The sequence below is a fragment of the Tachypleus tridentatus genome, chromosome 4, assembly GCF_004210375.1.
Source record: "Tachypleus tridentatus isolate NWPU-2018 chromosome 4, ASM421037v1, whole genome shotgun sequence".
In the NCBI taxonomy this organism is placed as follows: domain Eukaryota; kingdom Metazoa; phylum Arthropoda; class Merostomata; order Xiphosura; family Limulidae; genus Tachypleus; species Tachypleus tridentatus.
In genome coordinates this window covers 87,873,061-87,942,208 of record NC_134828.1, presented here as the reverse complement: position 1 = coordinate 87,942,208, position 69,148 = coordinate 87,873,061, and the positions used below count along the sequence as shown (strand labels likewise).

At 31.7% G+C, this 69,148-nt stretch overlaps 2 protein-coding genes across 7 annotated transcripts in view; one reads left to right on the top strand and one right to left on the bottom strand.

Moving 5' to 3' along the window:
* Window positions 1–11,512: 11,512 nt before the first annotated feature.
* On the bottom strand, window positions 11,513–49,427 carry LOC143249643 (transmembrane and coiled-coil domains protein 2-like). Of its 6 annotated transcripts, XR_013027882.1 has the most exons (13): window positions 48,939–49,043; window positions 46,249–46,531; window positions 45,282–45,510; window positions 43,367–43,595; window positions 41,282–41,347; window positions 39,243–39,325; window positions 36,386–36,449; window positions 34,232–34,448; window positions 30,797–30,897; window positions 25,713–25,778; window positions 24,777–24,932; window positions 24,312–24,496; window positions 11,513–23,664 (listed from the first exon to the last, which is right to left on the bottom strand). XR_013027882.1 is itself a non-coding variant. In XM_076499883.1 (12 exons), exons 2-12 carry the CDS (start codon window positions 46,519–46,521, stop codon window positions 23,562–23,564), a joined length of 1,671 nt encoding a protein of 556 aa, XP_076355998.1. In that variant the 5' UTR covers window positions 46,522–46,531; window positions 49,182–49,427; the 3' UTR covers window positions 11,513–23,561. The 6 variants fall into 6 exon arrangements, 5 of the variants coding, with proteins under 5 accessions (XP_076355998.1, XP_076356000.1, XP_076355996.1 ...); XM_076499883.1 differs by lacking the exons at window positions 30,797–30,897; window positions 48,939–49,043 and adding an exon at window positions 49,182–49,427; XM_076499885.1 differs by lacking the exons at window positions 30,797–30,897; window positions 48,939–49,043 and adding an exon at window positions 49,207–49,427.
* Window positions 49,428–64,184: 14,757 nt separating this feature from the next.
* The window catches only part of LOC143249642 (chromatin accessibility complex protein 1-like), a 5,345-nt gene continuing 381 nt past the window's right edge, over window positions 64,185–69,148 (top strand). Inside the window, exons 1-3 of the mRNA XM_076499880.1 lie at window positions 64,185–64,484; window positions 67,638–67,758; window positions 68,878–69,148. The exon at window positions 68,878–69,148 is cut by the window's right edge and continues 381 nt beyond it. Coding sequence (XP_076355995.1) covers window positions 64,356–64,484; window positions 67,638–67,758; window positions 68,878–68,969 — 342 coding nt within the window. The 5' untranslated portion in view covers window positions 64,185–64,355 and the 3' untranslated portion in view covers window positions 68,970–69,148. The remainder of the gene's footprint in view (window positions 64,485–67,637; window positions 67,759–68,877) is intronic.

Sequence of the window (69,148 nt, the reverse complement as noted above, 5' to 3'; positions counted from 1 at the left end):
TTGGTACCACATCTTCCAAACTGTCCCCATCTGGGACAGGGGTAAGTCTACGGATTTACAACGCTAAAATCAGGGGTTCGATTCCCCTCAGTGGACTCAGCAGGTAGCCTGATGTGGTTTTACTATGAAAAACAACACACACATTTTTTTTTTCTCTGAAGGAACCTTGTCCTTTCCCTATAAGGTTGTAATAGTAATTTAGGATTTCCTCTTTCCGACACTTTGTTTATTCTACATTGATGTAAGTAGTTTCTAATATGTTCTGTCCAATTTATTTAAAATTTGACTGTAGCTATTTTTAAAGCTGAATTTTATTATTAGATGTTAAGGTCACAGGCTGCGAGACCATAAAACATTTAATTGAGAAACTGTACTAATGAAATCAATGAAAAAGAAGGAAGACCAAGTAAGAAGAAACACATGGATAGTTACCTTTTCAAGGGGTGATAGGTTCTTAACAGATTTTTTGGAATACGAAAATAAAGTCTAAAGACCTATAAGTGTGTTTTTATATGTGAGAGTACTCGGAGAAGCGCGGAGTTACCCGAATGAAGATATTTGCATTTTAAATTACGCTAACTAAATATTACAAAGTGACAAAATATTAATTCTAAAATATTTTCAGTCGAAAACAGTTAAAATAGAATTACGTGTACTATTTTACTTGAGTTGTAAATTAATGTAGGAACGTGCGCTCAAAAGCTGAAAAGTGCTCATTGGTTAAACAGTACCCTTTGATTCTCGAGAGGCTGTGCACTTGTTTTTGTATCGCAAAAAACTGAAAAGTTGCTAGTTATCCAGTTGGGTACTTTTAATTCTGTCACCAATATGATGAACATTCATGCCGGAAGCTGAACAGCTAGGCGTTTATTACAACTGTAAAAAAAAAAAAAAATGTTCAAAAAAGAACAGCCTGACATTTGTACGAAAACATAATTCATGTATTAATTTGATGACAAGAGCAGATGAAAACAATGCACTAGACTGTACCCATAGCACATTAAAGAGCGCCAAAGCCTTCTTTTAAATAATCATATGTACAGGACTCTGTTCAGGAGCTCAGCCTGGCTAACATTGAATATTTAGCTTGTAACCATTTGAATAAGATTATCATATCATTCATCAGAATTTGAATAATCATACATCTGGTAATCTGATAAGTTACATTTAAACTAGGCACTCCGCTAATCTTCTGTAGTTCCACTGAAAACCACAGCTAACAATGCTTCAGCAGTTCAACTGTTACTTGATGCTTTGATTGACTTCCATTAAGTCTTTGTAAGTGATTACTAACTTTTGATGTTGTTTGAAATCAAATCATCCTCTGCTCTTGGCTTCTTCTGTTGAACCTTGGTACCCATGAACTAGCCTTACTCAGATTAAATGTCCCTGCGACTGACATGTGGTAGTACGTATATTTGTTTGCCATTCCTCTATGAGTTTGTTGAAGAGAAATTTCCTCACGATCGCCACACGTAAAGTGCTCAGGAATGCTTCCTATCTATATTCTTTTGGTTGTTTGCGTAAGAGTCAAGTTATAATGAAGGCAATGTTTTTAAGCCTTAAAGTAATCCTTATAAATCACATCGTTCATCAGAAGTGTGATGACTGTAGCCAAGTTTTATAGGGTGTCAAGTATTGAAATCATCTAAATTAAGCAAGATAAGTTATATAAGCTGTCCCTAAACTCAACCATTCCACGAGACATCCAGCATGAATTTTTTTAGGAAATGATCGAGGTCTTTTTTACCATTTCTTTAAGTAATGATAAATTAACTTGTTTCAACTCACAGTTACTGTGTTATGATGGTGTACCTACTGTAAGTATCTCTGTTGATATAAATCTGAGTCACTGTAAATGCTACAGAGAGGTCTGCCTCATCTTCCTCAGTCTAGAAACATATGCACCACTATGAATGCTATGTTCTCGGGTGAGATGAGCAGCGTCATTTCCAGACGTTACAATAAAACATTATGTGCCTACTTCAACCATATATTTGTTTTCTACACCATAAATTGCTCACGGTTTCGGGAAATATTTGTTCAAGATTTTGATTCACACATCTAAAGGTGTGTGTGTTATTAAAATAACCTTTACAAAATAAAATAATGATCACAACCATAAAATTCCATTCATTTACGTAGTCTGTGATATTCCAACATACAGTTGGATCCAGTAACTAATTTTCATACTCTACAGAAAACAGCATACTTAAAGAAGTGGAATGCAAAGAATAGAATGAGCATGTGCAGTAGATACAAAGTTTCAAACACTTGAATAAAACATTTTTTATTGAAATACAATTAATTTTCTATGACTTCCATTATGCTGGCCATATTCTCTATCATTATAATCGACTGGAGCAGAAGGAAAAACACTTCTGTATTCGAAGAAGAATGAATCAACTATTTTCTTATGAGATAGGGGAGAGGATGATTGGGTCTATACCATACACTTTAATCTTAAGACAAATCAACGTCTTAGTGTAGTATCCTACAGTTTAACACTGCCTACATTTCTGATCATTCCTATACACACATCCAAAAAGAATTTAACTCCCAGCTCATTCTAGCTTATACAAACCTCTCTACCACCTTTCCCTTGAGTGTAACCCACATTCCAAAGAAACAATGATACAGAAGCATTGTTAAAAATGAATAAGCTCCATTAAAAAGCCACTTTAGAATACAACCCTAGGCTGCGTCAAGAATTAATAAACATTTACATTCTAAAAATCACATCATAAACAGTTAGAAAGTGCAAAACGTTTTAAATACTTTGTTTTGTTTGTTTTGAATTTCGCGCAAAGCTACTCGAGGGCTATCTGCACTAGTCGTCCATAATTTAGCAGTGTAAGACTAGAGAGAAGGCAGCTAGTCATCACCACTCACCGCCAACTCTTGAACTACTCTTTTACCAACGAATAGTGGGATTGATCGTAACGTTATAACGCCCCCACGGCATGTTTGGTGCGATCGGGATTCGAACCCGCAACCCTCGGATTACGAGTCGAACACCTTAACACACTTGGCCATGCCGGGCCATAATTTGTTTTTAAATCATTTACCTAAATATGTCGCAATAATAAGTGTAGAAAGCTGATATCTAACAGTTTACTTGTGCTATATTTCAATATCCAACATTAATATCAGAATGAACACAGTAATCGACTATGTGATAGTAGCAACACCAAATATTAGCTGTTGTGGCCTCTCTTACATTTTCAGAAACATGTGTTATAAACACAAATTGCGATTCCATATGAATGAACGCAAAATATTGCAGTTGTATGTTACACGATTCATTTGGGCCTGGCATGGCCTAGCGCGTTAAGGCGTGCGCTTCGTAATCTGAGGATCGCGGGTTCGCGCCCGAGTCGCGCCAAACATGCTCGCCCTCCCAGCCGTGGGGGCGTTATAATGTGACGGTCAATCCCACTATTCGTTAGTAAAAGATTAGCCCAAGAGTTGGCGGTGGGTGGTGATGACTAGCTGCCTTCCCTCTAGTCTTACACTGCTAAATTAGGGACGGCTAGCACAGATAGCCCTCGAGTAGCTTTGTGCGAAATTCCAAAACAAACAAACAAACAAACACGATTCATTCTGTAGACTCGTACTGATGTCACACTGTGTTCAAACAAGGAGAAGTTATGGAAGGTCATTTTTAATCTCACATTTTGTTGTCATGATAGAATTAAGAAATAAGATTAAGAGATTATTAAACCAGTATTATTAGAATGTTTATATGTAATGCCAGTATTTAAATTTCATAAACTGGAAAATCGTTTGTGAGGAAAAGTATGTTATCTCTTTACTATTTACTAAGCCTGGAAATAAGCAATAATATAATAATAAGCAAATCCCCACAAAACTTCATGTTCGTATGTTTCAAACGTTCGTTTAGCTCTTGTGTAATGCATACAGTCTTTGTTCTCACATTCTGACAAGAGACATGATTAAAGAATCTTTCAGACTTTAACTGTAATGTTCTAAATGAGAATGAATAAAGCGAAAGTTTATGATTATAGATGCTCAAATATGCTTTTCTGTAATTCGCATATATCTTATTAAAGTAGACTGAAGTTTGCTATGTTTTCCTCTTCGCCGGGAAAGGAAAGTTATATAAAACTTAGCAGTTGATCTTGCAAGATGTTACATTATTGACCTCATGGATGTGAGCAAATGGGCTTGTTTCTATGGCTCTGATGACTCTGAAATCCAAGGAATGGAAAAAAGAAATATTAAAAACATTTTATAATTTTCTGTTACTAGAATTCATAACAGCTTCTTCTCGAGACTAGACACGAAGGAAAATGTAAAAAAATGTGCGGTATAATTTTCTCAATCTAACTATATAGTTCTAGGGAGAAGAAAGTAAGCGGAAAATGAAGATTAATGGCAGTACATTTTTGAAATTCGAGTCTCATGTTCCTTAATAGTTTTGAATCACTACGTATGATGATGCCTTTTCACGATCATTCGCAGCGAAAGTAATAACTGAAATCATTATATTCTACATAAATATTTTAAGATCAACATTGATGTCTCTAAATGTAGGCCTAATAAATGTACTTGTGAATGATGACGTGCATTACATTATATATATTCCGATTATTACGTCATTGGTTCTCAAACTTTCTAAATCCTTTGTCCCCCTATTCCCAAAAACTTTTTGTTGTCGAATATGTGAGTGATAACTGCATTGCTTTTAGTATAATCGCATTATACTATGTTTTCGATAACGTTTATCTTCTCACGAATCAACCCTCCCACACCCTGGATACATTTCGTGTCCACAGTTTGAGAATTACTGATGCAGAGCATGAGAAGTTTTCATTAAATTAATTCATCGACAGCTTTGTGTTTGTTGCTCTGATTATATATCTCTACCTTAATCGCAAGTCTCTGCAGAAGAAGTTCAAAAATACGTTTGTATTATTCAAGATAGTCTTAGATTTCATCACGTAATTTTAAGAGATTATTTATTTAAGCCATATCTTAGTTAATAAAATATTTCTATATTTTAATAACAAGATATGAAGTTTTATTACATATCACGTTACAGCCATCAGTATAACAAGGGAAAATAATGATATTTTAGGAAACTGTTGTCAAATATTTCAATTCTTTGTATCAGTTCATATAGAATAGTTTTAATTTAAAAAACGTTACATTATTAAGTTGTATATACTGAGTACAAATTTGTATCTTATATTATTGAAATACTGAGACACAACTGATTAATGTTGACATTTCTATTCAATAAAATAAATGTTCTACTTTTGCCCTTTATTAAAGATCTCAATTAGTGTGAGTACCATTAGAAACCTAAAGTACAAACACTAACTTAAGCTTAAAACGTGATTGTACGTTTTTATGATCAACAAAATGGATATTGTTTGAGAAAAAATATATGTTCGCAAAATAAAAAGTCCAGTAAACTCTATTTGCATGATGAACGATTTATACAAAAAATGAAAGTATGAAATATTCATAACTTTGAAGCGTGTTAATGTTCCATTATTCTGCTTCGTTACATAGTATACCTTCAGCTATTTAATCTTTTTTATCTGGAGGTTACGTTCACTAAATTCTAGTGTTTTCCTTTTAATCCTAAATTACTATGTATTTGAAACTAATGATCATAATCTACAGATATATAAACACGCAAAAAAGGTATTTATGTATCTATGCCTTCAACCTATGAATTCGATACTTATATTAGGTTGAGGAATAATTCGTGAGCATTTTTAAATAATTTCATTCAAGCATTACATGCAAGACTATACAATACTTCAATGCATGAACACATTACACCCAAAACATTTATTATGATACTTTATTTCATGTAATACCTAGGTATATAGTATGCATTGTTTTAAACGAAATTGCAAGAAATTAAATGCGAAAAGCAGATGGTGTCGAAAATGCTCGATTTTGTCCACTTGACATTCCATTTAATGAGCAAAATGAAAATGAAAATGAAAGCAAAAATTAAAGACATATGAAAATCAAACACACCATCTATTAGAGCAAAAAATTATCTACTAAATGACATGAACTATTTTGCGAAAGCGTTTCATTTCTGAATATATTTTTTTAGCTTGAAAAAACGCTCACGAATTATTCCTCAACCCAATACATATGTGTGCAGCAGTGTATACAGAAATCTCGTCTGTTCGTCTGTCTGATCTCACAAGTTATTGTGAGACTCTAGCCAAATCAACTTCGAAAAACATGTCTCTTTTATGTGTAAAATTACACAATCGGCTATGATGTTACGCTCAAGTATCGAACCCCTATTTAAGCACTATACGCCCTCAAAGTTACAGCTAAGCAACCAAAGCACTTGATAGAGAAACTTATGTGGACCCTCGAAATATTGAACTTAATGGATAAGCAACAGAGTTTGATAGCCAATTCAATTGTATTGCTCTATTACAGCGAATGAGAGTTCGTTTTAGTGAGGAGGTAGGTAGGAAAATGCGAAACGGACGTCAAAGAAAAGTGAAGTTTAATGTCGTGTGAGATACCTTTGCATTCCATAAAAAGTTCTTGTGCTAGCCCAGAATAGTACACCTCCATTTATAACATTACATTTTAAACATGGCACAGCAACGGTTACCTTTGACAGTTTTTAATACAAATTCATCTACTCCCATGTAAGTAAGGAAATATTTTTTATGTTGGAATAAATGAATAACTAAAAGAATAATTTTAAATTTCATAAGACTAGTCCTTTCGTCGACAGAAGGTTTAGTAAGAACATGCTAAGTATTATTAGTCCATAAAGTTCCATCTCTCCCAAACACAAATATATCTATAGACATATATATACAGCATAACTTTATGACGCATATACGTATCCAGAGATATTTATTACATTTTCACGGCGTTGTATTATGTGAAATGTGAAACAATACTCATCCCCGTGGTTATAATACAGGAGTACCGCACACCCATCATTATGATGATGTTACAAGTGATTATTCGTCTAAACGCAAGTATACAGAGAAGATCCTGTAAATCCAACACCTTTCAAATATCATTTTCTTATAGCCTTAGCGCCATTTGTACACTAAAGCCTAAAACACACTGTTCTGCCACATTCAATTTATATACATATACACGTATATGTAGCTTTTTCATGCGTATTGACTTGTTTTCGTCTTTTAAATGCAAGGTTCTTGTATTGATTTGAGTCCAAATACAGTTATGATAATTGTTATTCTAGCCTCTCCAGCTAAAAGAAACTGGAACCGAGTTTCAGCTTACCATGTTTTTGAAGGTGAAGTTAAGCAGAAGCGCAAATCTTCGTTTGTCTTCAAATTTTCTTCCTTCTTTAGATATTATCATCATGTTTTTTTTTAAATATTATGTGATGATAAATAAGCATTTAAGGCGCAACGTTCACTAGTTTTTCTTTGGAGATTTCGCAAATTAAACATTAATAAAATGTTAGTAGATCTCAATATATTTCAACGTGCAAAGTAAATGAAATATTTAACACAATAACTTAGGCAACGTTCACAAGTTTTTTTTTACATTTAACAATCTACGCATTATTAAAATATTAGTAGATCTTAATCTATTTCAAAGTGCAAAGTAAACGAAATATTTAATACAATAACTTAGCGTATTCGACTGAAACACGATACTATCAAACTGCCACAGTGAAAGCTCCAACACAGTTCGCCATAGTAATAAATTAAAACATATGTATATATACACATGTTTTAGCTTATTACATATATACATAAAAGATAAATGTACAAATCTGCAAATAGGGATTGTAAAGAAAGTAAGTAAATAAGGCTGGAGATATTATATACATTGTTTACTCACACTAGAGTCCCCCAGTACTAGAATCCGGGTTTCAATACCCGTGGTGAGCAGAGAACAGACAGCCCGTTGTGTACCTTTGTGCTTAATTACAAACAAGCTACAAAATACTATTCTGACTCCATGCTATTACTTAAAATTACATTTGGTGAAATTCAAATAGGGATTTGTAGTTTGAACAAATAATGTTTACAATATCTCCATCTTTGTTTCCTTACTGTTTTCACAGTCTCCATTTTCAGGTTTTTAATTCCCAATTTTTTATTTATCTCCTTTGATGGGTTTTTTATGCTCAGATATGAACAAAGGATAACTTGGTATGATAGCTGACTTTGTACATTGAAACGATAATAAACGTAGTTTGTAGCTAGCTGATATGGTACATGATTATTTATTGTAGCTATTGACTAGTTGATCGCATTAGCTCGAGATGTAAAATGTTGCACTGCAGCTGAAGATTGTCATGGAGATTTGCATGAGAATGTAAAAGGTATTTATCGTTTCTGTGCAACTAAATTCTTTATATAATACATATCAATGGGCACATATATGCATAGGCTGAAACACTACCCCCACTAAGAGTGTACAAAATTCTACCAATATAAAAGGAACAGTTTGAAATAAATCATAAACGACTAAAAACATCGCTTTAAATAAACCTTCATGTCTTTTAAAGTAATTATTCTACGAATGTGAGTAATACAATTCACTCCTTTAATTCATACATAATATAGGGGTTGGCTACCTAAAGACACTAAATGTAAAGTGAACAAAGCATTGAGTATTTACATGTTACAGTCATCTAATGTTATTTTATTATTTGCTGTTTCACCGTGTACTTAAGTTTTTAAAGAAACTCCAGAGATTTATAACAAAGCCAATTTCAAGGAGCAATTATAATATAGTTTATATCAGTAGTCAGCAACCATTTTTCATCTCTTTTCAATTTTTTTTTTTAAATTTAGCATTGTCTTGGGTCAGGGATAGTCATATAAGTCTCAAAATCGGTACATGTATGTAAATGTATTTGTTTATTTACATACAGAAAACAAAATTAATAGTTTGACCAGCTTAATTTTTTTCCATAAATTTGGTCTTAAAATTCTCTGTAGTCGTGACTCTCCCCTTTAATATCTTTGTTCTTCTCATGGTCAAGAATAGTAAACTGAACAATGATTGTGCCCTCACCAGTTGCAATGGTGAAGCCAACTTTTGACGGATCAGCTAAACCATTGCTATGGGTCACCGAGTTGCTAACCACTGGTTTACAGTAAAATTATGATGTGGTTTAGCTTATGTAAAATATGGAAGAAACAAATCATCTTTTAAACACAACAACGATCTTCACATCACCTTACTTGCTGTTTTATAAAAGGTTTAGGTGTAATATACCAAGTCGGTTTTGTTGTAGGCTGGAAATAGAACAATAATGAGGATTTTCTTTTCTTTCTAATCCTAACATGCATGTTTTTGTGCATTTTTATATGTATACAGCTTTGGTAGTCAATAATAGAGTCTTTAACTGTTCTTTGAACTGAGTATTTCCTGTTTAAGATGCTTTTTGCCCAAACGTTCATTTGGTTTTGGGTAATTCCTGGCGACCCCTATTGCGAACCATTGCATTGATTCACGGCATATATTCAATTTTATAAATACCAGAAATATACATTTACATATTAAAATACACAGAGGAAATCTGTAAAAAATATATACATTATATGTTAGGATCTTTCCATGAGCTAACAATTTATAATTTTAATATAATGAACAGAAATTAGAAATTCACCAGCATGTAATCACTGAAAGACGTGTTGGACACACATACAATTCTTATATTAGGAATCACCTACACAAAAGTATACAGTCATTAAACATATTAGGAAAATAATCTGAGGTGAGAAACTAACCCACATAAAGTTATTCCCAGACAAACTTCTACAGTTAGTATATCATGTCTTTATTCAAATTAACCAATCAGAGATTAGAAACTCGTCTACAAACAATTACACAAAAAGAGACACTAAAACACTAAATGTCTTTATACGTGTTTAATCAAGTACCTAAAAAAATAGTATATATACTTTTAATTTGGTATATAAACATAATATTGCATAATCTATCGTTATAACGTATGTTATCTGATGATACCAGATAAACACAGCGCTTGTTAAAATTGTTTAATACATTTTCTTGTTTCTCCGTAAATAATGATATTTATGCAGCCATGAACTGTTAGGAATGTCAATAAAATAGTTAACTTTTTATAACTATGTCATGGCATTAATTCAATATTCAGTGTTGTACTATAAATGTTACCTGCGAAGCGAATATATATACATAATAGACAGATAGACACAAACTATTACATACTACTTTCATGTGTGTAATATATCTACTGTTGTCTTTTAAAAAGATATTTTTCCCACAGCCGAGACTATCTTAAGCAAGATAGTGGTAAAGAAATGGTTATAGATGTGTTTTTTTAGTGCTTACTATTATCAGAAATAATAAGGACAGATTCTTTAAGCTAAATATCTGTAACTTATTGGCGAAAATTTCAACCAATCCTCTTGTTTTAAAATGATATAATACAAATATTCGTTATATTGTTGGTTACTACAGTTGTATTTCTCTATTTCGTCAAAGTTCATACAAAATGGTTCAGTTGCTTTATACCACAATTAACAACACTAACTATTCTTCTATACGGTTATTACAATACAGTATGTGATAATTTCACTTAAACTCGTCATTACACATTCTTTATTGTTAAACTCACTATCATGCAGTCTAGAACCAGTACTCAGTAATGAATATTTGACGCATATATTTATATCCCGGTAAAAGTCTAAAACATTCCACGCAGTATTGGATATTCCTATGAAATAATACCAACGAGAAACTCAGAAACCTCTAGCATCATGGCGCAATAATCTGATTGTGTGCAGTAACTAATTCGTTACAACTGAACTACACAATGTATGATGTTTGTTTGTTTGTTTTTGGAATTTCGCACAAAGCTACTCGAGGGCTATCTGTGCTGTCCCTAATTTAGCAGTGTAAGACTAGAGGGAAGGCAGCTAGTCATCACCGCCCACCGCCAACTCTTGGGCTACTCTTTTACCAACGAATAGTGGGATTGACCGTCACATTATAACGCCCCCACGGCTGGGAGGGCGAGCATGTTTGGCGCGGCTCGGGCGCGAACCCGCGACCCTCAGATTACGAAGTGCACGCCTTAACGCGCTAGGCCATGCCGGGCCCAATGTATAATTTGTAAACAGTTACGTAAACAAACTTACCTTAAAATATCGTGTATAAAAGTAACTAAATATGACACATGCATTAAATAAACTATCTAAATTATAACGCTAGCATTGAACTTAATTTGATACAGTTGAGTACATCTTTTATTTGTAATTAAGCATATAGCTAAAGCATAGGCTATCTGTGCTCTGCCAACCAAATGTATTGAAACCTAGTTCCTAGCGTTGTAAGGCCGCAAACATACAACGCTGTCATTGGGATGTTCGTGCATATCTAACAGATGTATAGGAATAAATAGTTTGAAAAATATTCCGAAAACCTTTCTAGTAGAATGGTCAGTTCCTGAAGGGGACACTCAGTAATATAACTAAAGAATACTAAAATAAATGAACAGAAGCTTCAGATAGTTTTTGTTCTATTTTATTTTTTCAAGTATTTATATCACAAGCAGCATTTTGCGAAAAATAATTGAACTTTAAAATGAATTAATTACGGCAGTGCCTTATTAAAATATAGTCTCAGTGCAAGCACAGAAAAACAAAACACAAACAGATAGCTTTTAGCGAGACAAATATTATCCATGAAATAAAAGAAGATCATATTGTAGTAAAGTTCTTGCAAAAAAATAAGAGAAAGAGAACGGTTTTTGTTTTATATCGAACGATTTAGAATGTCATACGATTACCCAGAAAACACAACACTAATTAGTTGAATGTTTGCTCAGCAATTACATGAACCTCGTAACTGCCAAAAGAGTTTAACAAACGCAAATATAATTTAAAAAACAAATATATATTGATAAGCAATTTTCTTATTTTCAAATAAACAAGTCTTAACGAAAATAAAATAAAAAATTAAAAGATGAGCATAAATTTAAATTAAAAATAACATGTTGAAACACTGTTAAAAACAAATCAAATATGTCGCTCCTTTAGTTTAGTTCACATATGGTTCAGCGATAAGTTTGAAAGCTGAAAACACCAAAATTCGGGTTCGATACCCAGACTATACACATTGTATACCTTTATACTTAACAACAAACAAACAACAAAACCTTTGTCATATTTAAATAGCATAATTCACCTCTATCTATTTGGGTTACATTCATAGTGAAATAAGAAATTCTGGGTAAGGGGATTAAAAACACATATAGTTATACCTGTTAATCTGCGCTAGTAAACTTACTTATATGTGGGAAGTGTGCCCTAACTTCTAGCTACTCAATATTAAGGAACATTCAAACACATTTCTAAATACACACAAGATTATTGATCCAAAGTGAAGTTACATCACTTCAGATGATTAAAAAATAAATCAAATAAAAGGTATAATATATAAAGTATACTTTAGAAGGTGATTTTTACTCGGTGGGTCACGAGACTCGCAGCTGTGCGTCGAGACAATCGCGATGTTTTTAAAACTAATAAATCATTAATTGCATTTCATGCCAGGTAATTTTGTGGGCCTTGAGACGAACAGACTTTCGAAACCCTGCAGTCTGTAAAATTTATCATACTGAAAATAATACACCAAACACATTAAATTTTTTTCTGATCTACGATTTTCACTTATTTGATAACCCTTAAAAGTGTCTGCTTCTTCTAAAGTATGATTAACTTCCTTGAATTGAGACAAGTCGTAAATGTACTCTCATATTAAACATCTACAATACTTACATGATAATCTCCAGAATATTATCTTTACCTATAGCAAATCTGCTTGTTAGTGAATAAAAACAGCAGATATTTCTTAAATAAAAGTATCGTATGTAGTCCGATATGCTTAATCGCTGCTTGTAAAATACTCAGCTTATTTATGTGTCACAATACAGTGAATAAATGGCATTTTTAGACGATTAGAGGCTTTCCTTGATCAGCCGTTAAAAGTTGTCTATCGTCACAATTTCTCCAAAGTGGCAAACGAAAGCATTCTGCCATAAGAATGATCTACGACCGCCAGCTACTAGTGACAAAAGAGGTGAAAAGGTAATTGAATAGGCTTGTAAAATACAAAAGGTATGTGTGTCCCAGTCTTTAACATTTATCAAGACTGGGCTCTTTGAAACTGTCTCATGCGAAAAACTTCACAAAAACGATATGACAACCAAAACCTATTCCTAAAACAACTTTTTATCTCACATAGAAAGAGGAAAACACAATTTCATTGGTAACTAAAACACACAATCATGAGTTGTTAGCAACTGGAAGCATCTTATGTGAAATTAGGAGTGTTGTTTACCTTCTTTGATACTATGAATATAAGTCTGGATAAAAATCATAAGAAGCTCTGTATTATGCTTGTATTATTCGGACAGCACAAATGACTAGAGATGAACTAAAGGTGTGAGAATTTTTTATGCAAAAACTAGGTCCTTATTTATCAGAAAAAATAATTTTAATAATGTGCATTAATGTCGTTGCCACAAATGTATTCTTCACACTGCTTATTTTAAAACTATAGGGGTCCTCAAAGACAATAATGTAGCATTCACTGCTCTTGCATTGCCCATTATCGGTTTCATGATCTCGGCCGCCTTTCTTAGCCAACCACCACTATGTCTCTCGCTAATGAATGTAGAAAATATAGTGGCCGAGATATTATTATACACTCTTTAGAAGTTCTAACTTTAACATTATAATCGAACAAGTCTCTCTGTATCACATGGCGTATATACCATGCTGAGACTGGGCAACTATTGAAACGAAAAATAGTGCAAGCCAATCTTATTTGAATGTTCTTAAAATGTGTCAAGAAAATGCATATCTATTATCTTTACTTAGTTTGTTACAAACTAACAATGAGAAAAATATATTTACAATTATGTACAAAAAATACCTTATTTAATATTCATGAAAAGGCTTAATTAACTTAGGTAATTCAACGGTATTTGAAGAGTTTTAAAATCCATAATTAAATTGTTGTTTGTGGAATGTCGCCCAAATGTACTCGAGGGCTACCGTTCACTGTTTCTCATTTTAAAAAGATTTACTTGAAGGAATGCAGCTAGTCAACACCACTAACCCTTAGGTTACTATAATCAAATAGTGGGATTGACTGGCCGATTATAACACTTCTACGGCTGAAAACATATTCAGCGACGAGATCCAAATCCGCCGATTACAAGTCAAATGTCCTTATCATCAGGCTTTTTCAAATATTTTAATTCAACTTGTGAACATATTTTTAAACATAAAACTACACAATGGACCATCTGTGCTCTGTCCACTACGAATATCGAAATCCAGTTGTTGTTTACAGTTACAAGCCCTCAGATGGGAACATCAAAGCATTAAAGGCTCAACTAAAATCACCACCATTGTAACATGATAAATGTAGAGTTAGAGAAGATGAAGCTGGACAACAGGGAAAGTGGTAAGGGTGGAGATTTGCCTCAATAGTGTGCCTTATCCTCCCCTGCTGTCCGAACGAAAAATGTTTACTTTTCAAGACGGTTCACTTACTAAACACTACAGTATGTGTGTGCATAAAATGTAGAATGTACCCTCTCAATATTATGTCTAGCCCACTCACTGGAAAGAGGCTATCGTTGCTCCTATTAGCCATCTAACTTAGCAGTTTATTTGATTAGACATGATACTTTTCAAAAACGAACACTCCCCCCCAAAAGTATCGAAATAAACTGGTACTTTCACAGTAATAATACGCATACTTGATCATGTTTTTATTCCATAATTTGATCATATTACGCCAAACGTGTTTCTTTATACTTTACTGACGCTGTACATTTCTACTTGTATGGGAGATACATTTTAGGACTACTGTGTTTGTTACGTGAAAGTTTGTGATGTTTTTCGTATGGTACAGTTTTAAAAGAGCTTCCTCTTAACAATCAGGACACAGATATATGTCTGTTGTACTTTACGATCCTATCCAAACTCCTTTTCACTTATCTTGTGAAACATATTACTAGCAAAAATTATTATAATTTGTTTGTTATAAAACAACAACCGAAAGAGAAAAAAATAGAGTAAAAGTGCAACCTGTTAGGTTAATTCATGTTTATTGTCTTCACATCATGTGTGAGCCTAAAGTGCCGCTTTCTCTTATATCTTCCCTCAGATGCGATATTGTAAACTGTCTTCTTGTAACATAAACTGAATAGTATCCAACTCAAGGCTATCTTTCCTTCCACCAATGAAATATACTAATAGCACTTAAGGAAAAGTTAAAAAATACGCATTTCTCGTCAGTGTTAACAGACATACAACTTTATCGAAATAGTGATAAAAGAAAAAAAAGTATTAATAGTGTGGCGCCACCTGCTACACATAGATACCATTTCAGAACTCTCTTCTTTTTAGTCTTTTTGTAACATAAACTGAATAGTATCCAACTCAAGGCTATCTTTCCTTCTACCAATGAAATATACTAATAGCACTTAAGGAAAAGTTAAAAAATACGCATTTCTCGTCAGTGTTAACAGAAATACAACTTTATCGAAATAGTGATAAGAGAAAAAAAAGTATTAATAGTGTAGCGCCATCTGCTACACATAGATACCATTTCAGAACTCTTTTTCTTTTTAACATGAGCTATTGCGAAATGCCAATTTCCTGGCTTTTTAATGAACGTAAGTGCTTTTCAAAGATATTATTTTTAATAACAGAACACCGTCTTATCTCATATTCTGCAGTACTGAAATAGCGCTGCACCCTTTCTTCTTCAAAGTCACCCTTCTTATGTCAACATGAAAGAAAAACCTTTAACAATTGTAACATTTTTAGGCTTAGCGTGAATATATATTTCAGCTCCTAACCTGAAGGATTACAAATCGTTGTCACAAACAATTCTTAAATTATTCAAAGGTAAGACGACGAAAACCACTTTTTTATATTCAGAAAAAATATCCAACAAGAACTGAAAATTGATTATACACCTTTAGTAATTTTAAACAACTAATCTTTACTTATTAAAACTTTGGAATCTCCAGCTAAAAGTCTTCATTGGAATGCATGGGACTTACTAATAACAAACAAACTCAATTTGCGTTAAGAGTACGTTTATTTATAGATAACAATAAAAAGTGATATTTAAAAAAATAAATCATTAAAATTCATTAATGGCTTAAAAAAGAAATCATGTGTAGTCATTGAGTTATGTTTTAATCAAACAAAACCACACGTTTAGCACAAATGTTTTACATATTGTATTAATGAAAGCTCAAAGTTAAAGTACCGTAGAATTACATATAAACCTGGTGAATATCTCACGAACTATAATAAGTTGACATTCTATCGTTCGTACCAAATACCATAGAAACTCAGAGCTGAAAAACAAAGTTAGGACTTTAAATTCCCCTTCCTCTTTTATATATCGAGCAATAAATAATTTTGCTTAATGTTTCCACTAAAACATTACAATCATGTATACTGAAGAAAAATTTTCGTGGGGCACATTGTGCAATAGTTTTGGAAAATTATAACAATTACATTTTATACAATTGCTGTTTGATACGGACGAAATTGCAGAAAAAACAAAAAGACAATTTTTTTTTTGTTAAAAGCTAAACATGTCATCACAGTAACAATTCAATCTCTTTCGAAAGCAAACAATTTGTTTTGCTTACTTTAAAATGAAAGTCTCTGGTTAGAGAACTTGCAACCTTAATGAATGCTCTACCGCGAAAATTCAACAAAATACTCTATTATGTTTGTTTACGTGCGTGTGTTCGTATGTGTAAACATAAATATTTGTACCATAAAACTATCCAATCGTGTGATCCAGTAAATTATTTATTGATTTATTTTTTTTTACTATGACATGAGTACGATAAGTTACAATACAGTCAAGTGAATACAAATTCTTTCAATGAAAACCAATGACTTTGGGTGAAAGTGAACCAAATCCGAATCAAAATTAATTGAACGTAACAACACAAATGCATACAATATAATATTAATTAATAAAAAATAACCAGGCCCACAACAGTTCACTTAAAATGGGTTATTTTAGTAAGTTCCTGCGATTGGTGGAATGACATTAATGAGGAAAAAGTATGTTCTAAAATACCAGATAAAGAACAGTGAAGTGTTATCGAGTTAGAAATGATCCAACTTTAGGTGTTCACTTCAACTTGAAATCATAAATATGTGACTTATGTTAACAACAGATAATAAAATTAAAAACTGCTTTTTAAGTTAGTCCTTCAAGTACTGCTATATTTACAGAAAAGCATATAAGTTATTTATAATACATTTACACATAAACACGCAAATTCAATATTTCTATTTTACACATAAGCAAGAGACTTACTTCTTCAATGTCACTATGATCATAGTTCTCTTTTTAATACTGCTATATTTACAAAATTATGCAAGTTACTTTTTCAATACTAATATATTTACAAAGTTATACGACACAGTTAACTCTACTGTTTTCAATTATTTACACTTTCTGTCATACATAGTTTACTAATTTTATCTCATACTCAAATCAAGTCCTACAACATTTTATAGAGATCTTTTTTAAATTGCAATAATATCCAACTTAAAAGAGAATAATGAAATATTAATATATAAATTGACTTCCACTATATTCTTATAGGGTTTTTCTACCTAAAGTACAAAACAAATGTTACTTTCTAAATCAATCTAAAATAACTATAGTGAAAATGAATATATCAAAATTCAAATGTTTAAATTTTCATATATCATTCAATTGTATATCATGATTATTTTAAAACTACATCAAACTGTCTTAACTTTACTTTTCTTAATTCCAAAACCTAGGTTAAGTCCATTGAAAGAAATTATTTTTTTAAAAATTGGATAATGCTAATATAAAAAAAATGTCACCTTCATAAAAAAAAGAAAGACTTCCACTATCTAACACCAAGATTATTAATATCTAAAAAAACGTTTTCCAGTCATTTGCTTTTATTTCCCAAAACATACATGTGAATTTGATACATGTACTTCAACCTATAACAACATCTTATTCTATGTATCTGTCAATACTGACAAAGGCAGAACTACTGAAACATTTTTCTCCTAAACACTGAACATTTAGTGGACAAGCATGTACATAAAGTTTGTATTTAGTTCTTAGTGTGCTTTCTTGTTTTGCCCTAAAAAAACTGCAAAATGGTTAGAGACACACAAAAATATGAAGTTGTACATGCATCTTTCTTTTAGGAAAAAATGTCACATAAAAAGTTTGGAAGATCAGTTACTTTACAAACAATACATCTGTTTGTTTGTAATATGTCTTTCTAGTAACACTAAATTTAACTTAAATATCATTATATACATCCAGTTAATAAAATAACAATATAAAAATCTATGGTCCTAAAAGAATAAAAAAGTAAAATAACTAATTGAAGGAAACAAACAGCTGTTTCTACTAATCTCATCCAAAATTTAAAGCAATACATAATGCTATAACTTACATACAGCATTTACCTGTGTAAGAAACTATATTTCAACATTTCCTAGCCAAGTATCTTAAACATAAATGTGAATAAAACACTATCAGAATTTGTTTCATTGATGCACAATTACTATAAAAATCACACAATCAGTGACACATTCTTTCATTAATAACAAAATGTTTCAATCACAATGTTGTTAATTATTAGAAATAATGTAATAGTCCTAAGATACACTGTGTATTCAGTTAATATTAAAATAACTGGGTTTCACAAATCATTCCAGATAAAATTAATACTTTAGTAATTCTTTCCATACGTAAAAGAAATAATGATTTTCATTTAGAGAACAGGCAAAAATTAAGTTACATGTACCACACTAGCACTGTAACCATGTACTACCAAGCAAATGTATTTATCATACAAATAATAACAAAAAATATTACATAACAATAAAGTTAAATAATACTGAAAGGCTAGGATTTTTATGGTTTTTCCATCACCACAAACAATACTGTAGATAAAACAGATGCTAATTAATAAAACAAAAAAAGATTAATCATTAACCACATAGGCTGGTAAACAGTATTCACTCACTAAAACAGTGTTCTTAGATTTTGAATGTTTTAAAATGTTAAAATAAACAAATATTCATTTGTTAGAAAATAACAGAGCTAATCAATTTTTTTTTATTTTCTGTGCTTTTCATTACTGTAAGTAATGGTTGATTCGTTGTGTAAACATCATACACTGTCAAATGCAAGTTAGAAAGCCTATTTACATAAATGACATTTGTTGCTTGTTACAAAATATTTTTCAAAATTCCAATTTAAAAGAACATTCTAAAAACAATGAGTGTTATGTGCTTTTAATAGCTGCCCACTGTTAACATATACATTTGACATTAAATAAACAGGACTGTTTAGAAAGCTGAAACTGTGTGTATTAAGAATCTAACCATACTGAGAATCGTGAAATTCAGCATAACATCTAATATACTTAAACAACTGCAGAAGTCTTTATGCATTAAAAAAAGAATTAATACTTCTTAAACAACTGAAATACCTTTAATCAATTACTTGAATTAGATGGGCTTAAAATAAGAAAGTAAAGTTCAGGATTCCCAAAACTAATTTCATAAACAAAATCCATTTCTACATTAAACAGAAATAGTTGTCCAACTTGAAGAGTTGTCAATAATAAAAATTCAAACAACGTTTCACAAGAATAAAGTGAAGTTACTCAGCTTGGTAAGTTAAAACATGGTAAGTTTCTATGGCAAAAACTTAAAACATTAAGTATGCCACATTTCAATTAAAAAAAGCTAGGACCCTCATACAATGAATTTTGCTAGCAATAAATTTTTGTTAAATATCTTCTCTTTCAGTTAAGGACATAACAAATAGTACTTTATACACCCTTAGCAAAATACGTATTCTCCCTTCAACTCATAAAATAATTATGTGCTTCTTATGACTAAGGTATATGTTAAATATCAATTCTTTCATTTACATGAAGTAGTTTCCTGTAAAATACCACAAGATTTATGTTTATTTATTATCAATCTATATAGAAAGTTAAGATTCTTAGTGATCAATTGCCAAAACAGAGTATCCTACTTACATAAAAGTAAGTGTAAAAAGACAAGGTATGTCCATTACGATGTAATGGGTATGTAAGTTTATCTAAAAATGAAAAAAACATAGTATTCTGATACAACCTTAAGTGAGCAAAATCATCATTTGAAAGCAATTACTAAACTATTTCATTAAACTCAAATCCTTTACCAAAAATTGCTAACAAGATAAAATATTACAAGTTTACAATGATAATTAAATCACAGACAACTAAAAAAAAAGTTTATCTTCTATTTACTACCATCATATACATAAACACATGTTTATACTTAACATTGTAATATCACAGACATCACATACAACTTTGGTACTCATCTAAATTGGAACATTATGTAAGATTAAAACAACTCGTGTATTATTTTTTTTATTTGTGTACCTTTTTGTTACTGTTAAACTCTCAAACCTTCTTGCTAAAATTAAAACACAGATGTTAAATTTCTCAAAATCATAGTTTATCTTCTCATTATTTGTTTAAGATATAGTTTTGAGTCTCTTTTGGTAACCATGTAATGAAAACAGTTATCAAATATTCATCTCTCAGCTTTTCCATTACTGAATTACTTGAATTTCTAGTAGCAGTTAACTTAAATGATAATAATATGTAGCTTAGATAAAAACCACTGAAATGTCAGTTATATTCTTGCCAAAAAATTATTAGCTTTCAAAAAAACAATGTTCTAATGAAATATCTGTGTTCATTAGTTATAAAATTTCTTTCTAACAATGTCTTCTAGATAAACTGTATTAACAGAAAGAACTCTGGAAGCCGCCTTAACAATAAGTTGACAATTTAATCTTTTTTTTTTTTCCAATAACCTCATTCATTCCTTGACAATCACAGCAACAAATGCATTATCCAACCATACTCTTTATAAAATGCTACACTCAACTTTGAATTCTGAAGTCTATAACAAAACTCTATAAACATCAATATGTTCTATTCTATAGCAACGTACCCAAGTTACACAGGCTCAAATAAACCTGCAGATTGAAAGGTCAAACACCCTAACCATCAAAACATGCCAGGCCAAAGAATTAGAACAAGCTAAAAAACTTCAAAAATGCTTTTTATATAATTTCCAAAAATTCCCACTTAGTTTACTTAATCCTATAATTAGGTTGCTTTTAAAATATTCCATAAAATTAAATAGAAAACTATCAAATCTCAAAATACAAAAACTATTGGTTTTAGTTCTGCAGTACATAATATAGTAATAATAGGCATTGATTCTAGAAATAAACAACTTTACAGCAGTAAATTTAGTTGTTTTTTATGTAACTGAACACTCAGTATTACTTTACAAGTTCTTAAATTAAAATACAAACTGTAACTTGTTTATGTAAAACAAAATCTAAATAATACTATAGTATGTACTTCTATAATATGCACTTGATATTATATGTGGATGATGAACGTATACCGATGAACATTTAAATTCTTCAATTTAGTCATCAAAGTTTTCTAATGAAAATAAAAAGTCCCCTTTATGTGAATAATTTTTTGAGTGATACAATCTTCTTTAACACTAAAAAAACAGGTGAGTATGAAACTGTGCCTACCACAAGTACAGAGATCTAATGAAAATGGTATAATTAATTTGATGTCAGTGTTTTTAAGTGTTTGTTAGAGGAAATATCAGATACAATACACAAGTATACAGAAAGAACCTTCAAACATCTACTTCAGAGGTTCTAAAGGTTATGTAAATATAATATAATGAAGAGTATTTTTATTGTTCACATAAACACTGTTTTGTGATCTAACTTCTCACAGTCCAGTCTGAATCAACTGACCTTGTCAATTCAGACTTATCTCTAGTTCAAACCCTTTACTGAACAACTGAAGTTCTGTCATAAAACAATCAGTTTTCTACCAGTATTAATTGTTAAGAATAAGATTCACTACATATAATACCAAATGCACATTGTAGAAATGCATAATATAGAACACATTAGCATTTCTTATATAAATCAACTGAAACTATATACTGTTAGTTGCAGTTTGCATTTCAGTGGAATGCTCCTGTAGAAGCTGTATAGCAAAATGTTTGGTATCCAGTCATAAAAAATAACAAGAACTAAATCTAGCATTAGAGTTGTTTACTTCTAGAAGAACTATCTGCTGCCAAGCTAGAAAACTATCCAATCTTTATCACTTTATTTTTCATAATCCAAATTACACAATGACTTTAAAAATTCTCAGTTTTTCATCTTTTTATTTTTGAAGAGATCCAAGAAAACATTAGTAACAAAAACCTTTTTTTAATCTTTTTTTACATGTTCCCCTTGGATTATATCACCAATTAACAGTATGTTCTCCATAAGCATATTAATATATGTAAAATGGTTATTCACAGAAGACATAAAAAAAAAGCATTACTGGAAACTGCACTTAGGGCATACACTAAAAAAAAATACACTTGTGAATAAACCTTGTAGTAATTTTTAAATCATTTGGTTTCAGATTTTGATCAATTTATTTTACTCAATACAAGTACATATCTTAATATCTATTAACTAAACAAGAGTAAAGAGAAATTTTAATGGTTCTTAAGTAACAATGTGTATTAACATAAGACTAAAATATCTAGGCACATAAATCATGTAATTATAAATTACCAAAACCTTACACATACATACACTTAACTTTTGATAAAACAAATAAACATTATCCTAAATAAGTCACCTTCAGTGTATTAATAATTTTCTAAAGTCTGCAAAGAATCCCATCTCAATTAGATGTGAAGGATTAGTTGTTTTTTTTAAAGTTTGCAAAAAAGGTAACAAGAAACAAACACCAGTGAAGAGATTTATACAGCATATCTGCATCATTTTACCACATTTTACCTCAGAAAGGAGCAAGTAAAACATTGTTATTTATTCCTCTTCCTCATATTACATCAACCAGTAATTTTAATTAAAGAAATATTAACACAATTCAAGTAAATTTGTTTCTGCATCAGTTATATCATAATAGTACTGTGCAGAAAGATTATAATGTGTACGAGGCAAAAAAAGAAGCCATCACCTAATCAAACATAAAAATAGGTTAACTAATGATATATGGACTCAAATTTTCTAATGTAGTGTTCTGCTTTCACAGCTTATCCACTGAAGTCATTCTTGCTGTATTTTCAAACAAACAGCAATAGTGAAGTTCTTACACTCCTCATCAATTTAACTTAAATAAATAAAAGTTTTGAAAGGCTTCAGTTGTGATGATCACAAAGTTCCAGTGAGATAGCATGATGTACTCCCTCACAAACAAACTTATTTCCACATTGGCTTCTCCTGATTTTAATCATAGCAATGGAAGCAACTGGAAGGTTTTGGACAGATCTTTTCCAAAGCTATTACTACAAATGATAGAACTTTTTTCTATTGTTAAGGAAACTGCATCACACTTCACTAATTTAAAACATTGGTGGCTAGGTTACTAAACGTTGTTGTACCCAGTTTATTATATCTTTCCATCCTCTTACAATCATAGCAGCCACAAAAATAAGAAGGATAGTTGTGAGTATACGAAATCTGAAAATAAAATTGTTTATTTCAAAGCTGTTAGTTTTGAAAGCTCTTTTATGACATTAATAATATGACAAATACTGTAAGAATGTTCATCAAGAATAGATCAAGATAGAATTATCATAAAAAGTACTGAATTTGAGGCAAAAATGCCTTTCAAATAAAAGTACAGTTTCCATATTGAAAACAAAATTCGAAGTTGCATTAGTATTGTAACAGTAAATTAAATTATTGAATACAGAATCTGTCTTTGAAAATATAATAAACAATACCATTATTTCAACACTCCAAGTAGGTTTTTAAAAAGTATTACTTAATTGATAAAAACTACTGAACTACTTGTTACTACTGTATGAGACAGTGAGCCTAACTAAATATTGGAAAATTAACGAGGACAGAGTAGTTTTCTTTTTCTTCATTATCACAGACAAAAATTTTGCAGTTTTATGAAATTTTGATAAGATGTTCTGTTTTCTTAAATAATATCCTTAAAGCTATTTAACATTACTTTATAGTACAAAATTTATAATTTATTTCACTACAAAACTATAGTTTTCAGTCTTAATGATGCATTTATCAATTTTCTCTATTATTCATGCAAAATAATTTAAGACATTATGCAGTACAAACAAAGCTTATAATAAAGAGCTCACCTGGTTTTAAGAAAAGGCATAAGGATGTTGCCCAATGTTGCCACAAGCAGCAGCACAACTTGAAGCACAGTTAAAAGAACATTGATCAGCTTTAGCACCATGGCTCGAGCATTGGAATTATCCAGTGAATCAAGATTTACCAGCTGTTGAAAATGTTGGTGTTGTTGGTGCTCCATTCTAGAAATCTAAAACAAAAAAAATTAATTTTATACAATTGTTACTGTCTTCAGATGGTTAGCTTTATTTCTCCCTCTCAAGTTAAACAATACAATGCATGTTAACAGAAAAATGTCTTCTGCAATGGTAATATAAATTTGGTAAAGTACTGTAATTACTTTAAAGATACCGTATGAAAGCGAGGTTATACAATCATGAAATTCATACCAATTCAAAATAACACAAGTTTGTCTTTCTAATTTCAGGTGACATCTTTCTGATATAAAAAGAATACAAATGAAAACTCACTCTTGTTTGACAGCTTTCCAGTACTTCATGGACATCACGTAATCGTTCCTCACTCTGGTACTGAACTTTTTCTTCCATGTCACTGATACCCTGTTTTAAGTTCTCAATCTCATTCTGATGGAGTTCAATGAGATCATTCATTTGTTCTTCCAGGCGCTATAGAAACAAACAGTTTATTTAAGCACATTAAAAAATAAAATACTAATTTTGACAATTTCTAGCTACACTATTTAATACCTACTTCAAAAAGGTAGAAAAAATTAAAATCCAAAACTGTTACCTCTGTCTTTCTTTTTAATTTGCTACCTATGTAAGTTTCCTTTGTTTTTAATAAGTCAATTTTTCTGAGTAATAATAATTTTGTCGCAGGTTTCATTTGTAACAAAGTTTTTCTTGAAAAGAATGATTCATGGAAGGACACTGGTAACTTTTCCTGTGAACTACCAAAAGGTTGGCTATATATACAGCGCAATTTCAAAATGCTCCAAGAAAGAAAGAAATGAATTACTGCTTAACTTCTTGAGTATTAACATTATGTGCCCATACTCAATGACATAAGTTTAAAATTATTGAAACGTTTCTCAATTTCTTAAAATATCCATAAATTATTTACCCTTTGTAAAACTTCACTAAAAATTAAAAATTAAATTTTGGTGAGAAATGTATCCATGTTAATATCTTGGAGAAATTATAGCTCAATATATTTAAGCATAATTGAATTTCTAAACAGCTATGGTGGTGAAAAAAGTTATAATGGAACAAACATGTCAAAATTACATGTCCAACCATGCATACAACCAAGAAATTTGAGGACCAGCAATATGTACTGCATAGTCTCCGATTAAAGTCAATCATAACAATCCATTTTCTGTAATAAGTCAACAACTCTTTCTTCTACACTGTTAAGGAACAAGAAAACACACAAAGAATACACACCTCATAACGATAACGTTCCTCCAACAGAGCTTGAGTAAAGAAGGAACACTCTTGTTGAAGTTGAACCTAATGGAATAGAACTGATTAATTCATAACAAGGAATTTACATGCAAGTAATTGCATTGCAGTTACATCCCTACATGCACAAAGGGGTAGTGTGCGGAGAAAGATCTGATGAACATAATTTTAAAATATCTTTCTCTGTAATCACAAATGTAATAATAGCATTTATTTACATGTTCATATAAAAGTATTTCGATCTAAATTTCCTATGAATACAAAACACATTTAACCCTTTCACAATGAGCTCATGTATCACACACAACCTCATAACCAATGTGTAATCATGACGGTATAAATACAATAACTCTTAAAGAATTTAATGTCTCTTCACAAAGTTTGGCAAGTTTTCAGTAAACATTACAAGAATTTTATATACAAAAAGAGTTTAATTACTTTTACTAAATATTTGTCCAAAAATATATATGATATCAAATGTTCACTTCTCTGGTGCAAAGTAATTTTCATACTTTCTTTGAAATTTTTCATTTGCACAATCTTTAAAAACTTTCTAAATAAATATTAAATGTTTTCCTTCTTAACACTTTATATTTCATAAATTATTTTCTACACTGCAACTCTAAAAAAGAAGTTAACCAAATTGACTGACCTTGTAACCATGATAACAAAAATACAAAATAAATTTAAATTGCCCTTTTCTCTTTTTAGAATGACCTCAAAATGTCACGGAAACCACAACAGTTTATTCTAAGTAGCTTAAAGCTCATAATAGTACACATCTATTTATGCTTAATTTTACTGTTTTATTAACTTTGTATCATACACAATTAATAATCCCACCATAAAAGCTGTAAGTCACTCAGTAAACATGCAGCTCAAGATGTCACATTGAATGAATAACATACGAGCTGCTCACAAATATACCTTGAAGAATTTTAATTAATCTAGCCTAACAAGTTTTTATTTTTACATTTTCATCGCTTTTTAATAACAGATAATGAAAACACAAGTAAAAGAAAAAAAATGTATAGTACTAACCAGGGTCTTTTTCCTTTACTGTTCATGAAACTTATGCCGACCCTCCCCCTTTTTTTGCACTAATGGTAATATTGCACTAAACAATTTATTCTATCAAACAATACATCTAAGAACACAGAAAAATAATGTGTAAAGAGTAAACAATGTCCTATAGCTATCTTTTTTTTTTCTTTCTTCTTTCTAACTATGTAATAAAAGCCTTTAAAAATTAAGCTAAACACGTCACTGAGATTCTCCTGAAAAACAATTTCAAACTGAAGGACAGAAAACAATCTAATATTATAAATCTTTTGGTCAGATATAAAATACAAAATGTTATGGAAAGAGAATATGACCAATGGATGTAGCAAGTGGGTCTGATCTTGTTTATAGCTCTATTAACAAATAAAATTGAAGGCTATCAAAATTACACTTTTTTGAGTAATATCTACATTAAAATAAGTAATATACACTAAATTCAGAACTCTTTTGGAGAGTTATCAATTAAATTAGAGAAAAGGGAATACCTAAAAACCAAATGTCATAATTTTCATTTGAAGGGAGATAAAAAATGTTTTTAAAATTATTTCTTTATAAAATGTGAAACTAAAAATTTATATAACAATAAAACTTGATTTAATAACTATGTTTTGATGTCAGCTTTATTCATACATATTGATAATAAAGCTGTTTAATTAAATTTTGAAGGTAGCTATGTAAAATGTTATAATGTGTGCACTTTTTAATCTTTTTACAAGTATGTTAAAGGGTGAAAAGTAAAGAAATTTAAGCACAAGTCATGTCATGATGTTTCAAATAATTTAGCAAAACATACTGGGAATTTTTTTTTATACTATCAGATTCATCCTCTCAATACAGATAGGCCAACGTGCATGTCATGATCTTCTACAGAGTTACATTCAAAATGTAATTAAACCACTTAATTATTAATGCATGTGAAAACACTTGGTGTCACAACACAGTAAATAAATTAACTTTCAATACAAGTTTTAATTTCTTAATTTTAAAAGAAAATACTTAAATAAATCCTCAATCTTTCCTAATATGGGAATTATTAAATTTGATTGCATTGTACTGCTCATCCTCTATCTATTTCATCACCCCTCCCCAATGTTCTTAATTTAACAGAAATTACTCATTATAAATTGGGTTTTCAATCTAGGGTCCCAGACTGAACTTTTTTTTGAAAGAAGACTAGTGAGATTTTCAAGGGCTCCATAGGAAGAATTTAATAAACTAAAAAAAAACAAAAAAACAAGCACTTCAAGTAAAAATTATTTACAATTTATTCTACATGTTGTTTCCTTTTATGAGTGCAAAGTAATTTTCATCATTAAGTCTAATAATACTTTTCTTCCGCTGAAAATTTTCAAATAAATAAATGCTTTTTTTAGAAAAAACTTCATATTTCATGTCTTATTTTCTTTACCCTAATTCTATATGAAGTCAGTTGATTTCATCAACATCTTAACTGCACCTGTAAGCTAGTTGTATTCTAAATTATGAGAAACTTAACTGAAATTGTCCTCCTAACTTTACAACTTAAATTTTGACTTTAATAAAACTGTGGCTGCTTGCATAACTTTCCTCATGATACTTATTAAATCACCCAACAAAAGACAGAAAAAAGTTGATATTATTAATTCACAAACACATATAACATAAAATATGCATGGTTAGCAAACCTACTTACAGTATTGTACTTTAATTGAAACTGCTCACATTGCTTAGTTATGTATGCAAACATTACTTATACTATACTCCAAAACTCCAGTAATTATATCAACCTCACAAAATCCCCTCCTGTGTCTGAAGACTCTGCAATGATGTTAGCTTCACAGCCTGCACTACTAGTGCTACTGGAGTTTCCAGTTTCATTTTCAGACTCAAACTGGTTTATTTTTTCAAAAGAGGATTGCCCTCACATATAACATCTTGATTTTGGGTTTATCTGTTAGGCCTATGTCCTCAACTTCCACTGGAGGATCAAGTAAAGCTGTGACCCATACTGCTTTTGTAATAGGAATTATTTTGCCCAATTCTTTAAAATATTTATTGTTCACTTTCATGATGGCTGAATGGTCATTTTTGTTTTCACTTGTTTCTAAATTCTGAATTTCTTTTTTTCTTACAATAGTGATAACCACTGATAAAATTCAGTAAACTTGAAGGGTTTAAAGTTGTTGTACAAGTCTTTAAAGAAATCTTTGTCAGTTCCTGTCACAACAAGTTCTCTGTGGCCACTGCATTTCAAAGCTTCATTTACTTCTGTGAAGAGATCAAATATGATGCAAATCCTGGTAAAACAGCTGTTCAAGCATGTTACATCTGGGTTTCTCAAAGATTTATGAGCTGAAGCTCTCTCCATTTCCTGTGTGTCACTTTCCCCAGTACTAGTGTTATCATCTGAATTTCCATCTAGTGTTAGATAGTGTCACCCTCTTCTGAATGTGTGAAATCTGTTAAATTAACTTATCTATAGTTTCTCTGTCCTTGGTAATTTCTGTTTCCTCCTGGATTATGTGTCCTTTAAAGTGCAAATTGTTAAACATTTTCTTGCAGTGAATGTCTGATTTCCTGAATTACTTCTATTTAATTCAGTGAATCTACCATCAATAACAAATGCAAAGCATGTGCCACACAGTGATGAATTGTTAATATCTTAAGAAAGTACTTGCTTTCTATACATTATAAGTACCATCATGTGTTGAAAACAATTCAACATTGCAGCAAAGAAAGAGACTGTTGAGTTAATAAGTAATATGGTCTGCAATACCTTGACTTGCGTGTTGACACAACACCTTACAAGACATTATAGCTGTTCAGCTAACCCAGTCCTTGGTTATATATGACATTCTTGATCCAATGTATGAATTTATTTTATAGCAATCTGTCTGACCATCAAATATAACACAGATATGTTTTATTGTTTCCAAATCAGTAACAAGTTTTCATTTCACAGCTTCATAAATGCCCATCAGTGCTGTTGTTTTCAATGTGACAGAGATTTGCACTTTCATATTTGGCATGTTCTTATCAAAGAAATATCTCAAACAATCATACTCCACAAAACTAAAAGGCAACAGATCCAGTACTATCCGGATAATATAGTCTCTGTTGATTTCACATTCAGAGTTGGCAGGATTCATAGTGTCAAATGCAAGCCTGAAGTGAACTCCTGAAAACAAGGATCATGAACATTAACAAGCCCTTGAGGCACCTTCCAAAAAAAAAGAAGCAAAGTTTAGATAACAAAATGTAGGCCAACTGATATTTAATTTTCAAAACTCTAATTAAAAACAAGTATCACATGTTGCATAAATTAAAAGTAAGCATGCTACTGAGACAAGATATACCCTTTCAACCTTGCAAAATAGCTCAAGTTCAACAACAGCTCATGTCCAAAATATCTAATAACAGCTTAAACCCTACATATTAATACAGTGTAAAAATTACTGCAGCTGAAATATATTTTTTATTCTTTATGGTTTGTGCTGTTTAAAAAATAAATCTTACCCTATATATTATTATTTATTTTACTATATGCAAGAAGCTCATATTGCTCTAAGAAAATTAATTTTGATGATATAAGGATTTGATTACAACTATAAAGAGCTTTCATGAGATATGCAATACAATTTAAATCTTTAGGCCTATAGTCCCCATTAACATATAAGCCTATATTTAAGTATACATTCATAGTAAATTACTATTACACAGGACTGCACACCTGCAGTAGTAGCATGTTGCAGCTGAAGGTGTTGTTCTAAGTTAGAACTCTGGGCTCTAGATGTAGTGGTGCACTTAGTAATTTTTTACTTGGTAACTACAGCTATTTTGAGAACTCCACTTAAGCCAATAAGGGCTATTACAAATTTACAATCCAACATCTGGCCATAAATTAGGTCGCAGGTTAAATTCACCAAATTAAAACTGATCTAAATATATACAGTTTAACATACTAGCCTAATATATATTGTATGGTCTAATTTATTATTATTATCATTATTATAAGACAGACTTACCTGAAACACAACTTTTCATCATTGATAAGAATGGGGTGTTTCAGACCCACTACATTTGCTGAACCACCACATAAGCTCCCAGATATCTTGTTAGTCTTTGCCTTCACATACAAATATCCAAAATAACAATTTTTGATTTGAACCTTCAAAGCAATTTTCCTTGAAGTTGCTTCAAAATAAAGAGGTTCTGTATTTCATATATTTCCTCTTGTGAAAGATGATTTTTACTGATGTACCTCTTACAATTTCTACTGGCAATACCCACTGCTAGCCTACTGAATAATATTGACAGCAGTCTCCAAGTAAAAAATAAGCCCATAACGTCAACAGATTTAACAGTCATCCAGCATGCATGCATTATATTGCATTGATTCATATTGCAGAAAACGTTCACGTCACTTTGTAAACATATGGAAGTATCTGTTTTGTGATGACATGAGCTAGGTGACCTAACCTACAATAATGGTGATGGTCCAGAGAAGCAGTTTCAGTGCTGTGTTAAGAATATTTCATTCAGTATGGCAAAGATTGCTGTGCTATAATGATGCTATTCTTTTTAATGTTTTACATAGGCCTAAGCTTCAACAAAAATACAGATTACACACACCTTTATACTATACAGCCGTAATTAATTCCTGGTAGAAAATATAGGTTAGTAAGTTTTAAAAAATGCAATTAAATTGGTGGCAAGAAAAAAAAATTTATGGCTTGACTTTGCATAATATGGCTAACTGCAGAAGCTTATAGATCTACTTGTAACTGACATAAAAAATTTAAAAAATCAGGAAAATAATTATAATCTTCCCTACTTTCTGAAATGACCACAAATTGTAACAGAAAACCAAAATTGTTCATCCTCAGTAGCTTAAAACTTGTAACAGTATACATTTATTTGTACTAAACAGTTTATTGTACTTTGAACTGTGTATCTACTATTCACACCATATAAATTGAAAATCTCATGGTTAACATGCTGTTTACGTTACATAATGCACAGACAACATGCGAGTGTAACTCATTATTATTTTATCTAACCAGAAGTATTTTCAGTGTTTACATTTTAGTTACTTTCCTAATAAAAAATAAAGTAAAACAAGAAATAAGAAACTTGCCCTTTTTTTTCTGCTCATGACTGTAGATGAAACTTAACCCCACCTTCCATACTAATTGTGATACTGCATTAAATAATTTCTATTTAATAATGCACTAAAGAACATAGAATAACATGCAAAAAGGAAATAATGTCCCACAACTATAACAATTTTTCTGGTTTTCTAACTGCGTGATAAACGGTGTTGAAAATTCAGCTAATCTCACTAATACACTTCCAGTGGAAATAAAAGTTTGAATCTCATGTGTGTTGACAAATTATTGTATGTATACAGTATATAGATATTACTAAGGCAGAGCCTAATTTGAACTTTTATAGCATTCAATCATCCTTGTTTGTGAAGACAAATTAGACTGTCAAATATATTTACCACACATGCACCTGTCACATCAAGTATTTCATAAACCACCAATAATTCTCTTTAACATCTTCCATTCCTTCACTTATAACCAATAGAAAGACATTCAATTTACAGAATAATGTATAATGCTACAGCATTCTCAGAACAGAGTTTCAGTTATTTCATTTACAGACTAAAAGTTGTTCCTGCCAAGTTCAGTTAGAACAGCTAATGAAATTACTTTATGGCACTTAGGCTTCTGTCAGAAAGTCACACGAATTATAATAGTTATAGGACATTGCTTGCTTTGTACATATTATTTTGTGTTCTTAAGTGAATTACTTCAATAAATAAAAAATATTTAATGTATTAGTACCATCACTACTAAAAAGTAGGTTTAAATTTCTTCAATGGGCCTACAGCAAAGAATCAAGAGACCACATGTAAGTACTAAATTTGTTTTTTTCTTATATATACAATTAATTTATTGTTATAACTAAAAGGTTAAAATTGGAAAATAATTAGGTCATATTAGATAGCATAATGAAAAACAACAATAAAATATTTCTTTACAATGTATGCCCAGAAGTTGGTTGTGCATTACAACATTCAACAGGGTAGCTCGTGTTGCATGTGTCAAGTGATTTACAGCTTGTATTGTGAGATTACATAGGTCCACGATGGTTTTATTGTCTTGAAATGTTTACATATTCTGTATTATTTCCTGTACACGAAATCCAAAAATGATATTCATTTCATTTCATCATGTACAAATCTTTGACAAAACATTATATGTAATTTTACATAAAGGAATCATTTTAAGTGAAATCTGGTTAGATTTTTTGTGTACAATGTTATCAACCACCAGTTCTAGGGTTCTATAGAAAAATTTCAGCATGAATCTTATAAATTGTTCTAGAACCTAAATATAACAAACACTGTAGTAAATGAAATAATTATAATTTGATCTAAGTAAATTTTTTATTACAGATTTGTATAAAGTCCTTGAGCGATAGAAAAAAATAAATATTACTTCAAAATCTGCATATCTAAATTATAGAAAATCCATTATTAAAATCAAAACAACTTTTATGAAGGATAAATTTGAGACCTGTGTTATTAGATGGATACAGTTCAAAGAATGACAAAACAGTAACATTAAGCAAAAAGAAATGTAAAATTAAGGTATTTAATATAAACATTTTAATTTTATGTTATAATCTGCAGTCATTCTAAAAAGGAAAAACATAATCTAACTTGTTTAGTATTTTTTCTTTTGTGATGGTTACAAGGTAAGCGTGCATAAGGTAAAAGTAAAGAAAATAACAAAACAAAATATAGAACTTTATTGAAAAAATACAAGATATTTGTTTAGAATATCTTAAGGGTTATGCAAATGAAATATGAAAATTGAAAGACTAAAAAAATACCTTTAATCTTAATATGAAAATCAACTTGCACTCAGGCTTGTCAAAACTCTAACCCCATTTACTCATGAGCAAATCTTTAGTTAATACACTCAATCAAAAAATCTGAATTTATGTGTATATAAAAAAACTTGTAATGTTTACCTAAATGTTTGCCAAATTTCATGATGATAAATATACTTCATTAGAAGTTATAGTATGGATATTTTCATGGTTAGCTAATGGTTAAAAGATGGATCAAAATGAATGAACCTGTTTAGAAAGATTTAACTGCATTAATTACTCTGAGAAACCATGAAAAAAGTAACAATCAATTGGACTTAAATAATTATTGTTGTTAGTAACTACATAAATATTTTCAAGATTGAAAGTTTGGTATTTAATTGCTTTCAAAAGGTACTTACATATGGTTCATAACAGTTGTTTGTTCTTTCATCCCCCTCTAAACCACTTGTGAAAAAAAATTAGGATTATACAACCTATAAAAAAAAGTACAAAATGTTCTCAAATATTACTAATAATATTTCAAATCAAATGTATACATATCAACAAAATACCTTTAAAGATTCAATTTCATCTGAAAGATGCTGGCATTCTTCACGTCGTGCTTGCAGTTCCTGAAGCATGGGTTCCACATCAAAAATATTAGGAGGAGAAACTGGGACCTCACTGCTGTGTAGATGTTGAGGAGTGGTACCAAACCCACTACTTAAAAGCTGTCCTGCCGATCCAGATGTAATACTAGAACTTTCATCTTCTGATGCATACTTTGTGCTACATTATACACATTTTTAATATATTAATACATTTAACAAAAATAATCTTGTCAAAAAAAACCCTGCAGATAAAATATGCTATTATAGAGCTAACACTGAGAAAATAAAATTCCTTTTCTTGCTTCTTTGCACACTTTAGGTGTATATATAACACCTACACAACTTCAGTCAAAAGACAAAGAAAACTGATACAAAAATTCAAGCACTAACTTTTAATGTTGATTATAGAACTGGATTTTATACACTAATATAAAAAGTGCATTCATAACTAATACATCCAGTGCCTTGCAGAAGTAATCATCCCCTACTAATAATGTCACATTTTGATGAAATACAAATAATACATACAATTTTTTAATGAACTTATTTTTATTAAAAACTTTAATGACCAAACTTAACACTTTTATCTGTGAAGGAAGCAGAATGTCAGCAAGACCTGCAAAGAAAATGTATGCACTGAAAGTTGTTAATTCCTTGAGTATTCAAGCCCCCCAAGTCAGTACTTTGTGGAAACACTTTTGGCAGCAATTACTGCTGCAAGCCTTTTTGGACAAGTCTCTACCAGCTTTGCACAATGGGATGGTGTAATGTTTGCTCAAAAAATTGTCCCAATTCTAACAAGTTTGTTGGGGTTCATTGATGTACTGCAATCTTTAAGTCTCAATGTAAATTTTCTGCTTCAATTCATTTGCTTCCTTTTCAAACCACTTCAGTGTGGCCTTGTGCTTCCAGTCACTGTCCTGCTGAAATGAGAGTTTTTGACTCGATTTTAGATTCTTGGCTGGCTCAAACAGATTTTCCCTGTACTTTGTACTATCCCTCAATCTTGACAAGCTTCCCAGTTCCTGCTGATGAGTATCATCCACACAGCATGATTCTGCCATCACCGTGCTAAACAATGTGGATGGTGTTGACTGGATGATGTGCTGTTTAGGGCTCCCACCAGATGTAATGCTTTTAATTTAAACCAAAGAGTTCTAATTTTGTCTCTTCAGACCATAAAACCCTCTGCCACATGTCTTCAGTATCATTTATATGTTTTGTCACAAACTCCATAAGAGATTTAAGATAGCTGTTTTTCAGTAATGACTGCTTTTTTCCCAACTCACCCAAACAGGTCAGCTTTGTGTTAGGACCAGGATATTGTCAATGTATGAACACTGACTCTTAATTTAAACAAAGATGTTTGCAAATCTTTCAAAGTCACTGTTGGCTTCATGGTAACATCCCTAACCAGATTCCTGCTTGCCTGGCTGTTTATTTTGGAAGGGTGGCCTAATCTGAATAGTGCCTGGATGGTATGAAACAAATTCCACTTGATGATAGACTTCACCCTACTCAAAGGGACAATAAGCAATCTGAAATAGTCTTGTAGCCTTCTCCAGATCTGTGCTTATCTATCACTTTATTCCCAACTTGTTTGGAAGCACTTGGTCTTCATGGTTGGTTTGTCATGTCACTATGCAAGTTGTGGCTATGACAAAAGAATTTACTATGATACAAAATTAAACCAGTCTGATTACACACAAGGGCCATTACACTAATTTTATGACTTTTCCAACTAATCTTTTGCACCTGAACTGAGTTTCACCACAGCAAAGGGGTTGAATACTGATGCAGTTGAGAAGATTTTAATTTTCTTTGAAAATCTAACTTGTACAACATCAGCATCATTTTTTAGCTTTCTCAATTTGGAGTAGACTGTCCCATTGTATAAAGTCCCATTTGAAAGGTTCATGATTGTGAGATAAGATGGCAACAAAATGTGGAAACTTTACAAAGGGTAAATATTTTTGCAAGTCACTACACCTATATTTACTGAAAATCAACAACAGTTAAAGAAAGAAAACATTATATATATACATACAGTTTATCTATTATTCTGATTACTTATCCAGATATGCCCCAGTCCAGCCAAGGTTTATTAAAACTCACCTAGGGGTAAATGTTTCACTTCCATGAAGATGTTTCTCTCCTTCTACTCTTTCATCAGATATCTCTGTAGAAGGATGCAGCAAATGTTTTCAGTGGGAACATCTAAAAAATTTATTCTTAAACTTCACACAACACTTCAGTATAATATTTTAAATGACTGGCTTTACAGGTAAAATTCACTTTTTGTGTTGTTTTTGTATACTTTACAACAGTTTCATTTAATGTAAGCTCTATCTATAAATACAAGTTGTCTGTTTTCCTAGTGACACAAACTGTTATGAAGAAATGATTAAATATACTTTGATGAAATTTGGTAGAGGAATTCAGGGGAATCATCCAAACGATACTTTTCAAACCAATAAATAACTGGACAAATACTTCAAGCTGGCAAAGATTTCAATATTACAGTGTCAGTGTTGCCACAAGGATTTAACTGAGTTGCAAGTCGATAACAAAATATGTAAACCAAATAATAAAAGTGATATTTTAATGCCAAAAATAGCATGGATAACTTTGCAATGGACAAATGATATAAACTGGTGGATGAGAATGGTCCATACCCTATTTGTAGCAATACTTTTTAAGTCTACCATTGTCAGGTACTTTTATTAGTATGTTATATAATGTTAATCTACATTTTTGAAAGTGTTAACCTATGATTTAAGTTATATTCTACCAAACACCGTTGTTGTTTTTGATTCTTTAATACTTCCAGTCTTTTGTTTCATTTACTAACTTCAAGTAAACTGATAGCATATTAAAATTTAGAAGTTCTGTCTGGATAACACTATATGACAATCTGACTATACTTCACTTATACTAAATAGTATATACAAACACTGACTAACAATACACGAAGTATCAACTCCTTCCTATAAGTTCTGATTTTTATCTTTTAACATTACTATACAGTTCCAAATAATAGTACAGGGTAGAAAATGAAGGGTTTTTTTCTCCATATTTCATTTGCATTATTGTTATGTTCTCCTACTTACAATAATGGCAGTAGCAGTATTGATACTACCACATTTAATTGCAAAAAGTAGAAAAGGAAATGGAAGTGACACTTGCCTTTAAACAAGTTCATTTAGAGAATTTTTGACTAAAATTTAATCTTCACTAATAATAAAATAAACATTTTGTAATGTTAATATTATCAACCATTTAAGTACACTGGCTGGTTATGAACTGGTAACCTGCCAATTTTTCCTTACATTCACTGGAAATACTTCTACTTTAAGTTTCAATTAGGTCAAAGCCTATATGCTTTTTTATGACAGGTCACAGAGTGCTATAATTAGATGGCCTAGCATGCACTTGCTTGACTCGCAATGACTAACATGGACAATACTCGCAAATTTGCCAAGTAAAAATGTTGGTTAAGATTGTAGGCCAAATTTTGATAATTGTACGGTCCCAAATATGTATCATACAGGGTGGAAAAGCACCTGATAATAATTACACATGTACGATTATTTGGAACTATGCAGTATATATATATTTAAGTACAAAAATAATATCTTTTTTAATTCATTAACTCTATTACTATGGGCTCAGTTACTCTGGCTGAGTTCCAATCTCATCACCTAAACTGATCATTAAAATTTTTATACTGTAACATATACTATGTTTTGTATACCTTCATTATCAATCTTTTGTACACACAGTCAGAATTATAAATGATACTATTGATACTACTGATTGAATATCATCTTACTCAATAAAATAAAGTACTTAAGAGCATGTAAAAAGCAAAAGGTATCCAATAACTACCATAATATTTCTGGATTTCTAACCCTTAAATAACAGCCTCTAATAATTCAAGTAAATCAGTTGACTTGATGAGTGTGAGAACAAATTTAAAACTGAACCAGGAAAAAGACAATTTTCTGTTCAGCAAACAACATAATATGCACATTTGAAAACCAAATACAGAAGCAGATTAAATCCTAAACCAAACCTGAGACTTTTTTTTAGTGGTTCCAGACTTCAAAGAACTATGCAAATTAAAACAAGTGCATCCATCACACTAAGTATATTACAACTTCAAGACTCCTCATAATAATAGGAAAGATGATGAGGGGTATATTTTTGTTGTTTTTAAAATAAAGATAAAAAACAAGTTTAGATTTAATCGAAGTAGCAGAAGTTAGAAAAGTGGAATTTTGGAAGTGTTGTTATTTTTCACAATGTAATAAAATTAGTAACATAATAATAAATAATATGTAATAAAAAGTCATAAGAAAAACAAAATTTACACTCAGGTAATGGAGAAAATCTCTGGGTAACAGATATTTTTAGGACAGGGTTTGTGACATTTAGAATCTTCACAAAAGGGGGATCATCAGACGTTAGAATCTGGGAACCATTGCTCTAGAACACATTTCTTTGTGTCAGTTACTAATTTTACTGAATATATTTTTGGAACAAGCTTTAGCAATTATATACAGAATAAAAGATACATTTCTTATCTTTATTTGCAACTAAAATACAACTTGAAAATTTAAATACAAAAAAGACCATATTAAAAATAGCCTAATGTATTCAAGTAGTTATTATTTCTATTAAGAACACCTGTTTCATTAAAACATCAAATGACAGTTTCATATAATGTAATAATAGATATTTATTACTTGATATTCTACCTTGTACCCATCAGTGTCACACTACAGAGGTCGATGGTAAAATTGCTGTACTTAATTTGGTTATACAAGTTCAATAATGCCCAATTACACCATTTGTTTAATTAGTTTTTCAAAATATATAGAATTAACCTCATCTTTTTATCTGGTTATTTTTCTTTAGTGATACACAAATGAATTAACTACTAAAAAATCAAGAAATTCTATCAACTTACTTCCTAAAGTGTTGATGTTATCTGCACTACCAAAACGATTTTTTATCAGGTGAGCAAATTCACGAGGTTTTGACATCACAGTTCTTAAAGAAAAAATTAAAATTATGATAAATGAAGCAACAGAAACAAAGGATGTCTCAATAATTACATTCAAGCAATTTTGTTTTAATAATGGTGATTTTCTAGGATTACAAATCTTTGGAAGTTATGTTTCAGTTGGATTTATGGATTTAAACACATCATGATGCCTAGAAAGTGACAAAAGATTTAATCACAATTAAAGCTATGTAATTACAACACACATAAATGCTTAAAGGATAAAAAGATAATTGAATTTTTTCTTAAAACCACAATTTTTACTTGCATAATTCAAAAATCAAAGTAATAACATGGTATCACATTCACTGTATTCTTATGGCAAAAATATTAATAAAATTTAAAATATAACAAAAGCTTTTCATTAAATGTATTGTTATAGACATAGCTATGTTTATTTTTATTTCAAAAACTCTGACATACATAAAAAAAATGTGAAACATCAATGTACCATGATTTTCCAAATTTAGTATTCACTCTAAACTTCACAAACAAAGTTAAATAACATAAACCTAGATTTTTACAATGCCATGGTCAAAGTAACTCTTTGATAACAGAAACGTTAGTATCCGTATAATCTCTAATAGCTTGATGGTGTTTGCTATCTTTGCAATTACAGCCAGCAAATTAACATTGTCAGATTGTTAGTGTATTTGTAAACATTGCTTAAAGTGATTTCACCATAGTACTTGTTATACTTGCAACAGCAGCTGATAAATAAATGTTCTTAAAAAAACATTTACAGCCAGCATTCTACAATCACGGTCCACTACAACAGATCTGTTACAATGGGGTACATATAGTTTGATATCTCCTTCAATCAAGATATGGCTATCAATCACTTTAATATCAACTGGCAACATGTAGAATTGGTACATCATGCTCAGGCATACAGGAATAGGAAAAAGATGCCACCATATATTATATTCAAAACAAAGAATTCTTCCAAACAATGTCATATGGCCAAAAGGTGTGATCTTCTGTACATATAACAAAAAGCTGGATGGATGATGGTTTGACCAAAGACTAATGATGTAGCATGTATATAGTCCCCTTAAGGGAATATCAGATGATGGTCCTTGATGTTTCCAGAAGTCACAGAATGATATGCATCAAGGATACCCTAGATAAGAACTACACTGACTTTGTCATCATTCCCAGAAAAGGCTAGTTGCAAGTTATAGCATCAGTTGATGAAACAATGAAACTCCAAATGTACCAAAAGAGGAACAAGTGACTAAGAGTTTATGCATTTACAATTTCAAAGAAACCACTGCTTTATAGATAAAAGAAGTCTGGGGTACCACTGATTTAGCCCTGACTCAGTGTAGTTTTAATACATCTTGTCTCATAAGTATCATGGATAGTTCGAAAGATGACATACTTGAGAATGATGGTGCCGCAGTAGATAATAAAGATGATGCTGGTGGTGATGACATTTAAAGTGACAACAAGACAGTAGAGAAACTGAACCAGCAGTTCAAGGACAGTGATTCTGATTCAGAATTTAAAAGTTTTTATCAAAAACAATTTCTAATTTTGAATCATAAATTTAATGGAGCAATAACTTGTGTTTTTCATTTCCAAATATTTCATACGTATGCATGCAAATAAATTCAAAAATCAAAAGACTTAGCTTCATGATCATTTTCTTTCAAAAATCATATGTAAAAATACTGACAATGAAAGATAACAGGAGGTAATTTCCAATTATATCTTAGCAACAGAAATAATTGTTAAGACATACCATTAAAACACCATTAATAAGTATGCATTATCACTTACAATGCGAGTAATATAAGGTGATCTTTGGTTAAAAAATGTGTATTATATTTGGAAAATTACAGAATGTTAGATGGTGTAGTTCCATTACAATTATCTGCTTTCTTTGGAATAAGTCTTACCAGTGTGTTGTGTGTCGTACTATAAAAATAAAGACTTACTCTGCAGCAGTGTGGGTCACTGCTGAAAGCCCTGATAGTCCTCCTTTAATATTTCCAACAACGCCGCTAGAAAATTTAAAGTAGTAAAAAATCTTTATTACACACATCCAACCATAATGTCTAATGATGAAAGCATGCTAAAATCTAAATTTGTAATAATAATGACCCTTGTTGTTAAACTTTATATATATATATATATATATTTTACTTTTAGGAAAATAAACAATATAAAACATAATAAACAAATATATCTGAAAAAGAAATTCATAATTTAACATACAGTTGTATCATAAGACCTTATATCACACTCCATTTTACTCTGAAGTCTCAAACATCCTAAATCAGTGAATTTTTTTTTAAAAAACATGTATCTTAAAAAACAGAATTCAAAAATCAAAGTAATAACATATCACATTCCATAAATTCTTATCACAAAACTATTATGATTTATACCATAACAACAATTGGAGAAACTGGATCTATCACTTTAAATACCAGGAGTGTAAAGAGTTTCTCAATTTCAAAGAATGAATTTACATCTTTGAAACATAATTTCACACCCAACTCTAAGCATGTTTTAATATTGTTAGAAAATGACATACAAGTGCTACATGTCTGTTGAAATTCTATGTTGGAGCAAGCTTTGTGCAACAAAGGTACGATACATTATACAAGTTTTATAACAAGTTCTTAAGGAAAATTAGGGACTTTATTATAAAAACATTTTTTTAAAAGGTGTGGTCTTTATTATATTTAATAAAGTTATCAGCATGTCTTTATAAAATTACATAATCTGATCTGTACGAGAGTTTCGGTGATTAGAAATAAATTTCACCTCAGCCAGTTCTTTGTGTTTATCTTCCAATTCATGTTTCAAGAGTTGCTATTTACCACAACAGTGAAGTTGATCATTTGGCAATGGCTAAAACCAACATAAAAGTTGATGACCATTATTGTATAGAAAGATTAACCACTGGTAGTGGAATCAAGTTTTTCCATGTAATATTTTAAGTTGTCTACATTACCAGAAAAATGCAGAAAATGTTAGAGACCATCTCAAGCACTATTGCCATAGGTAAATAAATTACCCAAGTAATTAAACAACAAGTGCATTTATGTTATATTAATATAAAATTGATAACATCTGTAAAATCTATTAGGCTCTAGCTGTTTCAGGACGTGACTAACTAAGAGATGTGCACTCTCATATCCATGAAAATCCAAGTGCAAATAAAGTTTAACTAAAGCAGTAAGCACAACAATAAACATAAAAAGATGTGCACTCTCTCATACATGAAAATCAAAGTGCAAATAAAGTTTAAGTAAAGCAGTAACCGCAACAATAAGTGAAATTTAACCAAAGTTGGTGCACGTACATTAACTTCAAAACTCAAAGTGTACTGAACTGCAGAAGTATTAAAAAATTCCTACATTATTCTTCATGAATGAAAGTTATGTTCACTCTAAAGTCACAAGAAAAAGCAGAACTGAACAAGAATAGCTATTGATGTAAGAAGAGGTAATGTACTATATCAGAAAACATAGTGATGATTAAAATGCTATTTATATTATCAACTGCCTAAGCAATAACTGTTATGGTGTGAACGATATTATGTTTGCAATTATTATCAATTCTTATTTAAGTTTTTTACATACTCAAATCCAGATAAATTATAACACATTATTATTTATTATATATTAGCATCCATTCTTATGACTCACTTTTGAAAAACAAATGAATATGAATGTATAATTTACAGAGCAAGCGACATTTACATAAAGGCGGTTGAACATATATGCAAATAAGAAAATCATAACATTTACCATAATGCTAAAAAAACTAAAAAAAATTCCAAGCTTCCGTTAAAAAAATATAAAAAATATAATACTGAGAGAAAGATATACCCACACCTCTATAATGTCACTCAAAGAGCTAATCATTAGAAAAACTTCTACACAAAGGATAAATGATAATGCTAATAAAAACAAATGTTTAGTTGACCAGAATTGAAGCATATTTTACATTTTTTTCATGAAGTTGTTATTCTAACTCAGTCATACAAAATTTTGTTTTTAATACCAAACCTTAACCCTTGTCCCATATCACGTAGCATTCCTTTTGCCTGCCAGTGACTAGCAGGTAGACCATGGGTTTCTAGATCTCTGCCTCTCTTGACATAGTTTTCCAGTTTTTTTTGTAGGTGAGCTACTGTCTGTGCAGATTTCTGGTTCTTTTTTTCAAAAACACTTTTTATCCGTTGAAGTTGTTGTTTATCAGCACTAGCAGCAAGTTTCAGATATTCATTTACATTTTCTGCAATAAAATTATATCACAAAACTCTAGTCAAGGAACAATATGTGAAACCATATGAAGAAATATAAAACTTTATTCTTTTATACCACAAGAATAATGGAATTTTTTAAAAATTATATAAAGACAAGTAGGGATCAATGTGTTATAACCTAGCTTGCTATAGTAATATAGAAAGTTTTAGTGCTACAAAAATTATTGAAACAAGGAAGTTAAAAGTACAAAACTCAGGTTGCTTAAAATTTTAAAAATTAATCCCTTTTTAGGCTTAGATTAGCAACTACAGTAACTTTTCAAAGTATGGGTGAAACTTTTTAAATATCAAGTAACCCAGTTTTCATAGATTTGACTTCATTGTTTCAATTCTTTTTGTAGCATTAAAACTTTCTATATTACCACAGCTAGCTAGGTTATGCTTGTGTGTATATATAAAGCAAGAAAATTTGTCTGAAAATGTCACTTACTTGGATGAAAATTTGTTGAAAAAAATGCTTTTACACTGTTTGAATATTGATTTTCACAGCTGCATTTTGTTTCATGATAATCCATACTATTTACTACTCTACTTAATAATTCCATCAACAATAACTAAAATGCTACATTATTAAAACTAAGTACTAGATAGGAGTCTAGGATACATTACTACAAAATCACAAATTGTCAGATAATATCCACATAAACAATTTATCTTTGACATTTAGTCTTACTTTAGATAAAACATTTGTAACTCACAAACTTCAATTTCTTAACAGTAAACTTATTTATTACAATTATGTTGCATATCTTTATTTGTTGTGTTGACTGGCATTAATATCTAAAAGTAGGCATATAACAAAACAAATGTGTATGAAATGGTATGTGTTTCAGAAATTAAAAACAAAACTATAATAAGAAAACCTACAACCAAAAAACTATTGTTTCTAATCACTTGTATACTAAATATGAATTTATATTGTTTATTTCAAAGTCTGTAAATTTCTTTATAATTTGCTCTGTACATTTATGTTGGCCAGATGAGTGACAAACATGTTTTAATGTTCCAAGCTAACGTTACTTTCTATCCATGAACATAATGCTTAATAAGTTCACATTCCATAAAGTGTGCTTGTTTAAATATGCAGCCATAGTTTAAATAGACTTTTCCTATATTCTATTTCTACTCTTAAATTTAATAATTTCCCAATATTAAAAGTATTTCTTCCTAGTTTTCAAAGAAATAAAACTAAATTAACCTCCAAGTTCAGACTTGGTTGTTTTGTGAAATGACATGTACTTATAAATTATTAAAAGAGGAAATCAAATATATTTTCTACAGAAATACAACTTTCTGGATTATGTCTATGACTTTGAACTTGGATTCTGCCCATGCTCCAGTTTTAATATGCACCTGTGCCCCTTCTAATAAAATTTCTTGTGATTAATGCTAACTTCTTAATTTTCCATTATAACTTGCTTGCTTAAATACATTAAAGCTATCTTCAAATTCTGATTCAACTGAACCCCCACAATATTTATTGATTTCCAAATAATAAATGTTTAATACAAAACACAATTCTTTATAACTTTATTTCTTAATTGTTCATATCAAAAATCCAATAAACTACTGTTCTCATAAAGATTTATGTGTAATTGTGAATAAAATTTTAATCAATAACATTTAATGACATAAAATTCATGAAAGTCACTAACCATCTCGAGCAGTTTGCTCTAGCTTTATTAACTCTTTTGTTCGAACAACCTTTTTATGAAGGTTCTCGATTGCTTGCTTTGTACGGAGAGCATCAAGAGGATTATTAGAAGAGTTTCCATCTGGTTCATCAGCACTTCCAGTGCTACCTCCTTGAACAGTAGCTTGAGTATCCATGCTACCATTTGGAACTGGTGGTCCATAGGTGACATTAACTGTATTTGCTAAATCCTGTGCACATGTATTTATACACATTAAAAGATATGTTTATAACGTATAAAAAGTGAACTTTCTTTTTTATTAATTAAATTTATTAAAAATAATTGTAACCAATCTCATGATATGTGTTTCACTTTTCAGGTATATATACAAATGTTGATAACTGCAGTTGTTACCCTTATTCATATGCATGTGGAAACTATTTACATCATTTAGTGAAACTGGTTGGAATGACTTTTAAAAATTGATAGATTCAGTTTATATACTTTCTATAAATAATAGTTACCTATAGTAAAGGTTCAAGTCATAGAGATGTCAAAAATCATAACACTAAATTTAAATAAACAGCCCATTATCTGGTGGTAAAAGACTATCTTAAAAGTGGTGAAATTAATTAAAAATAATAATGAGAAATCATAATAGCAACATTTTGATCAATTGAATATTTGATATTTAATTATATAATTAAATACCTATAAATTTAGAACAAATGTTTGTTGTTTTTTTATTAATAATTCCAATTATTAAAAAATGATGACAACTTAAACACCTCTAAGTTAGCATTTTTAGCCTGAAATATAACAGTTTTCTAAGTGACATCACATATTTTTATGTTTTTATCCATTAGTAATTTCATGAATAAACAAGCTTACACCTATTTTGTGAAAAGTTTGATCTCAGCATTCTCACTCTAAGACATTTATTACAACACAAAATTTATTTAGGCAAACACACACACACACAGCTCACCTGGATATCAGATACATCGTCAGTAACTATACTGTCATCCCCTAAACTAGTATAAAACTGAGAGTTTCCCCGTAAACTTCCTGCCACGGAACTTGTGTGAGATAAGAGTGTGCTTGTTGTGGTTACACTACTAGGTGTAAGATACTGTTGTGAAGCCCCTGAGACAAGAGATGATGTGGACGTTGGAGGAGTGGACTGCTTTGGTGTACCACTGCTGTCACTAGACGAGCCACCCTTACGAAGGAGAAGGGGGCTTTTCTTCCGTTTCATCATAGCATCAGGACTAAAGGGTAAATTTTTCTCTAGCATCAGATGCTAATTTCTAATTTTATATTAATTTTTTCATTATATTAACACTATATATTCAACACTTTTACTATGGTAAAATAATACAAATTTTATCACATCATAACTTAGGAAAGTAAGTATTTCTACTAGTCATGATATCAATTTCTGGAAATCACAGTCTTTAAATTATATGCCAAATACCAAAAACATTCTCTAGTAATTCCATAAGATTTTGTACACCTGTTAAATTTATATTGCAACAGAAGGAGATATCTGTTGTTTTTCATGGGCCAAAGGCTGCTTACACTATATTAAACAACTAATTTTGATATTTGTGATATACATTATTTCAGTGACAATTACCTAACTACAAAAATACCGAAATGTTTCTCACAAACAAATATTAATTAAAATGTTACTAAGAAATACAGTCTACATTTCAACTTCTAATAAGGTTATTACATTGAGCTTGTACATTATTCAAACTGTAGTATACTTAGGATTTTGTGTTTGTGTTAAAAAACAGACTAAAATGCTTAATGTGTCAAAATTTTCATAGTGCACAACAATTTTTTTATATAGTAGTGAGAAGAGCCTGTCTGGCAATATAAAAAGCTTATACATTAAGAGCATTTTGCATTCAGCATACTGGGAAGGTGCCACATAACTGGAAGTTAGCTAAAGCTGCTCCTTTCTAAAGGAGGTAGTAAACATCTTACCAGTAATTATAGGTATTTCAGTCTTATATCATTAGTGGGAAAAGTTTTTGAAAGTCTGATGAAACGTCCCTTGCAAGGTCTTTTAACAAAGTTTAAAATTTTGTTGGATAGATAGAATGGTTTCACTAACAAAAAAAAATCTTGCCTTATGACTCTTTTTAACAGTTGTTGAAAAGGTTGCTACTTATACAGATGACAGTATGGATGTAAATTTGGTGCACCTAAGTTTGATGAGATATCACATAAAAAAGGCTTGTTAAAACTATTTTCTTTGTAGGCATTGGGAATAGGTTGGCTCACTGGGTAGAAAACTAGCTAGATGGAAGAAAACAGTTTTTATAGAGTTCAATCAAACTGGATTAATGTCACAAGTGAGGTACATCTGGCCTCACTCTTAGAACCTTTGCTCTTTTTTAACATACAAAAATAACAAATAAATGAATGGTGAATATGTTATTTAAATTTGGTGATATTAAGATTTTGAGTGCTGCTGACTATGAGAACAACATTTATTTTGTTTTTTTGACAAGATTTTGGTTATTAGGCAAGTTGGGCAAATAAATGGCAGATGACATTTAGCTATAAATTAGGAACAGTAGTTTGGCGCTGGAACAGGTTATCTTCACGTGGTGGATGCAGTTAAATTAAGGTGTTTAAGTGAAAGCTTCATAAATATTTGAATGACAAGCGCTGGTTTTGAGAGTTTTATTTGCTTCTTAAACTGTATTTTAATGAATGGGATAGCCTAGATGAACCAATAACCCTTGTCCATATATTACATGTTACTATTATATAATAAATATTTATATAGCTTATATATAATTACGAGGAAACGTATTTAGTTATTTTTATTCTATTCTTTCATATACATTACATACCCGGAGAAAAAAAGGTCCTCCTAAAAAACCAAAAATTGTCAAACTAGATCCCAAATGTTGACGGTTTCATTATTCGTTAGGCCTAAGCTTACCAATGTCTGCAGACAAGACGTTCGAAGTTGACTATCAGCTTTCGGGGTCGTTACTTTGTCCGTAATGTTAAAAATTTTGCAAAGTTATTAAAAACCAACTTATTGACGTAGAATCGACCATATTGTTTATTCTTCTATCAATTCATAATAATAGGAAATTATCATATAGAAGAAAAAAACATAATTTTAATTATCTTCCATCCCCAGAGTAAGCCTAACCTTAAATGTAACACTTCCTCTGTGTCGTGTATTGATAACGCTTCGCTAACGTTGATAACAACAGTCTAAACACAAATAATGCATCTTTCTCAACGGAATTACATAATATTATGAACTCAATTACGTTAACACCAAAGTTAGAACAACAATAAAACCAATAAACCTACTAATCAATTATAAGTTTCATAAATATATTTTATCATATTACTTTTAACTGATACATTACACTAATTCACAGATTTCACACTTCCAATTTGAAATCCTTAAAAGTTAGAATACATCACTATGAAATAGTAATGAGTTAAAAGTAATCTTCAATTTAGCTTCATTTTTCTCTCTCAGATATTCTAATTAAGTTTAATGCACCTGAACTTATCGCCCATTAGCCACTAAATTAGTGAATGTATACAGGGTGGCACGTAAGTCCCTACCCATCCATATGTTGTGTGTAAACAACCTTATAATACTAATTATGAGTTGAAAGCAGCTGTTACCGCGGCATTTGGAACAATTACACCTGCTATGTTATGGAAAATGTCTCACAGAACATGGCGTCGCATGATATTATGCAGCGAGAATGAGGGATAGCACACAGATACACTGGATACATAAGGTATATGGATGGGTAAGGACTTACGGGCCACCCTGTAGGATGCAAAATTATTTACCATAGTTAAGTTTAAAATATGATGCAAAAAATAAAATTATAAATTGTATATAACAAATTTAAGCGTTACCTGCAGAACAGAAATAAAATTTTACCGATTTATTCTCCATGAAATGCTTTCCGTAAAACATATACGTAAGTTACTATCTACAAAACATCGAAAAAATATAATGTTGATGCTACTTTCTCTTTTAAATACGTTGTAACGTTAGTGGAGATTATTCAACGTCGTAAAAAATATAACGGCCTCCAGAGGGCGCTTGCTATATTTAGATATGTGCACCAACAGAGAACCCTGGTATATCATTAGCCTATGAAACATTTAGATAAGACATTTCAAACTGGAGAGGGAATATCTTTGGTTGCGTTCCATCGAGTACAGCTGCATAGCGTTGGTTAGTTGCTACGTTACTTCGTAGCCGCTCTAGTGGTGGTTTTAAACAGTGGAGTTAACTAGTCATTATCAATAACTTTTATTCAGATGGATCAGAGCTAAAAAAATGCTCTAGCAAAGAATTCAGTTAATTTCATATACCGTTCCAACTAGTATTATACAGTAACAAAAATTAAAAATTGATTATGATTCTAAGACATGTTTTTATCGTACGAGCATCCTCAGTGCTAGCAATACTGTCGGCACTGCTGACTTAAGAATTTATGGACCTATACTTATGTAAACTGAAGTCAACGTTGACCAGGCGGAATAACATTTTTTTAAAATAAATAATTTATATGATAAAGAAAAATTCATTCATTAAACAAAGACAGTCATGACAATAAGAATATAGCTGCTATCATAGAGCACAAGAAAAGTGGATCACTCAGGATTCAAAATTACGTATAGGCTGGATTAGGTGGTTAAGGCAATCGATTCGTAATCAGAGGATCGCGGGTTCGAATACTCATCATGCCAAAGATGTTCACCTCTTTAGCCGTGGAGGCGTTATAATTTTACGGTCAGTCCCACTATTCGTTGTTAAAAAGAGTAGCCCAAGAGTTGACGGTGGGTGGTGATGACAAGTTACCTTTCCTCTAGTCTTACCCTACTAAATTAGGAATGGCTAGCGCAGATAGCCCTCCTGTACGTTCGCACGAAATTCAACTCAAACTTATAAAGTACAGAGAGTCTCTGTTTTTAGACGCGTCCCTTGGTAATTTCGCCCTCCGCTAGTACAGTGGTAAGTTTATGGATTTACAACGCTAAAATCAGGGGTTCGATTCCCCTCGGTGAGCTCAGCAGATGGCCCGATGTGACTTTGCTATAAGAAAACACACACACCCTTGGTAGTTTTTCTGTTGCAGAATATGTTCACAGAAAATATAATTTATTTTAAACGTGAATTTTTTAAATATATTGATAAGTTTTGTTTGAATGTTACGCAAAGTTACACGAGGGCTATCTGCACCAGCCGTTCTTAATTTAGCAAGACTAGAAGGAAGACAGCTAGTCATCACTCCCCACCGTCGTAGGATTGACCGTAACATTTTAACGTCCCCACGGCTAAAAGGGCGAACATGTTTAGTGCAACAACAATTCGAACCCACGACTCTCGAATTACGAGCCGAGTGCCTTAACCACCTGGCCATGTCAGGTAATATTAGTAAGTAAAAGTGCACTTGTATTAATGAACATTTATTTTTTGGCTTTTCTGTTTTGGGCCTGGCATGGCCAAGCGCGTTGAGGCGTGCGTGCGACTCGTAATCTGAGGGTCGCGGGTTCGCATCCGCGTCGCGCCAAACATGCTCGCCCTTCCAGCCGTGGGCGCGTTATAATGTGACAGTCAATCCCACTATTCTTTGGTAAAAGAGTAGCCCAAGAATTGGCGGTTGGTGGTGATGACTAGTTGCCTTCCCTTTAGTCTTACACTGCTAAATTAGGGACGGCTAGCACAGATAGCCCTCGAGTAGCTTTGTGCGAAATTCCAAAACAAACTTTTCTGTTTTAATTACATGTTATTGTATTATGATTTATACTATTTGTTTATATTATAGGGATGAAGGATATTTTAATTTTAGGGTTATAGATTGGAAAATGCTGGAGCCAAACTGTGAGAGGACAAAGATATTTGAAAACTGTTCAAGATAGCTTTCTTCGTCAATTTTTCAAGTAACCAACTAGAAGTAATGGTACTTTATTCCTCTATGTTACATATAGAAATAACGAATAATAATATTTTGGTTACAAATCTCAAAAAACAAATTTTAAAGGGATGGAACAAGAATTATCTGTTGTGAATTAGGCAGCTGAATTATTTGGAGATAGTAATCAGATGTAGAAAATGTTTAACGATACATTTTTCAATAGTGTAACGACTTTACTGTTATACATTTATTTTAATATCTATGTTTGTTTTACATTTATATATAGATATGTATAATTTGTAAAATGTGTATATTTCGCAAGTCCCACCTGTTCTGAAAATTCGTAGAAGATTCTCAAGAATAAAACTCAGCAATATATGTTCTATGTAAGCACTGGCGTATCTTCGAATGTTGTTGTCAACCGAACTTTCGAGAACCTCACCCTAAAAATATATAAATCAACGCGCCAAGAGACAATTCAATGTTGTTGGATCGCTACACGCAGCATACTTTAACCCTCGGAAGCGAAAATTGTAGTAAAATATTATTAATCGGAAAACTACACATAGTTGACCAGGAACGTTTATATATTTCGAACATTACAAACTTCAGCGAATTAACTACGGACGTTAGTATTTTTACGAGGACATTAAATATTTTCGTCGGTAATAAGTCAGCATGTAAGCGACGTGAGGCCAACCAAGAATACACAGCTAACTAGTATGAGCGAAATGTAACAATATCAATTCACAATTAATTCGCTTATCGTGGACCTGGACCATCGATAAAATATTGAGTTTCAGATCAGACTGAATATTGTTTGTGAGTTTGTAATTTTTTTACACATAAATCATTATTTGTAATAACCTTTATTGTAATTTATATTGTTCTTTATATATTAAAATATATTAGTGTTAAAAAAGAAAATTGTGTGTATCCATCTTGTTCGAAAATATCATAAATTTGATGCACATTGACATTCAATTAAGTTGTAACTTAAAATTTAAATTACCGACTATATGAAACAATACGTTAACATATTGGCCCGGCATGGCCAAGCGTGTTAAGGCGTGCGACTAGTAATTCAAAGGTCGCGGGTTCGCATTCCTGTCGTGCCAAACATGCTTGCCCTTTCAGCCGTGAGGGCGTTATAATGTTACGGTCAATCCCACTATTCGTTGGTAAAAGAGTAGCCCAAGAGTTGACGGTGATGACTAGCTACCTTCCCTCTAGTTTTACACTGCTAAATTAGGGACGGCTAGCAAAGATAGCCCTCGAGTAGCTTTGTGCGAAATTCAAAGACAAAACAAACAAACGTTAACATACGTAACATAATAAATTGGAGACTCGTCAAAGATAAGTTATAATACGTAACTAACCATAATGAACGTATTTCGTATAGAAAGAAAAGAGTGGCAGCAAATACCAAACCAGATCGCTCATCATACTCTAAAATTTCAGTATTCTAGCTGTTCAAATGTTGTTATTTATTCTAATGCCAAATATATAATCTATATTTGAGAAAGTTCCCTGTGTATACTTAATAAAATCACAACAACACATATGCATTTTTCAAAGAGTAATTTTGACAATATAAGAAATAAAAAAAATATTTATTATTATTTTTTAGAAGTTTATAATAATAAATTTTTGGAAGGCGAAATTTTCCGAAGTGGAACATTAATGCGCATGTGTTCAACGTCTTGCTAATTTTTGTTTTCACAATATGTATTAGAATATAAAGAAAAAATCGTTTATTCAATCCAGCTCAAAAATGCTATGACAAATTTTTTCATACGGTTCTCGTTCATCAGATACTTCAGTTAATAGTTTCTACCACCTTTCCAAGTAAAGTATGTAATATTAATTCTTGTTTTGTTGTTGATAGTACTAAACGGATTTAAAGTCCGACTATATAAATTGTACAGCCTTTTCTTGTTACTTCTTGTAATCGTGTACACTAAGTGTTAAGTATTATAATTTATCTCGGACAATTCTCCGATTTATTTTGTTACGTACGTTACGTATTACGATTTCAAGTAGCCGGAAAATTAATTTAGAAGTTAATTTAAATGTTAATATGTATTAAATTTATGATATTTGCCTACAAAATTGATACAATATTTTCTTTTGTAGCACAAGTGTATTTTGTGTGTTTGTTTTTGAATTTCGCGCAAAGCAACACGAGGGCTATCTGAGCTAGCCATCTCTAATTTAGCAGTGTAAGACTAGAGGAAAAGCAAATAGTCATCACCACCCACTGCCAACTCTTTAGATACTCTTTTACCAACAAATAGTGGGACTGACCGTCACATTATAACGCCCCCACAGCTGAAAGAGCGAGTATGTTTAGTACGATCGAGATTCGAGCCCGCGACCCTCGGATTACCAGTCGAACGCCTTAACCCACCTGGCCATGCCGAGCCGAAAAAATGTATTTTAATATACAAACAACAATACAATTTATAATAACGGCTATCACCATTAGTTATTACAAATAATGGTTTATATGCAAAAGTTTTACAAACTTACAAACAATACTCAATCTTCTAACTGATCTGTAACTGAACATTTTATCGACGGTTCAGGTCCACGACTAGCAAATTAATCTTCTGTTGATGCACAGATAGACTTCACTTGACGAGAAGACTAGACAGCTTTGTTCTTCACACAAGAGTTTTGTCCGATGTCGGTATCGAACGTCCTCATAGAAATATTAACGTCCGAAGTTAATTCACTGAAGTTTGTATGTTCAAAATCCATAAACGTTCCTGTTTAAATATCTGTAGTTTCCAATTAACAAGCGTTTGTCACAACTATAGCTTCCGAGTTTTATAGTATACTGACTATAGCAGACCAACAGTATTCTGTATTGTCTCTGCGTATTCCGATAACTAGCTTCTATACTCATTTGGCGAGGTTCTCGAAAATTCAGATGGTCCAACAATACTCTAGTCAGCAAGGGTGGCTAAACTTGCTCAAGGTAAGAGCTGCATACAATAAACTTCAGATGTTTGAGACCCGCAAGACATGAACAAATATTACACACATGTTTTTATTGTTACATGCACATTGTGTTGCATAAATTTTATATAAATATTAAGAAATACATGTACTTATATAAATAATAATATTTATTCATGTACGCAGTTTTTAAACTGTTAATTTGTATTTGTTTCAATAATCACAAAGTACACACACGTGTATATATATATACCAAATGTTTTCAAAATCATGGCTGATTATTGTTTTAACTATATTGAGCGTATTTAATACTGTAATGAACTACGGAAACATCTAAGAAAAATAAGCAAATTTGCATTTCACTAACACTAAATGAGACTGCCAAAAATATAAATAACAGGGGTAAAAACAAATATTTTTATTGATATTTACTTTTCATAGTAAATATGTGGTCAAAACATGGAGAAAATATGTAAAAGAATAAAATTAGAGATATTTTAATCAGATACCACCTTATAAAATTTTAGTCTAATCATAATATTTTGACACAAACAGACATTGATACAATTATCAGGCTATTTACTGTTAGTAGAGGTCTTGTGAGTTTCCATCTTGGTTGTTAAATAAATTCCGGCTGATATGTTGTCAAGGCTGTGCGAATTAGTTCCGTCAGATGTTGATTTGTAAGGATTGTGTGATGCTTCGACTTCACAAACTTCATTACAGAGTACAGTGATTTACAGCAGTACGTTGTGCTGAAAATAGAGATGAGTCGCACACTGGTTTTCTTCAGTTCATAATATTTTATTTCTGAAACTTGCTTCCAGAACTGAATTGTAGAATGAGATTTATGGATCACCTTTAGACTAAGGTCCTCCTGTAGTTCTATTAATTCCATTTCCACAGCAAATGAGTTTGTAACCAGAGGTTCGAGAATTGGGCAACCATCATTGATCACGTCAACCATGAATGGATTAACAAGAAGGCGAAGCAGGGCTTCAGCTTCTGCAAGTCCTCACACCTGTCTAGGAAATTATCAAGTAGTCTTTGTAATGTATCTTTATATTCTTTCGGTTTGTGGTCTTTTATTTCAATACCAGAGAATGTAATTACTCTCCTTTTCAGATTGGGAAAGTAACTGAAGTTTCTTGACAATATGTCTCTTTTAAAAAGTCTTATTTTATTCTGAAAGCTAAAAATTGTCTGAGTAAGATCGGAAACAATCTTATCTTTCCCCTGGAGTGCCAAGTTGAGAGTCTATAGATGATTCATTATATCCATTCATCATTTCCCAGTTGAGGACAGAATCTTTTCTTTTCTTCAAGAGAAGTAATAATAGTCTCCAACAGATCCACAAACCTATTTAAGATATTGGTGATTGACAGCCACCTCACAATGTAGCAGAAAGAAACATCACTGGGTTTATCTTCAAGCTCCAGTTCTTCAATAATATTTTTGAACAATCGGTGGGTCTTCCCATTTACTCGTATGAGATTGACAATTTTAAGAATAAATTTCATAACATCTTCATACTTGAAGTATCTGGCTGCCAGGTGCTCACGATGAATAATGCAATGAACAGGAAGAAACTCTGGAAAACTGGGATCACTTTTCATAACTGCAATTGATTCTGCATTTTCCCCTACCATTGCAGGTACCCCATTTGTTGCAACACTGACGAGTTCATCCAGTGGAATATCAGAATTTGTTAAGCCTCTTTCAAGCGCATTTTTAATGTCAACACCACAAGTTGTTTCTTTTAGTGCCACAAAGTCCAACATCTCTTCTCTCACAGTTATATCAGAGGAAACATAAAGAACAAATACCGCCAGTTGTTGATTGTCTTGTATGTCTGTAGATTCATCAAGGGCTAAGTTGAATGTAAGGGAATTCTTTAAATCATTTTGTATTTTGCCTGCAACATCAGCACTGTTCTGGTAGATACGTCTCTCTGTTGTGTGGTGTGAAGCTGGTATTTGTGCTATTAGTCGCTAAAGTTTTATGTTATTTGGATCTAACACTGCAACAACTTCAGCTATATTCTTCTTGGGAGGATTGTTTGTTTGTTTAGGAATTTCGCGCAAAGCTACACGAGGGCTATCTGCGCTAGCCAACCCTAATTTTGTAGTGTAAGACTAGCGGAAAGGCAACTAGTCATTATCACCCACCGCCAACTCTTGGGCTACTCTTTTACCAACGAATAGTGGGATTGACTGTAACATTATAACGCCCTCACGGCTGAAAAGACGAGCACATTTGGTGCGATGGGGATTCGAACCCGCGACTCTCAGATTACGAGTCGAACGACTTAATCCACCTGACCATGCCGGACCAGCTTGGGAGGAATGTTGGAACAAATGTCCTTGTCATTATCACTGGCAGTTCTTCTAGACGAGAAAAAAGGGAATTAATCAACTCAAATTTGACATTCGTCCATTTTACATAAAGCCTTAGCATGAGAGTAACACGATCTCAAATCTTCTTCCTTTCAAAGGTCTTTTGAGTTTGGAGAGCAAGAAAAAATCGCAAGGAGCAAGGTCAGGTGAGTAGGGGGTGGGGAAGAACAATGATCGAGTGTTTGGCCAAAAACTCACGAGTTCTGAGGGCTGAATTTCGCAGCAACACGGTGCATCTTCAATTTTTCGGTCAAAATCTCGTAACAAGATCCAACTGATATCCCACACTCTTCAGCAAGCTCCCTGACAGTCAGACGTCAACAGGGTGTTGATTTTGTCGACGTGTGGGTCGTCAGTTGACGTGGAAGGACGTCCAGGACGCTCATCATCTTCAATGGACTGTCGACCATTCTTAAAACGTTCATGCCACTTGAAACATGCCGTACGCTTCATAGCAACATCACCGTAAGCCGTGTTAAGCATAGCAAAAGTTTCAGTCGCAGATTTTCCAAGTTTAACATAAAATTTCACAGCAAGTCGTTGCTCCTTCAGGTCATTCATTCTGAAATCCGCCAAACGAAGAAATCGCACTTCACTTAAAACCGCGTAGCTAATACACAAATAAAGATATCTGCAATCGGGAAATGGCGTCGTAATCAGCTGATCTGTGCGAACCTAGCGACACCAAGCGATTCCCCTGGAACCAACTGGAGCCGCGCAATTCAAACAGTCCGCGTATTTTTTGAACAGCCCTCGTATGCCATGTTCTAAAATTAGTTTTAGATGTAGGATTCTCAAGTTATTATATTAGTCAAGTGTCATTTCTACAGACTTCTGATGTAAATATGCCTCTGTCACTTGTAGAAAATGTACTCCTAACAATTGTGAATTTATCAGCTCCACTCGGCCTCCTCTTCACTAATATCTACAACCTTCCCGTCCTCTTACAATAGCTAACACAAATTACCTTCCAACGTAGTTGCATTCCTTCCACTGCGATCAATCTGGTTGTTACATGAACATAGCCTAGGCTCAAAAGAAAAGACTGCAGTTATCCGGCTGCAACACATATTAACTGACTTAAGCTATCTACTATACATGTTCCATCCTTAACTTGCGATCATTAGAATTCATAAAGAGTTAAATTGTATCTCCCACAGTATTAGCCAGCTGTGACTTACAAAGCAGAACTGTACAGATATTACATTCCATCACTTGGCACTAAACTTAGAGCTTGTTTTTTATGTTTTAATTACACCATGTAGTAAACAGACGTAAAGAAAAATTCAGAAGGCATGTACTTATAAAATATGGTAACTTGAATAACTGAACATATTCCATTATAACCAAATAAAACATAGTTACACAAAGTTAACATCTGATGTTATATCTCAGCTGTTCTGCAAATTTCATCTGTCGCTAATTTCACCCACTCGTAAACATTACAGTTCAATCCAGTTGAAACATCTTGAACTATTCTTAGAAACAAAAAACACTGGGTAAAAGGATGTTTCTCCTCATATGTGTGGCTGGAGTGTCCAAGGTTATGATCAGATACTGGACTTTCTACTATGAAAACTAGCTATTTCAAGCAGTTACCTGAATAAAGCATTTTGAGAAATTGTCTAGAGCTTCTTTTGCGACAATTTTGAATGTCAAGAGCAAACACTATTTTGCTTCACTAATAAAGACTGGTAATTGTGACCAAGCGTTTTCTTCGTAGTTTATCATATAAAATATAATTGAGATAGCATTGATGTCATTTAATACAGAGTAGTAGACATACTTAGAGGCTCTAACTCCTGAATGAGTAATTAGGCCACTCGCTAGGATACGAAGCGATGCATTGCTTCTGGGAACATACTCATTGGCTATGTGACCTCAGGTTCCTCCATGATCCATGGTCGCCCTTCTAGGTTATCTTCTAGCTTGGAGAAGCTTGAGAGTTGGGACTTCCCCGTTATTAACAGTTGATGTGTTCTATCTCATCTGCTAGGAAACAGCTCAGACTGATAAAATTAATTTGTCAATGGTGCTTCCAGTTTTTATTAAGTGATATTTGACAATCTTAAGAAGAGCTGATATTGGATAAACTGGTTCACAATGGCATGGGAGTTCTAAACAGAAAACTGCATATGGTCTCGGACTCACCAAATACCATTTCATGTTTTTCTTGCACTGAGATCAATTTTTAAGGTGATACTTAACTTGTTCTCAATATCTTCCTGATTCTGCGGCTGCAAATAGATTTTAAACTGGATAACACAAACTTTTAAGTTTAAAGATATACATATGCTAAGAGAAAACAGGAAATTCCCCAATAATACAGGTTCGATTCCTGGCTATAGCCCTATATTGTTCCTTCGTTCGTACTTTGTGATATTTTCAGGTGAATAAGATATGTTCACTATATAATGCGACAGTTGACCAAAAATATATCACAAGGTTTTTTTTTTACATTTACTACTTTTGAAAAAATACCTGAAAACCACGTAAATACATGGTGAAAACAGTCTTTATTTAGAACTAAAAATACAACGAAAATTAAACAAGTTCTCATAGGAAAGAAAGAAAACATTTTCAGTAGATAGTTAACCTTTTAAACTTTCCTAAGAAAATGTTTCTCAACTATTTTACTTTTAATAATTAACCCTTAAAAGAGTACATTAGTATTCAAGTAAAAATCTTAAACTTGACTTCCAAACTGAAGGCTTAAGTTTGTGAGGGAGAGAAAGCTAATTGAGAGAACATAGCGTTATATATAAAATTCTATAATGCTAATAAATATTCTGAACCATTTATGTCATGGTTAGAATAAACGAACGTTTTGAAATATTTTACATAAATAAATATAATAACAACATAATGTACTACGGGGATATAGTTTCAATATCACCACGTAGAGGTGTGTAGCAATGGCACAAATGAGAGGCAAACCTACAGTGTGCAATCTAGATTATTGCAATTAAACAAACTATGTATTACTTTTGTCCTTGCATCTGCCGTTCTTCAAAATTTATACAGTGTGATGTTATAATTTCTAGAAATTGATTAAAATTCTTTTTTTTTTTTTGGTTTTTATTCCAATAATGTATACTTTTGTTTCATTCAGTAGTAGTATCTGGGCTATACGGAAGTCTTTTTCAATATCCCTCTCAGACCTTTTTCTGGTAGTGAATGGGAGTGTCAAGTCAAAAGTGTAAGAATGTTAGGATGAGTCAATAATAACTGTTTAACAATGGCTCAGATTGATTTATTTTATATTGTAGTGGACTATCGTTTGACGGAATTGGAAAATAGACTTGGGTTGCTCCATGATTACACGTCCATTTCTGGATTCATTTGTGATGTGGAGAGTCTGATGGACTTTATTTCCAGCCGTTGGTTGGGATATTGTTTATCATCTATTTGAGCAAAGTTTCGATGAGAGAAAGTGGTGCTCAGTTGTTTCTTACAACAATTTGGTGAGAGTAATACAATTATAATCAACAGAAGCCAACATCTTGCTGTCATTCTTAGTCACCTTTAAACTTAAGTTCAAGTAGCCGTACAAACTGGCTATATTTGACAGCGCTCCGAATCCTCACTTGGTGTTTTTAAAAAATCAGAATAGAAAAACTACAATCAATGTCATACTGAAACGCCATAAATTCCTGCGCCTATGGGTCGGAGCAAAAAATATTTTAAGCAGCTAGCGACGTCTGTGGCTTATGTTGTCTTATATCGAAGTTATAATCAAGAAAGATTAAAGAAATACAATTTAGTTGTAGAGTATGTTTAAACCTCGTTGTGTTTTATATGTGGCTATGTATGCTACATACTGTTTGATCTGTGAGATGTTCATTTCATTGAAGGATTTTTATATTGTTTTATTGTAAGTGCCTGCATAGTGTTTTAGAATATCCTTTTCTCCTGAGAAAAAGGGAAATGATCAATGTTAAAGAGATTATTTAAATGTAATATCTTTATCCAAAAGTCTTCTTTTGGTGCATGTATATTTGCATCTGTGTTAAAGAGTCAAACTTTGTTAATTAAATGGTTTATTGCTGTACTGCGTTACATTATTTCAAATATGTTTTAAATATCAATCTTTAAAAGTGTTTTCATATTTCATTGTTTAAATATACTTTTGTATTATTGTAATTCATTATTTAATAAATATGAAACACTTAAGATGTGTAAGTGGTCGAAGAGTTGTTGGGTTATTGCAAATATTGACAAACTTAAATTTAATTATTGGGTAGATCTGGCATGGCACAGTAGATAGGGCACTCGACTCGCAATCTACGATTGGCGAGTTCAAATCCTGTAACCAAACATGCTAACTGCTTTCTACAGTGGGGGGCGATGTAATGTAATGGTCACTTTCATAATTCTTTGTTAAGAAAACCCCACGAGCCAAAGATGAATGATATTGACAATAATTGGTCATCTAGATGCAGATAGCCCTCGAGTAGCTCTGCGCCAAACTCAAAATAAAACAAAAAGCTTGAGGTAAGAAAGACAGGAAATATAATAAAGGTTTCGTCTTTTTGTATTTGATGTGAATCTATTCTCTTTCTTGTTAACCTGAAGATGACGTTAGTTATCACCATTAGATTCCATCTAGGAACATAGGGCCGCAATCGCTTGCAGATTCTTCAACAGGTATTTAAGTGAGTAGCCCACTGCACCGAGTCGTCCCTAATTTAGTGGTGTAAGACTAGAGGGAAGGCAGCTAGTCATCACCACCCACCGCCAACTCTTGGGCTACTTTTGTACCAACGAATAGTGGGATTGACCGTCACATTATAAAGCCCCCACGGCCCTCCCAGGCCATTGAAGATGACGTAAGAAAGTCGAAATGTTGTTCTCTTCTTTATTTTAATAAAAGTTTTAATATCCATGCCAGCCATCTTAAGATACATTTTTTACTTCAAGTGGGTTTCTCGTCATCACGAATCTATTATCTGTTTGAAATATATGCAGGTTTTTACATTAAACATGATTAAGAAAACAATTAAGTTGATCTTATTTCAAATTACTTATGTCATTTTGACATTTTTAAAATAGGTGATACGTGTTAACACCTGTAGAAAGCAATGGGAATTATTTTTGAAATTTGAGGCCGATATGCTTTATTAGTTGTACTGGTAATATCAAGGCCAATCTTGGTGGGAGTTTTCTAATATGGTGTCCTGTTTCCCGATCTTCCGACGTACCACCAGGATCTCCCGATATCAACCTTTTTAATTCAACAAAAATAATACAGTCGCTTAATTTAATTTCATAGAGTACAAACCAGGATAAAGTAAATATTTGCTCATTTTGTGTGGCATAGTTAAACTTTGTTGTGTTATACTGTTTGGTTGTTGCACCACATTCCAATGTATCGCGGGAAGGGCATTTCAATGGTTAGAAGGATTACAATAAAGAACAGGACCAATTTAGAGCATAACACAGTATGTGCCCTTTTAAACTACAAGTTTAATTCAGATTTCTCAGCCAGTAAATATAAGACCAACAACCAGGTATTGAAAGATGCCAAATGTGAAAATTACGAATATAACAAAGAACTCCAATCAAGATGTGTTTTTTTTATTTTTCAATTTTTACAATAGTGTGTACAATAATATTTGAAGATGACTGTGATTTTCTTAGTATATACACCAATTTTAAACGAAAAAGAAAACATCATTTCAGTCTTACAGATATAAATAAGTGTCGGAGTTCCCCAGAATGCATAAAACTGCACATTTTTTCCTACATTTTTGGCGGAACTCTACTCGCTGTTGCAGTGCTTTCATAAAAAAAATCTCCCGATTTGGCACCTTTAAGTGTCGGTAGGTGAAGTAATATCTAATGACCACTGTCACACCAATGTAGGAAAAGACTGATAAATAGCGTATCATAGAAATTGCATCAGGTAAATTCGAGGCTTTCTTTTAAACAAAAACATTTCATTTAATTAGTCTAGTCTAAGTATCAACTGAATCTCATCCTTGTTTTTGACTTGGTAGAGAGCAAGCTTTTAAAATTAAGGTTTGGTTTCTTTTGAATTTCGCGCAAAGCTACAAGAAGGCTATCTGTCCTTAATTTTGCAGTGTAAGACTAGAGGGGAGGCAGCTAGTCATCATCACCGACCGCCAACTCTTGGGCCACTCTTTTACCAACGAATACCAATGCCCCCACGGCTGAAAGGGTATGTGTTTTCTTATGGCAAAGCCACATCGGGCTATCTGCTGAGTCAACCGAGGGGAATCAAACCTTTTATTTTAGCGTTGTAAATCCGTTGACATACCGCAGTACTAGAGGGGAGCACGGCTGAAAGGACGATCATGTTTGGTGTGACGGGGATTCGAATCCGCGACCCTCGGATTACGAGTCGTATACCTTAACCACCTGGACATGCTGGGCCATGGTTTGAATTTTGCGCAAAGCTAAACGAGGGCTATCTGCACCAGCCGTCCTTAATTTAGCAGTATAAGACTAGAGGCTACTCTTTTACCAACGAATAGTAGGAGTAACTGTTACATTGTAACGCTTATACGGCTGAAAGGGCGAGCATGTTTGGTGCGAGGCGGATTACGAGCCGAGTGTCTTAACCACCTGGCCATGCCGGGCTATTTAAAATTAAGGAAATACACGCGCTAATTTTTATTTTATATGTAAAAAAGATTGTTTTTCACTGTTTCAGTATTTTGTGTTCAGTTCGTTTACTCTAGCTATATATATTTCAGCCAATGTAACTTCAGCTCTCTTTATTAATTCTATATGCTGATCAAGTATCCATTTGAGGATAAAGAGGACTTAATTAAGACGACTTAAAAACTATTTCTAGTTCATCTAAAAAAAACCGCTGTACGTTTTTTGTATCATTGTAAGTATCTGACAAAGCTTGGATAATGAATCTTTAAAGCCCGAAAAACCGTTTTCTTTCCAATAACAGACCTGGTATGGGCTTGTGGTTAAAGTATTCGACTCGCGATCTGCGGGTCAGGGGTATAAATTCTCGTCGTGTAAGCGTTATAGTGGATGACGAATTCCACTAAGCCCTCGTAAAAGAGTTGAAAGTTGGTGCTCTTGACTAGCTGCTTTCTTTCTTGTCTATCACTGCTAAATTGGAGACGGCTAACGCAGATAACATTCGACTAGCTTTGCGAGACGTAAAAAATAAATAAAAACAAATAAACTTTCATACTAAATGAGTAAGAAGTTCTTAACAATGAAGATTATTATACACAATTTATTTATGATTGTGTTTTGCCTAAATAGATTCTGTTTTCATATAACATAGGCCCGGCAAAGCCTAGTGGTTAAGGCACTCGACTCTTAATCCGAGGGTCGCGGGTTTGAATTCCTGTTACACCAAACATGATTGCCCTTTCAATGGGAGCGTTATAATGTAACAGTCAATCCCACTATTCATTGGTAAAATAGTAGTCCAAGAGTTGGCGGAAGGTGGTGATGACTAGCTGGCTTCCCTCTAGTCTTACACTGCTAAATTAGGGAGGAGTAGCGCAGATAACCTTCCTAAAACTTTGCGCGAAATTCAAAATAAATTCAAATTCATGTAACACTATTTTTTTTAAGTAGTACGGTAAAAATTGGAGTATAAAATCGATAGATGGCTTTAAAGTTATTTTACTTTTTGTAAAAGCTAGGCGCATGGGAATTCCACAACAGATAATCAGATATTTTTAGTGCTTAAAATTCGTGGATATTTCTTTCTCATCACATACATAAGTAACATAAGTCTTAATCTTTTCCTAAAATTAAACGTTTAAATGACATCGTGTGTTACCAGAGGACGGTAGAAAAAAATGGAGAAAGTGAGCAAACGTTCAAAGCATGTTTCATTTCCTCTTACAAGGATTAAGATGATTATGAGAAGTTCACCGGATGTATTAAACATTAGCCCTGATTCAGTGACTCTTATTTCGAAAGCTTCTGTGAGTAGAAATTATCAGTTTCCTTTGGGCTTTGTTTTGATGATGTGTTGAGATTAAATCCCGAAGTTGTCAATGAAAATTTTTGAAATCGGTAACACATTGTTAAAGTAAAAGGAGCACCCAACCCCATATTTGTGTTAACTAAAACTTCATTTACTAAGTAGTACATAGATTGCGAGGCTGTGATTTAGGTGAATTGTAATTTATTATTATATAAAATTGGTGTAGATTAAGTGTAGTCTACTGTAGTGACAAGTACTTACTGGTAGTAGCTGCAGTTAATAATACTTATAGAAGTACACACAAAATGTAAGTAATCAAGTGCTTCCTCCATATGTTTATACTTTGCAATTATAAGTTTTTATACAGTGTAAACCTAAATAAATTTAAAATTGTAAGAGGCATTCTTGTTTCACACCTAACGAATTTTCTTTAACAGATTTAACATAAATACTATGATAATAAAAGAAAGCTAGGTTAAAAGATTCAAAGTTTGAACATAATTTATAGGTTGACTGATCCACTTTTTATAGGCATGAATGTTACATCACAATAATTTATTGATTTTTGAGTTTAAATCTGGAAAATGTTCATATTAATTGAACATTTTGTACTGTTAATAAGATGTGTGTATGTGTCCTAGGGAATTTTAGTTAACATTTCAGTGTAATTTCATACTACTATTACAATGTACACAGATAGTAACATGTAGATTTACAGAGCTGTTGTTTATCTTTACATGGATGCTTAAATTATTGAAAAAGTAGGATGTTTTGAAAAAAATATATATTTTCAGTTAGCATAAGCTCCAAGACAATGTGATAGAAGTTCATCTAGCCTATTGAGTTTAATCTTCATCCATAAAAAAACTGTTCCTTTTATTTTTGTACAATAGACATATGTAATACCTTGTATTTGAGATGTATAATTTACTACATTTGTTTGTCTACAATACAAATTACAAATAATCACCTTAGTGATATCTAATGGCTTGACAGAAAATTAATATATAAACACCCAAGGTCACTGTTGCACTTTCTGAACAATCATAAAATCACCAATGCAAGTTAAACGTAATCTTTTTAAAAATTGATCTGATAGATATTTTATTAATTAAAATTGATCATCAGGCAGTCCATTCAATAAGTTGATAATTATAACAAAAGTACTTTTGTATAAGAATAACATTATGTATATTATTTAATGTTCTTAAAATATAATTTTTGAAATCCTACTAATGTTTTCATTCAACTTCTGTAATATAATCTTATATGCAATTTGGCTAACTTTTTGAGTGTTACAACATTGTATAAAGTTTTAGTTTTTTTACTTGAAAAGTAAAAAGTAAAAAAAAATTCAAAGAAACACAATTAAATCTTTTGATACTTATATACATATATATAATCTTAAACTTATAAACTGGATATCATTTAATATCTCTCTTCATACCCTTTCATGCAAGCCAATAATGGTTCTGTGGTAAACAGACCAAAAGTGACCACAGTATTCTTTATTTTATTATAATTCTATAGAATAATCTTTACTCATTATATTAGTTTATAGTTTTGACAAAGCTGTTAGGTTTTTCACATTTAATAAACATTTCAATTAAAAAATCAAGTTGTTATAACTAATCAAAACAAATGCTTGTTATGCAAGATAAGTCTAGATATTTATGAATTAAATAAGCATTTGGAGTAGCATCATTACCAACCTTAATTAGTGTATTAGTATCATTAGTAAGCTCAAATAACTTTCTAGCAAAGTAGAATCAAAACTCTTGACATAAATAATGAATGAAAGGACTCAAAATAGATTGTTGAAAAACTAAGTTGTTCGTAACAGATACCTAATTAACACCACCATCTGTTTCATAAATACAAGTCTTGTTTTCTGTAGTTTTTACAAATACATGTATCACAAGATTACAGTCTTTGTGCAGGAGCTTGTACAATATTGATAGAGTGCTTTCATGTTAAAAAAACAAAGGCAATAGACTTTAGTGTCTTGCTTGCAATAACTCAAATTATATATTTAATAGACTTGTAATTTTCTTGCTGCTGCTGTAATCGTTTCTTTTTAATAACAGGAATCGTATAACAATTGTTATAAATTTTCTATTTAGGCTGGTATTATTCTGCCAAGAGCTTGAAATCTTGCAGCTTCAACTGATAGAACAATAGTGGAGTGTCAGAAGTGCTTGAGTCACAGGAAGAGTACATTTAATGAGTTTCAGATATTACAGTTCATGACCTTGAATTGTGAACTACATATAGTTGTTCTGTAATTAAAATGTGTTTGTGATGTGGAAAATTCATACTAATAAAGCAATTACCTAGTTCTTTAGCTGAATTTGATTCAAAGTTAAGGAGGTAGGAGAAGCCAATATACCTGTGATTACCTGGTGGTGAATCAAGCAACTCTATTACATCAAAACACGTGCTAGTTATTAGGATGGTTGTGCATCATGATAGTAGTGTGAGGGTGGAGAGGAGGGATTTATAATGATCAGTAGGGATAGTTATTCGAGGTTAAGTTTGGATGGTAAAGTATTTCACAACACAAGTGTGTGAGCTAGGGATCTTGGATTAAATTCCTAATTGAGACAGGTTATCTTTATCTTTTCTGAATTATTACACTTTGTCCAGTGGATCTGCAAGATTTGTTAAAGCTCTGTTGCTACTGGCATAAATTTTTAAAACATTTTAGGATAAATATAATTTAGCCTATGATTTTTACTGTTTATTAAACATTCTAAAATTTTCAAAATAACTTGTTTCTTTAAGGAACACAAATTCTTGTTCCTAGTTGTGACCAAATTAAAAATGTTTGAAATTTTATCATTTGTTTTCAGGTTAAACACACCAGTAATTAAACTCGTTTTCTGTTGCTGTATGCTAATAGTCCTATTATAAGTCATAATGGTTCAGTGTTACTCATAATATTCCACATATGATGACTTAAAAGAATATTATGTCATAAATAATAGTTGTATATGCTGAATATAAGAAACTTAACCTTGGTTATTTTTCTTCATGGTGTGTAGAAAGTTTATTTGTATTAGTTACTCTAACTTTTGTATCTGAAGTAAAATATCATAGAGCAAAATTACTAAACCTTTGTATGATTTCTTTTATGTTAAAATCTTGACAGGAACTTCTTGTAGAACATATAGCCAAATTAGCCCATCATCAGAGCAAAGATAAAACAAAGGTGGACTATGAAGATGTAGCTGAAGTGGTTGCTTCTCAAGAGTCACTAGATTTCTTACAAGGTAGTGATACTTAGAAGTTAAATTTTATTAATTGTTATTAAAAGGATGAAACTTGTTTGTTTTGAAGTGGACAAACTGAAATGTATACAATGGTTATAGAACTTCTTAATGCATTCTGTGAATAAAAACTTGAATGCTTGGTACAGATATTTACTTGAGTGGTAGATGGAACTATACATTAGTTACTGGAGAATTATCAATGTTTCAATTCTTCTGTTGTCCACCAGCAAATACAGATCAAGGTTTAGGCAAAAAAGAAAGTTTTCTGTGACTAAAAATTCATGAAATGTAATAAATGTAGAATATAGAAAGTTATAAAATTCAAGTGATAATTAACATTTGGCCTGTGATTTTCAGAGGTTTTTAAACATTTTAAAATTTTCAAAGTAACTTGTTATTGATTATTTTAATCAAACTTTGGTACAGAACGTTTGTTTTTTACAACTTCTTAATATATCTAAATTATATATGCTTAAATTGTTGGGCAACAATCACTTGTGTATATGCATTTTAAAATTCAGTACAACCTAGAATATCATTTTTGTATCCGTTATCATAGGATATAGCTGCAGTAAATCAGTAACTGCCCTATAACCCAAATAACTTCCAAATGCTCTAATGTGATACATTATTTATCACTGATAATTATTGGGGAGGGAGGTGTAAGTCATGAAGTGACACCTAAGAAATTTTTTTCATTGTTATTTTATTAACAAACTAGGAGCATGTAACCCATTACTTTATATATATATATATATATTGAGCATATGACCTAAAGGAATGAAATAAAAATTTGCAGCCAAAGTGGTAGTTACACTTACAGCACTGACAATAAATTTATAGTAAGTATCTTCATTCATTAGTTAACCAGGCCACATTTTTTGTTCAACTTGAGGTATGATAGTGTGACTGCATATTTTCTTTTACCTACCAACATGGATTATGGTGCATGATGAATTACAGAATAATGATAAATTTTAAATTCAATGCATATTAGTAAAAATATACTAGTTTTGAAGGCTTTATAAGATGCCTGTGGACAAATTTATCAACTTGAGATTTGTTTTTTTATATAGTATAGATTTTAATTTACTGAATATTGTGTTCATTTGTTTTCAGATATCATTCCCAAAAAAATTAAAGCTAGTGAATACCTGAATATTTTGAAACAAGTACAAGAAGAAGAAAAGAAATTAGAAGTTGATTTATGAGAAACAAAGAGTCATGATGCTTTTATATAATGTTATTGATGCAAAGTAACTTTGTGTTAATATTCTAGTCTAATTGTTATTGTTCAGACATTGATTACAGAACTAAATACAGGACAGTCTTTCTTATTATAATTTCTCAACATACTTTTTGTTTTAACATCTGAATATGCATAAGTTAA

Bases quoted from the DNA above. Each gene is read 5' to 3' on its own strand.
- LOC143249643 (XM_076499881.1), bottom strand. The intron at 34,449-36,385 runs GTGAGTTTTAAT...TGTATAATGTAG, and splicing joins AGTGAAACATTTACCCCTAG to CACAAAGTATGCATCAGAAG. The intron at 23,665-24,311 runs GTGAGCTCTTTA...TTTTATTTTCAG, and splicing joins ATGCCTTTTCTTAAAACCAG to ATTTCGTATACTCACAACTA.